Source organism: Thermobia domestica, chromosome 11 (assembly GCF_964235325.1).
Source record: "Thermobia domestica chromosome 11, izTheDome1.hap1.1, whole genome shotgun sequence".
NCBI lineage: Eukaryota > Metazoa > Arthropoda > Insecta > Zygentoma > Lepismatidae > Thermobia > Thermobia domestica.
In genome coordinates this window covers 208,147,738-208,208,274 of record NC_137464.1, presented here as the reverse complement: position 1 = coordinate 208,208,274, position 60,537 = coordinate 208,147,738, and the positions used below count along the sequence as shown (strand labels likewise).

General features: G+C 35.2%; 1 protein-coding gene across 1 annotated transcript; it reads left to right on the top strand.

Moving 5' to 3' along the window:
- Positions 1 to 4,063: 4,063 nt before the first annotated feature.
- LOC145664683 (uncharacterized) lies at positions 4,064 to 58,394 on the top strand. Its single transcript, XM_081731537.1, has 5 exons — positions 4,064 to 4,226; positions 14,660 to 14,771; positions 24,317 to 24,802; positions 36,696 to 37,175; positions 57,879 to 58,394. Exons 2-5 carry the CDS (start codon positions 14,723 to 14,725, stop codon positions 58,085 to 58,087), a joined length of 1,224 nt encoding a protein of 407 aa, XP_081587663.1. The 5' UTR covers positions 4,064 to 4,226; positions 14,660 to 14,722; the 3' UTR covers positions 58,088 to 58,394.
- The last annotated feature ends 2,143 nt before the right edge of the window (positions 58,395 to 60,537 follow it).

Here is a 60,537-nt window from a genome sequence, read left to right as displayed (position 1 = left end):
GGTTCCAGGTGCTTGCAATCAGTACACGTGATTTTCCTAAGGCTGTCCTCATCTTCAAAAAACAGCAAGTGGCACTACGAACTTATCTGTTTCTCTGTGTGTCTGTGACTGTCGCCGGTCACTGACATACATAGTTCATGCTCGATTGTTTCATTCTGAGAAATTCACTTACAGGAAAAAAAGATTTGTTTTTTTTTAAAAAAATACATATATTGTAGTTACTCATACGAAATGTAACGCGAAAAAAGTAACGCAAACTAGGTACGTTACTTAAACATTTGTAACGCGTTACCGTTATAGTTACTTTGGAAAAAATGTAACGCGTTACTAGGAAACGTTACTTAAAAAGTAACGCGTTACGTTACTTCCGAACACTGCTTGATACCTTCTTCGCTTCACGGCTTACCAAGTTTTACCGCGATGGAATTCATGGATTTCCAGAAAGTTGTCAGAAGGTTGTCGATGCTGATGGGGACTATTTTTGACTTTCTAGGTACGTCTTAGGTGACACATCGATGTTCGAAAGTGGTGGGTGGATAAGCGAGAAAACTTTGTTAGTTACCTTATATAACATTTTTATAAAAGAAAGAGTACAGATGAAATGTAAGATCAAATTTTCGTGCTACATCAACCATTTTCCAGTTAAGTATAGTTTTATTGAGAAAGATTACAAATATATATTGAGTTAGGAGTTTTGAGGGGTCCGGACCCGCTGGACCTTCGTGGGCGCGCTCCTGGACAGAAGTTATTGTAGATCTTTTCTCAACGCTGAATTGTACCTCCGGATTCCATAGGCTATAGAGTTAATTAGTTATTTAACGCTGTTTTATGTATAGAGGAGAAGTTACGTGAGAATAAGAAACAAATCTGTGTTAAATGCAAATTAGTCCTTTTTATTCTTGAAGTCGGATAAAAATACAAGTTATTTTCACTCCATTTCTTAAATTGAATTTTTTGAACGTGGAAAGCTACAAACCATCTACATTCCAGCTACAATCCAGCTCTAAAGTGGGCTCGCGCTCGGTGACACTTCTCTGAAAGTTGCTCACACTCACTCAGAGTCGGGTTCACTCAATTGGGTTCGTGCTCACTTTTCTCAAGTAATTTCGCACTCACTCACGTTCAGGCACAGTTCTCTCAAATGGTCTCACGCTCACACGGACTCGGGCTCATTTCTCTAAAGCCGTTCGGAGACACTTTTCTCAAGTGGGCTCGCACTTACTCGCGCTCAAGTAGGCACACGCTCCACCCGGGCTCGGGCTCACTTTTTTTAAGTGAGCTTGGGCTCATTTATCTTAATTGGGTTCGCGCTCACTTCTCTCGAGTGGGGTCGCGCTCGAGCACACTTTTCTCATGCGGACTCGGGAGGCACGGTGGTTAGTAGTAGAGTGCTTACCTCTAGTACACGGGGTCCCTAGTTCGATCACTTCCAAGTAAGTTTGTAGTGGACAACATCGTTTACATGGGTTTTCTCGGGGTACTCCCGTTTCCTCCTACATTTTCATTCCGCCAATTCTTCTATCATAATTCACTTGTTTTAATTATCGTCTCTCTTAGCCCAAAGGGTTTATTCGTGGGACGTTAAACTGAAAGATTTCATTTCATTTTCTCCAGTGGGCTCGCGCTCACCTCGGCTCGGACACACTTCTCTCAAGTGGACTCGCGCTCACCCGGACTCGGGCTAATTTCTCTTAATTGGATTCGTGCTCGCTTGGGTTCGGGCTTTTTCTCTCAATTGGGCTCGTGCTCGGGGACACTTCTCTCAAGGGGGTTCACATTCATACGGGCTCGGGCACATTTCTCTCAATTGGGTTCGCGCTCACTCAGGCTCGGGCACACTTTCCTCAATCAGGGGTCATGTTCACTTTTTTCATTATGGTTCGGGCTCACTCGGTCTCGTGCTCATAAGAATTCTTTGGACTCGAGTACACTCAACTCGAGCTCACTATAGCAAGGCCAATAAGAGATGGTCTCTGATTTTTTATATCATATGCGGAGGGTCAATGCAGCCTCTACTCAAGGTCCGTCGACCCTACTGTTACGCGCGTTTACAGGTCCCTTCATAACTCGCTGTTTCTGCGTAGCCACTTTCTCCAGCTGTAGTGTGACGTCACCGCGGTGAAGCAGGGACAAATATCGTAGGCTAAGCCAATGTTCCGCCATAGCGATTTGTAAAGAAAAACAAATTTTAAAATGCGATAAAAATAGACTACAAACAGATACAACACGCACTTACTTTAGGATTGTGTAGCACTTGAAGAATAGCTTTGCATCCACTATCTTAAAAGCATCCTTCTTCCGAAGTTCCCATGTTTTTCTAGTTAAAAACCAAATTCTTAAGAATGTCATAGCTTTGTCGAATTGTTTCAAAATAGATGCGTTGAGGGAAGAAACAGTAGGGTCGACGGACCTTGGCCTCTACTTTGGTATTAGTGTTACCGACCACGGTCACTCTGTCTTACAAAATTAATTAAATTGCAACTATAGATAAACCGAAAAAAGTTTTGACACGTGAGTAGTGGCAACGTCACTGCGAGCTGTCAGAGATATTCACTTGCTGACACATCTGCAACTCACGTAGTTGTGACTTGCATTCACTTCGACTTGGGCTCATTCACCTCAGTTGGGCTCGTCTTCAATTATTGCGCTCGAGTTCCAGATAGGCGAGCGATGGATTCGCGACAGGCCCGTATCCAGAGGGGGTCTAGGGGGGCCGGGCCCCCCTAAAATTTTCACGGTAGGTTTGCAAATGAACTATAATATAGGATGAACTAATATTTTTGGATCGCCCCCCCCCTACATTTTCGGGCTGGCTACGGGCCTGATTCGCGAGTTTGGACATCTGTGACACGTATGCATGAGTCCCATCGAAGACGAGCATACGAGAGGCAATGCAGATAAACTGTCTGCTCTACGCACACAATCCCGTAAGGATGCGAAATCTTTACAGTCGAAGAGGAGTGAAGCGAGGAGTGTGATTAAAAAAAAAAAAAAAAAAAAAACCTCTTAGGTAAGGCCTGCTTCGACATACTGAGTTCACATGTTTGAACATCCATTATTACTGACTAATGTTTAATTAGGGAAACCACTAAACACTAGTTTATTCGTTAACTACACACGAAATACATTACTGTAATTAATATTCAAACATTTGGCAATAGTGTCACTTTATTCACTCATTCCCAGTAATTTATTGATGAGGGAATTTTCTCCCATCTTTCCCACGATTTCTCACTCTGAGATGAATAATAAAGCAATATTTAAAGAGCATGCCTTACGAGATGATTGGCTAAGTTATTACACTTAGAAACTGAACTCTATATAAAGCAGCCATGTGCAACAACCGGCCCCAGGCGAGTTCCGGCCCATTGAACCCTTTCATTCGGCCCGCCTGACCTGTTGTTGAAAATGTACTTTTACATAATCTCTTAAACTCAACTGAATTTTTTTCTTTCTTGGATAACTGATACCCACCTTGAAATATTCCCCGCGTTGAAACGTCCAGTGTACCACAGAACACTGTGATCTACTACAGAACATAAAGAAAATGGAATTAAATAGAATTTTCTGCTTTTCTTTAGTAAGTAAACATGTTGGTTACCGTTATAACAGTTTTTGTGTCCCTGTGATATTAGTATACGATGAACGAGTTTCTCTATTGAATACGTACGGCCCTTGAAGCCCCCAAGACATCTGTGATTGGCCCACCCCCTGTTCCAACTTCCACCAAGATTTAAAGCTTAGGGCTATTAATATGTACTCCAAATTTAAATCTACAAACACGTTCGAAAAACGAGTCCTCATGAGACGAGTTGAAATGCTTTATTTTTAGACTTAAAATAAATAAATAAATAAATAAAAGAACAAGAAGAACTAAGTAACAATATAATGCAAAATTGCAATGAGAGCTCTTCAATCACGAAAAATAAATGACGCAGTCACTTTATCATTATCTGAAATCTGTTTTGAAAAATGTAGGAAAAGGAAAATATTGGCCCAGGCTGCGATAAAAGGAATGACTGACTACAAGGAAATGTATTTGACCGGAGGGTGGGATGAGGGTGGTTGTTCAAAAACCGGTCAGAACCAGATTGGAGGGATTTCTATTGGAAGTTTTCCTGGAAAGCAGCTAAACAAAAACGTTGACCTGTCCTCGTTGCTATTTTTTTTCTTTGTTAGTTGTTAGCAGCTGTTGACTGTGATAGAAGGAAACATCAAGTTTGAGGGTGAGTTTTTTCTTTCATATACGTATACTGTATTCATTTAGTTGCTATATATTATGTTACATTTGCGGGTTGGAATTTAATACACTGTTTAGTGACCAATATCTAGGGTTAAATATTCGAGGTTTGAATTGCAACACGGTCATTAACCATCGTTCTTTCTAATAGAATATAATTCCAGTTGTAGGCCCTATGTGAAAACAGTGTAGACCAGCGTTTCCCAACCTTTTTCAACTTGGGGCACACTACGGGTGTTACTTCGATTCTCGCGGCACACTTATAGATATTATTATTTGTAAATTTAAAACACAGTGGTATTTTTTTCTGTGATTATTGATCTCCTCACAAAGAAGAAAGCTCTTTCACTGTTTTTTCCCCCTTGGCATTATGCTTATTTTTCATTCTAATTTAAAAATAGAAAACAATTGCAATGAAATATTGGACTCTGGTTTCTAAAAATACGCTTTCTTTTTAAAAACTGTATCCAACCTTTTACTAAGAAGGAAAATCACTAAATAACGAACAAACAAACAAATCTCTTTTACTTTTAAAACACAAATGTAGGTAATTTGTCGAAAGGATTGAATATTTTAAATTTCCAAGTTATGAAATAGTCTGCAACAATAAAGAAGCAATAATGGTCATAACAATTATAACAAATACTTTTTCAACATTAGAAATGTACAGAACAGTAACCCGGTATGAAACTTAAAATTGTAGATTCATAGTAGAGGTTCATAGTTATGTGAAATACAAATATACTTTTTTTCCTACGTTTTGCAATTTTATTGCTATAAAATTAATAATTTTGTTTCGATTCCTCGCGGCACACCAGCAGCCCATTCACGGCACACCGGTTGGGAAACGCTGGTGTAGAGTTGAGTTGATTTTGAGTTTAATGTCCCTTTCAGCAGCCAGGCTATATGAGACGGGACCTACTGAGTAATGTGGAATCCGAACCAGATGAGCTTCCGCCGGGAATCGAACCCGGGTCCCATGCCAAAGACGAGTACGCTAACCGCTTAGCAACGAAGGAGCTCAACAGCGTAAAGAAATATTGCTTTTTTCCCCCCTTAGAGTTTTATTTTCTACGATTACGATATACAAATAGTCTACCTAGTTTAATGGGAGTGCCTTTGACAGACGAGGTCCAGGGCCGTCCCTTGATCCGCGCGGCCTGGACAGGCCCCTATCCACGGGAGAGTGGCTTACGGGGGCCTAAATTTTTACAGCGCCTCCCTAAAAGTTTTACCTAGGATTGCAAATGAATTATAATATGGTTGGATCGGGCCCTCCTAACTTCTACCGGCCCTCTTTACATTTTTGGGCTGGCTACCAGTGTTTCTTCCAGGCATATTTTGGGGGGGCACTGCCCCTGGAGGTCTGAGAGTGGCCCCCCAAAGGAGACCAAAAACAATACGTGTATAATATAATAATATATAGAATAGTACCGCACTGTGTCCCCGGGCTGAGTGTACCCCCGGAACATTTTTTCTGAAACAAACACTGCTGGCTACGGGTCTGGGTCCAAAGTAAATTACGGAACTAATGGTACAGGTGAGAATTCCATATCCAGCATGAATAATAATATTGGATGAACTGTGACTTCTCGTACGAGTGATAGTGATATGCCAATAGATACTTAAGAAGACAACAACAGTAATAATACACAGGTTGTAGTTACTAGAATTTGTATGCCTAGAAAATAGTTAATTCTACAAAGAATTTTTAAGGAAATTGATTACATTCTCACAATTATCTCTGCTAGTGGCATACGCAAGGGGATTCTGGGTTTAAGCCAGGCGCACCAGAAACGTCATTTAGGGGGGTAGGGAGAGGCATTTCCCTCCTGAGTTTGAGATTTATATAGATTTTATCAATAGAATAATAGTGAGTCAGTGAAAAACGCGAAATTTTACTTATATCAAGGAGTCTGTCCCCCAAGTCAAATCTGAAATGACGCTACTGAGGCGCACCACAGAAATTTTTGTTGGGAGGGGTACAAGCCTTGGGGGATCCAATACTACGTCTATGAAGTGTTAATCGGGTATTATTGTACACCTGGAAAGACTATAAGTAATTGCTAAATATTTCGACCTATATTTTCAGAAAAAAGAGTGATAGAACTAGATTGTTTTTATAAGAGAAAGAGTACAGATGAAGTATAAGGTCAAATTTCCATGCTACATCAATAATTTCCCTGTTAAATATGTGCAGTTAGGAAGCTTTTTTGGGAGGGAGGGGGTACGGATCTGGTGGACCCCCGCGGGTGCTCCCCTGCCTTGAGAAAATAGCTATAATGCAACAATGAACATTTACCAAATTAAAATACTTACACAAGCACCTGAAATGATAAAGATTCCCAGTAGGAGCTCATGTTCGAATCCTTCTTAGGCCCGTAGCTGGGGGCCCTCTGTAACTGAAATATTTAGTTGTTTGTTAATATGGATGGATGGCTGGTTGTAAAGTGAACTCAAGTCCGCCCCTCAAAATGATCACTTCCTCCCTTCCGTCTTAATGTTCTGCCTACAGGTACGGTATGATCCCACTTTATACTGTAGATCTATTCAGGGGCTGATCCATGGGGGGCGATCGCTCCCCCCAGAAGAGGAAACTTTCTTATTTTCATATATACGTAAATAAAACCCATCCCAGAGTTTGGAGCTCTTAAAAGTAGCTCTAAGTAGCAGTATTACAACCCACTCCCCCCCTCCAGAAGTCCGTCCTGGAACCGCCCCTGGGTCTACGTCTCGTTTAGAAAGGGACAGGAAGCTTCAAATCAATCAACATGAAATTATGTCAACTTGGGTCACGTGCACCAATCCTGGGGAGCCGTAAGGGCCCGAGACCCTGAAATTTGCTTGGGTTTCATATTTGAATCAAAATTTTCATTGATATCTTTCTAGACCAGTGGTTCTCAATCTAATTCATATCACGACCCTTATTTTATTACATCATCTTGCCAGCGACCCCCTTATAATTTCTGGTTTGTAATAAATTTGTGTGGGATTTTTAATATCCTATTGCGGAGATCTCACGATATTCATCTATTTCTATAATAGTAGAATCCATTTCTTGTATATAGTGGATGTGTAATTTCCCTAAAAGCGAATGAATTAAAACCAAATTTGATCAGTTCATTCATGTTATAAATCTCGAATCCTATCCGTCATACTGTTTCAAACTGGAGGCCGTTTGAAAATTTTAAAACTTCATAACTCACTTAATTTTGGGTCATATGATAAAAAATAAAGTGATTCCTTATTTTGGTTTTACAAAAACTTCAACAGCTGTTAAAAAAAAAAAAAACTTATTGAACATTTTAATTTCCGAGAGGCCGCCCCTTTGAGTTACTTCATATTGTTGTGAATTTGGTTCATTGTTGTGTGTGTTCAGTATCACTAAAAACTGTTAAAAGCAACTTGTTTTACATTTAAAATTTAGGAAACAAATTAAATTCCACACCTAAAATCAGGGGCGGATCCAGGACCGACTTCTGGGGGGGTGGCGGTGAGTTGTCATACTGCTACTTTTAAGGGTTCCAAATTTTGGGATGGGTTTTATTTATGTATATAAAATAAGAAAGTTTCCTCCCGCTCGTCCCCCCTGGATCCGCCCCTGCCTAAAATCTACTTTCATTGTGGCCAGCTTGCTGGAAAAAAGACTATTCGCTCACACACATACGTATCTCGCTAGGTTTCAATTTTAATTGTATTTCAATATGCAGTTTTTGTTACATTTGTTTTTTTCGGGTATTTCAATATGCAGTTCTCATTATTTTGATATCGTTCCTCTTTCATTTAGGACTAAATTGATTTTTTAACAACTTTGCACCTGTTAGAAATGTTTATTAGACCTATTTTTATTGATCTTAACAGTATGTATAAAAATAAAATGTCTATTAGCAGGAGCGCCCGAAGAAAATTTTCTAGGGGAAGGGCCATCTCCATGGTTGTCATATTATGTCTGGTATTTCTGGTGTTTTATATATGTGGTTTGCTACTATATATTACATATACATTTTCGTGAGCTAGGGGGGGCGGACCCCACTCTGTCCCCACCTTCGGGCGCCCATACATACCAGAATCAAAATTCAAAATAATATTTAAAAATGCTTTCCGGTATTAGATTCTAAGTATATTTATCTCTTTCGCTTATCTTCGCAACCACCATGAAATGCTCTCGCGATCCTCCTAGGGGTCGCGACCCTCAGATTGAGAAACCCTGTTTTAGACAATATCTGATAACGAAACACGCACCAAAATATCTTAACGTCACCCAGGCCGGTAGCCAGCCCAAAAATTTAGGGGGGGGCGATCCAAAAATATTATAGTTCATTACCATATTATACGTAGTTCATTTGCAAGCCTACCGTGAACATTTAAGGGGGCCCGCAAACATTTAGTGGGCGGCCCCCCTAGACCCCCCTGGATACGGGCGTGACGTCACCTACAGAGCTATACTGAAATCAGCACGGATGCTGAACTCCTTGATGAAGTGCCATTGTATGATGGCCAATTTTTAATGCACTGCGGACCAGGTTAAGTAAGTGGGAGCAGGCTCGCACCCAGAATCTTTTGTTGTGAGGGGTCTAAGCTTGGGAGGGAGGAGGTGTCCAATACTGCAAGCCACTACGTCTGTCTAGTATTGAACGAGTATTATTCTGCACTCGAAAAGACGGTAATTGTAAAATACTTTCACCTATATTCTAAACAAATGAGAGAACTAGATTGTTTTTATAAGAGAAAGAGTACGGATGAAGTGTAAGATCAACCCCTTTTAAACAAATATACAGGGTTATTCAAAGAGAAAGAACAGACTTCAAACATTTATTTCTTCCGAACTACAAGAGATAGAAACATGATTCTAACATTACTTGATTAAGAAAAGTTTACAATTTATTGTTAGTAATTATGGTGTGCATTCAATATGAGTACCTTGTGTTACACGACAGATGTCAAAACGATGGCTCATTTCTTGCCACACACGAATCAGCTTGTCTCTAGTTATCGAATTCACAGCTTCAACAATTCGATGTCCTAAACCTTCAAGAGTGTCAGGCATAGGATAGATAAAAACACGGTCTTTTACGTTACCCCACAGATAAAACTCACACGGAGTGAGATCTGGAGACCTGGGAGGCCACCGACGATAAAGTTGATCTTCTGCTCCTCCTCTTCTAATCCAACGTCCTGGAATGGTGTCATTCAAGTAACGTCGAATGTGGTTAGAGAAATGAGGCGGGATACCATCTTGCATGAAGATGAAGTCATCTGAGTCATCTTCAAGTTGGGGAAACAACCAGTTTTGAAGCATGTCTAGATAGGTTAATCCTGTCACAGTTTTCTCCATGAAGAAGAAAGGCCCATAAACTTTGGTTACAGATATCGCACAGAAGACGTTCATCTTTGGTGAATCTCTTTCATGTTGAATACCTGACGAAGATTTTTACTTGCCCAAATTCTATCGTTATGGCGATTAACTTTACCAGAAAGATGAAAAGTGGATTCATCGAAAAAAAAATAAATAATAATCGTTGAGCAAAATTGTCTTCTTCCATATCATCTAACATGCTAATGCAAAATTCGTACCTTTTGTTGTGGTCGTCAGGATGCAATGCTTGTAATAACTGCAGTTTGTATGGCTTCATGTGCAGACGATGTTTTAGAACTCGTCATACCGTTGGTTGAGGAATGTTAAGTTCTTTGCTTGCTCATGATGTTGATTTGTTTGGGCTCCTTTCATAAAGTGTACGAATACGCCCGACATTCTCGTTCGATGTGCGTGGACGTTCCGTGCTTTTCCCTTTGCAGATGCAACCATCTTCTACGAATTTTCGACGCCACTCCTAAATTTGCTTATGATGCGGCGGTTGTTTATTAAATTGACGGCGAAATGCTCGCTGAACTGCAACAATGGACTCAAGTTTTGCCAATTGTAGCACACAAATAGACTTCTCCTGTGATGACGCCGCCATTTCACTACAGACAAACAACAGCAAATAACAGCGCCAATGCGGCCGTGATTGGAACTTCTATCCGGGCTGTTTAAATTGTAAACTTTTCTTAATCAAGTAACGTTCGAATCATGTTTCTATCTTTTGTAGTTTGGAAGAAATACATGCTTGAAATCTGTTCTTTCATTTTGAATACCGGTAACCCTGTAGTTTTATTGAAAAGGTTTGCAAATGTATGTTGAGTTCGGAAGTTTTTTTTCGGGGGTTCCGGACCTAGTGGATCCTCCATGGGTGTGCCTCTGCTTGGGAGCCATTTTCGTTGCTCTCCCCTGAGGCAAGGGTTTACTGTATGTACACATGTCACACACATGAAGAAACAAAAGCTTTATCCTATTCTGTGTGTCCTGCTTGTTTAACATATGTAAGGGAATTATGGGTTCAACTACGAACATCTGAAAATAACTCTATCAAACCTGCATCTTTTTCTAACGATTGACCAAACAGCAATGGTCTTTCCTTGCAGAATATACTTTGAAGCCAAACGGTTAGAAACTGTATTTTCACAGTTAAAAGTCGTCTTGTCTCAGTATTATTTTATAGTATACCGTTACATCCTTCCTACCGATTTTTTTCCTTTACATTCTTACTCGCGGGGGCGGGGCTTTCGTGTCGGATCCGAACGATAGGCTCGGTCCCAGGCTCGATTCTCGGTGGGGATACTCGATTGAAAAAGTTACAACTTTTTCAGGCCAGTCATCCTGGGTTTTGCTCATTCACACCAAGCAAGTGCCGGGATAGTACTTAATGGTTGAGTTGAGTTGATTTTATTTTTATTTATTTTATTTATTTAACAATCACCAGATACAGCTCCGAGACCATTTTACACTGGATATCCAACAACAACAATAACAACGGAAAGGATTTGGGAAGGTATCGGCCAGGGCCTAGTAGGTACCATCCCGGCATTTGCCTGGTAGGACTGAGGGAAACCCTGGAAAACAGTCAGGATGGTCGGCAGCGGGATTCGAACCCACGACCTCTACCACTTGAGCTACTTCGCTTCGGACGTTTTGAGTTTAACGTCCCTTTCAGCAACGAGGCTATATGAGACGAGACCTACTGATTAACGTGGAATCCGAACCACATGAGCTCCCACCGGGAAGCGAACCCGGGTCTCCCACGACAAAGGCAAGTACGCTAACCGTTTAGCCACACAGGAGCTCAGTACTTAATGGTTGCAGGCCGCTTCTTTCCCCATTAATTTCTTGCTTCCCAATTTCCCGAGTAATGTGATTGCCGAGAGACCTTATTACATGACGGGCTAACATGGCCATAGCTGCCAAAAGAACAGAAATCTAAGTCCTAATCCCGGACGGCAGGCTGTCATTTGGTCATCACTGAAAAGAGCTTACCATAAATAAAATATAAAAGCAAAATCTACTATAATTCTTTCTTGAATGTCTATACAGCGGCGTCGCCTTATGCAGTTTGCAAGAACACGTGAACCACCTAATATTGTGCATTGTTCATTGTTCCTTAATATATTTAATGATATTCAGAAAAGTGGCGTAACTAGCTTTATTGCGCTCTGGATCGATCGATTTACTCATACCCCCTCCCCACGCATTTCAGCTGCTGCGATATATATACTAACAGCATACAAAGTTATTTTTATTAAGAAACCTAAAGTTTTTATTTATCTTTTTCCTAAGTTATCACTACATACTTAATATGAATTATGTTCATAGGAAATTAAATTTAAAATGGTTTACTGTACTTAATTCAAATTGCTACTTTTATACTTTAAAGGTAGAATGATATCATTCCTTATAATTCTTAATATAAGTAGGGAGTACAGGATAGTTTTATAAATGTCAACTAGGTTTCAAACAGACTCAACTTTCGTTTTATTCCCGGTTGGGGGTGGAATCCGGGAGGGGGCGCGGCGCGCTGATTGCAATGACTCATGCAAAACTTTCGCTAGGCAGCTAGCTAAACAAACATTGCAGTGACGATTGTCCAGGTGGGGATCCAAAAAGGGAGCGCGGCGCTCGCGCCCTCCTCCATGAGGAGTTAAATATACAGTAGACCGATTATCCGAAGTAATTGGGGGACATGGGTGTTCGGAAAACTGGTTTGTTCGGATAATCGAACTGCACATGTTTATTTGCCATGCGCGGAGCGGCACGCCTCAACTCTAAGCTGGCGCAGATGTTGCTGTGAACAGCTTTGATACTGCCACTACTTCTACAGCCAGTGCCAAACCGACAGAAGTGTGCTGATTGTTGAAACACAGCGACTGGCGGCTTGGCCGGTCAGCAGCGCCTTATGAAGGCCCTATTAGAAGCAATGTTCCGCCAGCGGTGGCTCAGTGCGGCGACTACTGTGGGAAACTTGGTTTGGGAGTGAGGGGGATGATGGACGGTAGGGTGGGAGAGTAACAGGTGCGAGCGAGTACACAGTTCGGTTAAGCGGTCGTTCGGTTGACCGACGTTCGGATAATCGACGCTCTACTGTATAAATTAAACCCTAATGAAGCACTTGTTCAAAGGCTGTGGGGGGAAAAAAACTTTTAAAATTTCTCCCAAAAGGAAGATTGAATGCGTTTCCCACTTATTGCAGATAATGTATGCGTTTCCAGTTCATGGTAATCGTGGATTCTCTCGTGTTGAACAACATGGCTTTCCTCAATACTGCCTCCAGAAGGCAGGAGATAAATACGCATTATGGAGCACTGCAAGTCCACATTTTTAGTTAGCGGACCAAACATCAAAAAAATTCTCAAGTTTATTTTTTAGATCTGCACACCCCTCAAAAATTCCTGGTTCCTTACTCGCTATTGGCTGTTGCCAATTAACTGCTAATAGTCATAATGTACCTTTTGAAATGTTTTCAAACGTTCTTTTAATAAGGAACAGTTTTTCGTATTCTTTTTCCCCCTTGCGTCCTTTTACTGTGCGCCCTGGATCAACTGCTCCACTCGCTCCATTGTGGTTACGCCACTGACTCAGAATATTATATTATTGTGTCGATTTTTTTTTTAATTTTCTTCTCTGTAACGTTGGAGTTACTTTCTTCCCTGTAACGTCCCTTTCGTATATGCACTCCACCATCACATCACGTTCACAACAGCACTGCGAGGATGATGGTCTTCTCTGTGTGTAGTACAGAAAGCCAAGCGTGGTCAGAAGAGTGGAATACCGTGCGGGTGGTATATACGTAAACGAGGGGTGGCCAGCTTTCTTTACGTTTGGAGGGTACTTTTCATTTCAGAAATCACCGCTAAAGAGAATCATTTAACGATAAAAATTATCGATGTAACATATGACGCAGATCATCGCGAGCTACTTCACAAACTTGCCAACTGTCAAGTAGACCGCTTTCGACGGGTTGGCCGGCCGCCCCTAGTATATACTTATATCAAGATAGTGTGTTTTCCAGAACAATTGATAAGCCGTCGAGGGCCAAAAGCACGGCCTGACTTTCCCCTTCTGATTACTTATCGTGGCAACGGGAAGAGAAACAATTGTATCAAATTTAACTTCAATTCCTTGGTAAATATGAAAATAATATCCGTGAAATCATACCTACCATGTCTACCTCAGTTCTAAGGGTGGACATATAAAGTAATATCCTTTAGAGAAATATATTGAAAATGCTGAGAATCACATTCAAATGTTAGCCTGAGAAAATGAATAGCCTATAATAAACAATAAATGCACGATTTTAAGGTGAATCACTAGGTGTTCTCGGTACTATGCTAAACGCTGCTTGAATAGTGCGGCATTGCCAGGTAGTGTCGAGTGTTGACTGGTGCCAGATAATAAAGGAAGTAATCATGGAATTCTGTTTGGATACTTACTGGAGAAATTAGTTTTCGACCCTTACCGCAATTCACAGCTAAGTTCCGCTTCTCGAACTGCAACGCTAGAATCCAGGAATTAAACATACAAATTTGGCAATAACGCATTATGACGTTCTGCGCAAGTTTCTTCTCAAAATCTATTTCCTTAAATGTAAATTAATATTCAAATAAAATGAGAAACTTAACCCGGAAAAGGTCAAACAATATATCTATTTTGTAATTAGATAGTTACTTTAAAGTACTTTACACATTCAAATAAATATTTCATAAAATCGAGCCCTTCTAGTAACATCTACCAGAAAGTGCCATCTTGTGTGCTGATTATAAAACTAAACAAACATTTTCTTTTATTTGTTACGTTTTTCGATATCAGAAGACACAACCAAACGAATCAGTGTCTTGTGTTGTGGCTGAATTATAACTCCATCTTATAGTACAATATTTATAATATATAACATTTCGTTGCGCAGTAGTTAAGGGAATGAGCTAAAATATGTAGTAACTTCCGGGTGGTGATCCACATTAATTTTTGTGTAGTTTAGGATATTAAAAATTTTTAAATTAAGACATTTCTTTCCAGTCATCTTATATTATATAAATTTTAATTGGTTTCAGGTGCTGTTGACCTCTTTGACCTAGCACTTAACAAAGAGCAAATGAAGTACTTCAGATGACAAGATGACACGCCCAACAATTTTAATAGTGATCTCCCTGTTTAGTTTCATCGGTAAGTAGTTTATGATATTTTAATAAAATACTAGCTGAAGCTGCGCTCTCTACTCAGAGCATTATTCACATATGACATGTGATCTCCTTGTCATTCCTCACAACATCTGTACATGTCCCTTTACAGACACAAGTGAAAGACGTCTTGATAAAAATCGGCAAGGGGTGCCATAAAGGGGAGACTTTTCCGTTATTTTTTCAATATCTTGTACCGTTTCCAAGATTTTAACCTACTTCCGGTTGGAGTTCCTAATTCGTGTATGACCAGTGTTTTCTTCCTTCTTGCATGCAGTATGTAATAAGCAAATACATTACACGAACAATTAATTATAATGTTAGTGATATATAGTGTTCATTGGACAAAACACTCAAAACAATAAAGATTCATCTTAGACTGGAAAAATGGTTATCCTTCGGTTTTTATTATAAATTGTCCATGAAACAAATGCCTGAGAGATATACAACCCCTGTATACAATTATGTGGTGTTGAAATGTATAACTCGTAGGATCATATGCTTTTTTAAAATTTCAACACTTCCAGTGTACCCCTAAAAATGTAATAAAAAATAACGGCCATGTTTTTTAAATATTCAATTAGAACTGGACAATCTACACAAAATTTGCAGTCGATCAGTGAAAGCGACATCTTTCTACGGCCTGTTCCTAGCACTTGTGGTTTTCGAGACCTCATTGTCGAAAGGATTGGAGACAAACATATAAACCTAGCATTTTAATACTAGCTGAACCTGCGCTATCTATTGTGCACATCGATCTGTTATGGCCATGAATCTCCTTCCCACTGTTCATGTCTCCTTATTCACACAAGTAAAGGATAGGAGACTAACAAAGGAAGTGAATTACTATGTATAGATGTTGGAGTGAGTTTGTGGCAAATTTGTAGAAGTAACACGATATCAAGTGGAAATATTTTTTTCCTAATAAATCCATATCTGTCCGAGTACGCCTCATTGCGTCTCTTGAGGTCTTTGAAGTTGCCAGCATGCAATAGGTTTTGTCATTCAGATTTAAGCAAAGCAATGTCCGTCGACCCGCCATACGTAACTTCTCTACTGGTTGCCTAACACCGCAGTCTCGGCCTGCAATGATGATAATCTTATGGATTCAAAAGACCCATAAAATGTAGAATAGAACAATAGCGACGCGGTTTTTAAAAGTTTGAACGAGAACTGGACAATCTACACAAAATTTGGAATCGACTAGTGAAAACGGCATGTTCCTAGCACTTTTTTTTCTTTCTTTTTTTTTTGAGATCTCATTGTCAAAAGGATTGCGGACAAACATATAAACCTAGCATTTTAATATATAGATTGTCATAAACAGTTCTGTAGAGTACTGTCATATTTTAGAGTACAGAAAGCAACATAGATTCTAGTCTACACGAAACGTGATAGTTGAGAATTTCGTGTGTATTGTAAGCATTTTCATTAAATATTAAATAATGTTTTCAGAAGCACAGAAAATCTTTCAGGCATCTTCTCATAACTTCTATAAAACTTATCTGATTTTATGAAACTTGGTATATACCTTCCTTCATACCTTCCGAAATATATCTATATGTCTATTGTTTGGAGTTGTAATTCATGAACAATGAGGGAGTGAAAGGGGGTAGAGATTGGATGAAAAGATAAGTTATTGGGAGTGTATATGTTTATTGACCCAGCCTCAATCACAAAGAATATTCTCTTAGAGAAAGTGAAAAAGGAAGCCGGGAAAACTCCAACCCAGGCTTGTTTCAGTATCATAAGTAAAAGAAAAATGTTGCTTTTCCAAAAAAGCAAGAGAGGAAAGATTGCTCGTTGAAAATGTAATTGTAAGATTTTGTTATCTATGAAATTGTCGGGAAAGATGCAAGTCCCAGAGGAAGGAGGAATAAATTTGTTAGCGAAGGGAAGATCTTTCACATAGAATTCTTGGCCATGTGACTGACCCTGCATGAGTGTTATTGCTTATTGAAGGTTTTCTGGAATTTCCAGCAGAAAGCAGTTTATTGCAGGCATAAAAAAAAAAAAAAAAAAAAAAAAAATCAAGTTCAGCTTGAAGCTGTTCTGCTTAGTGATTCACCAGGTCTAGTCTCATGATAGATACATTTGTGGGGGAGAAGACTTTCTTGTCTACTGTAATATATAGTAGAACCGAAAATACTTCCTGTCCGTTATGAAGAGGTTATTGAAACCTTTGGGGGAAAAAAGGACTGTCTACGTCCGTATCTAAGAGTGTCCGTAAAAGGGAGGGTTTTGTTCCGTAAGAGAACATATATTTTTGTCGCGGAAAAAAAATCTGTCCGTATTATAGAGATGTCCGTCAAGGGAGGTTTCACTGTATTATTTTTATCTTGTATTAGGAAACTCTTAATAATAGCACTCCATTTTTTGAACATTTGCTCTCCAATTTTAATTTCTTATTTCAGTTTAGCCTCAATAGATCAACTTTCAGTGTAAAAAATATAGTTTTAATTTCATTTTCCGTGCTGGCTATGCTGACAGACTATTATCAGCATATGCACATTATGTATTTGCCTTATATACCGTATATGTATTTCTTGAATGTATGATTTCCCTTTTATCTATTTTATTGTTAAATGTAAAATTGCATTAAGCAACATTATAGTTATTGTATTTCCATATTTAACACTACAATCACCTTTTAAATTTCTGTCCTGTTTGATTTCTATCTTTACTTTGTTTCATATATTGTCAATGATTTTAAATTTCTTGGTACGCCTTGAAATTTCCATGGTATGCCAATTTGTTCCATGCGTGTTATGAGTTTTTTTTTCTACTGTATTGATACTATTGAAAATTTTCCTATAATCAAAAAAGTATTATACTGAGAACAGTTCCACGCTCATAGCTCTTGTCTGTTGTATCGTGCACAATTGATATGTTGTTAAATTGTTTTTCGTCCTTTTCGACTCCTCGTACTTCTTCCTTATGCACTCGAAAACCATACGCACTTTTTTATTTCTTTCTCCATTTCTTGTTTTATTCTCCTCCACAATATATCTGTCCTGTAATTATTACAAGTTACTTTAACTCTTCTCTTGTGTAGAAGACTCAAAAATAAATTTGTGTATTCCAGCCTTTTGACATTCTTTCTTATTCGCATATTGATTTCATGAATTTGTGTATGTTATTTCGTCTATACATTTTTCACCTGATAATGATGCCATCTTCCCCATAGTCTTTCGTTTCTCAATATTTTTACTTCCATTAGCATTTCTTCCATATTTGGTTCTAAGTTTTCAATTTCTTCGGTATCAATTATTATTTGATTCTCTTGAATTTCTTCGTTCTCGAAGACTATTTCTTCTTTCTTGTATGGTTGGTCTTTAAAGTATGCTCTGCCTTATATCTTCCTCATTTTCCATCAATAGTTAATTTCAATTCATGTGGATTTGGTTGGGTACCTTTTATTCATTTTCTTTATATTTACATGTAGTATTCTCCTATCATTCTTTTTCACTTAAGTTTTTTTGTCTGCTGTTATCTTTTTCCTAGATACTCTGTTAGTTTCTTTCCATAGTTTTTTACGTCTTCTCAATCTCCTCTTGTATAGCTTTAAGTTGTGTTTTCTTTCTTTGTGGTACGTGTTAGTGTTGTCAACGGCTCGGCTCACGGCTCAGTCACAACCGAACCGAGAAGTGAACCGAGTCAACAGCTCACCCAACTGAGCCGGCTCGAGCCGAGTCGAACCGAGCTGATGGCTCATCGCAACCGAGCCGAACCAAGCCGATGGCTCATCGCAATCGAGCCAAACCAAGCCGATGGCTCACCTGATCCCAGCCGAACTGAGCCAATGGCTCATTCCAATCGAGCCGGCTCGAGCTGTTGGCTCAGTTGAAATGAGCTGAGCCGAGCCGAGCCGGAACTCGAGCTGAGCAGGTGGCTCATGGCTCGAGCCGAACAGTCGACATTACTAGTGCGTGTAAGCAAATCAGTCATTATGGTTTAACTCTTTTTGTTTTCCTATTACCTGTTTAGTCGTTTCTTTTACGATTTTTTTCGAACTTCTGCCGTTCTGTCGTCAATTGCTATTGTTCCCATCCTTAATTTTTATTCTCTTTTTGTTGTCTTACCTTGATGTCCATTTTGTTCTTACATTAGGTAATAAACATAATGCTGATTGCTTATAATATTTATATAAATTAAATGCAGAACGGAAGGTTGCATGGAGGAACAGTAAGAGAATGAATATTTAATATCAGCAACAGTAATTTTATAAATGATTTTGTTTTGTATTCAGTATTGACAAAAGTATTACCAGACAAGCAATTATTTTCATTTTTTTTTCCCACGTCACAAACATTTTGTCTTCGAGAACTTTGAATATATTGACAGGAAATATCTCTGAGATCTTTGCTGTTTGGAGTTATGGGGAATGGAAGTTTACTTTGAGCACTTTTTCTTTGCATCAATTTGATTATACGTCAAAAGGTTTTGATTAAGATTGATATATACATTTATTAAATTATGTATCAAACGTCAGCATAATGTTATTGATATTACGGATCTATAGCGAGGAACTTGATAAGAAAGGATGTCAATAATTTTTATATACCCATTAACTTCAGGTCATTGTGCTTGTTCCCGAAATATTCATTCTATCGCTGCTACTTCATGGATCCTTCTGTTTTGGATTTATTAATTTATATAAATGTTATAAGTAGAAACCGGATGTTTAGGCATTAAAGACCTGGAAAATAGGCAGGCAAATAGGCACCTAAAAATTCAAAAATAGGCAGTAAAATAGGCACTAAAATGTGACTCGGAACAATGAAGATAAATACTTAATACAATTAAAAAATAGATCCAAGCCATAGATAATATTCAAAGAATATCTCCTTTTACTGTACATATATATATATATATATATATATATATATATATATAGTTTCGATTTCATATATATTGTAATATTGTAATGTTATCACATGCATGTGTTTACAAACACCTAATATATGTGTGTTATTTATATTATATAAATTATATCTTTTTCCAATGAAGGCTTTTTTAAGGAAATGCGTAGAATAGGCAACATTAGGCACTAAAGTAATTATTTAGGCAGTAAGGGGCGATATAGGCAAAATAGGCAAAATAAAATTGGCTTAAATCGAAACTATAAACCCCCATATAAATTTTAAAGTGTTATTTTGGATCATATCTTTAATATTAAAGAATAGGCATTTTGCCTAACATCCGGTCTCTAGTTATAAGCAATCAACATTTATCCTAACAAATTATGTTTTCAAGAAAAGTTTTCAAACAGCTGATATTTCAGACGAACCACTTGCGTTTCATATCCATACCATACCATATCATATCTAATCTATTGCACTTCGCATTAATCAAATTTGTGGATACCAGAGAGACACTTAAGATATATTTCCATTTTATTAGTTATGACTCGTCGTCGTGTTGCAATGTATGAAATAAAAATTACTTAGTAGAAATAGTAGGACACAAACATAACTAAAAGAGAATACACTATGAACTTAAGCGTTTTGCTTCACCAGATAAGAAGGGAAAATGAAAAAGAACTTCAATGTTACAGAACAGAGTATAACCTGAAAAACACAGTAATATGATATTCAGAATTACATGATAGTCGTTCCAGGTTGGGATGCAAGGAATGTACGAAAAAAGATACAAGAGTTGGTAGACAAGTGTTAAGTTAGGTTGGACAAAAGAACTACAGATGTAGTGCAGAAAAGAGATTATGTACAAAAGTAGAATTGAGTAAAAGAGACATTTTGTTTTGTTTTATCCACGTAAGCTTTTTCATGAAAAATATTGACATAATTTTCCTTCTTCACTAGTTATATTGCCCTTCTTCCTTTTCTGCACCTTTCGTTCTGTTAGTTTTATCTTCTTCCACTATAGTTTTTACACTCTCTATTTGGCGACAGTATTAGCTTACTCTGGATTTAATCACAGTAGCACTTTTCTGGTTCCATTCTTTGCTATATTTTATTTCTTCCTTCGTCTTCTCACTGTCTGATGAAAGTTAAATGTGCATTTGCTGTTTAATTAAGTTACTTTAATGTTAGTACTACTGTATTTTCGGGTGACTAACATGTTTCACACAACTACTTCGAGATTGTCTTATTATAAACAGGATGCATATATCAATAAAGGGCAGATTGATTATTGTAAAGTAAATAATAAGAGAAAAGAAAATGTTCTATGCAAGTACATACTTTGACTGTTTTTCAGCCAAGTCACCGTGAAGCTCCAAGCACTGTTGGTAGCATAGCACAATATTTCGTACATTCTCTGTGTAGAAATTTCCCGCCTGAGACTTAAGTCACTCGAAAACTGATCTCTTGAGAACTTCACTGCGATAGAACGTTGCGAAATTCACTATAATAGAACCTCACCTTAAAAAAAAAAAACTAGAAGCAAAGTTAGGAATGGATCTGAGATGAGTAAAAGAGTTCCCATCGGAAGTTTTGAATTGTTTGAGTAATACATGCAGCTGTCTGTGGGCGGACTCTGTCATGAATTTCAAACAGTAATATTCCTCTTCGCCAGTTTTGGATGGAAAGACGCAGATTAAACAGTGTTTGGCAATATACGTCTGCTGTGATTGTTCTACGCGGCTCAAGAAATTCCACGAAGATTACAGACCTCACCTCACATAGGCCAAATTTTCTATGACGTTAGCCATTTCAACTTACTGGTACTCACACGTACTCTGAGAACTCCAAACTGAGAACTATACGTCTATTACAGAGACAGAATACTACATCATGCTTCTGCGTACTCGCAGCTTATACAGTTTTGACAGTTCAACGTATGTTTTTTTTTTTTTAATGTGCATCTGGTATGCACATCTACATCTATATATATCATTTCGTTGTATGAGAACCAGAGGAACGTAACTTCATTTTCATAGGTTTACAGGAGAGAAATATACAAAACGATAATCATGCCTGTTGTTCTGTATGGTTGCGAAACATGGTCGCTTATTCTAAGGGAAGAACATAGACTGAAAGTATTTGAGAACAAGATCCTTAGACGAATATTCGGACCCAAGAGGAACGGGAATGGGGAATGACAGAAACTTCATAACGAGGAACTACATAATTTATACGGTTTACCCAACATTGTTAGGGTCGTTAAGTCTAGGAGGCTTAGGTGGGCAGGTCATGTAGCTAGAATGGAAGAAAGTAGAAACGCTTTCAAATTCTTGACTGGAAGACCAATCGGAAAACGACCATTAGGAACACCTAGGCGCAGATGGGGGGACAATATTAAGATGGATCTAGCAGAGATAGGAATACAAAGTAGAAACTGGATCCAATTGGCTAAGGATAGAAGTCAGTGGAGAGCTTTTGTGAAGGCGGCATTGAACCTCCGGGTTCAATAGGCCATAGAGTTAGTTAGTTAGTTAGTTACAGGAGAGATCGGAAAAAGTTTCTTTTTTTTTTAATAAATGTTTTAATAAGATTATTAAACACATTATTACATAGCAAACAAGTCAATGACAAAGTTAACTTCAATAACATTCAAATAGCACCAAGTGGAGCTTTCAGAATTATGTTCATAATCCAAGCAAACAAAAGTTATATTCTTGGAGTTACGTTCCTTTCGTTCTCATACGACGATTTGAATTTTGAAATTCTATTAAAGATATGACAGAATATTCAAATGGACATGTGTCACTCGCTATCGAAGTTACGATTGGAGTGGAGGTTAAGTCAGCGTGATACAATAGTAAGCTTCAATATTAACTATAAAATACCAAATAATATAGAAACTCAGTACAGAAGCAAGTTTATTGTATGCATATATAACAGTTGGTGTAATGTTAACGCTAAGGAAGAAAATAAAATTCTCATTCTACCGTGAGAGATTCAACCTTACAAGACTTTCAATGCCAATTTGCAATCACCCAAAACTTCATCGAAGAGAAGCAATGAAGTTATATCGAAGACTGTGCTTCTCATAGGTGCTAGTAGCGTCTTCTCTGGGTTTGCAAGTCATGTGTTAACGCCAAACGAAAAATGAAGAAATGAGGATTTTAATTTAATTAAACAGATCGTCAGAACTAGAGATTTTATTATTATTATTATTATTATTATTATTATTATTATTATTATTATTATTATTATTATTATTATTATTATTATTATTATTATTATTATTATTATTATTGTTTTCAACGAGAGAGAATCAACTGTTAAAGTGCAGAAGAACAGAGAAGTGCTGTGCGATCTCCGTCATGTTTTGAAGAAGCACCTCTGCGAGTAAGTCGTTGGCAACGCTTTGGCTGAATTTTCACTGCTTTAGAAGAAGACTCACACTGCGCATGCGCTTCGTGTTTCTCACTTCGTGCTTCTGTGATCCAAGGCGTTGGTTAGGAAATCAACGTCTTGAGTTTTCTGCTTCTCTCAAGCGTTGCCAAGTCTGTAGATTTATCAGTGGATGTACAGATATTTTATAGCAATACGGAAAACTTTTTGGGGGGAGAGGGGGTATCATCTACGCACTTTTTTATTGCTAAACATATTCAATTCAAAAGTTAATGGTGCAATCGACTTCTTCCTAAAATACATGTAAGGAGTACGGTGAAAAGAAACATCATCCAAGTTGTGTTAGAAGTGTCAGTTGATGCAAAAAAAAAAAGCCTGGACGTTAAGCTACAGAACGGTTTTCCATTCTGCCTTTTTATTTCCCTAATTTTCATTTACTTTTTCGTTAGTGGGTCATCCACAAGACTTACGGTTTCAGGTCCCTATTACTGTTTCTAAAGCAGTAATCCAGAGGTTTCTACGCAAAGAAAGACTACTTGGGCTGAAATTCACGTAATTGTAAATAAATAATTGCTTATTTTTGATTTTCAGTTTCATATTTTGAGGTATATTTACTTATATAATTATTATAATTAAATGTATTCCTTACGTAATAACATTCTCCTTGATTCCTCTTTATAATTTCCAAACTAAATTGTTAGAAGTAAATTGCTATCTATAGGTTGGCGTAACTAGGACATTATGCGGTGACGATCATGGTTCCTTGCTTTTGAAAATTGCGAGAACTTCCAGGTACAGACTATATTCAAGAAATCGATGGGTGGGCGAAGTATAGTCACTATACTCGTATGCTGAATGCGAATGCCACTAAAATAGTTATGCGTAAATTGAGGTAAATTTATCACAATATTTTCGATCAGTAAAAAAATGTGGGTGGGCCCATCTTTGCTCCTGGGGAGAGGGGGTTTTCCCTTTAGTATCACCTATGGTTGTGTGTGAGAGTTGATATATTTTTCCTTTCTTGCCAACGCCCTAACATCCACGTCAGGAGACACTACTGATAGGTGCTATGATCGCCTTCCAAAATTACTTTAAGAGATAACCCATTTCACATTCTAGGTGCAATTAGCTACATAGAAAAGTTCCACTTACCTTGGTGATAGTTTATATTTGTCTAATAACCTATTGCAGTCATTTTTCATACTTTTAACGTAAACTCATCATGCTTCCTAAATCAGAAAGTAACTTATTATTTCTTTATTTGTTCTAGAAGTTGACAAGGTAGATGCCAATATTTGGAATCTCGGCAGTGGAAGCATTACAAATCACAGCGTTAATAGCACACTTCAATTACCAAGCATTGGAAATATCAACAAATTTTTTAATGGTAGAAATAACAGTTATGGCTGGGTGATACCAGGCAGTAATAATAGACCTTTAAATTCATCATTCACAAATGGGGGCAGCTACGGATGGAATGTGAACATTAATACTGGAATTCCTGCTGGAGGATTTCCGCCTGGATTGAATGCTGGCAAGAGAAACATCACATCAAGTGGAAGTAATTATGGATGGAATGGGAATAATAGCTATGGATGGTTACTTGGCAACAATGGAGCATTTTTAGGTCATAATATTAGCCATAATAATAGGCCAAAAAATTCCACATGGAGCCATGATAAAAACGGCAGTAAGAAGAACTCCACGACAATACACATGTGGAAAGAACATGGTCATAAACAGAAACATCCTATTGGTAAGTTCTGAAAAACTTTATTCTTACATATACAATTAAAAAAAAAAAAAAAAAAAAAAAAAAAACTTTTTGGGAGTATGAGCTTTTTGGTTCTGTGTCTAGAATTTTGTCATTGATAGTCTTTTATTTTTCATTTTGATAACAATTACTAATGATTGGTTAAAAGTAACAGGAATTTAGTTTTTGTTTAATCGAAACTGAAAACGTTAGGTAAAATAAAATATGTTTATTAGAAAAAACAACATTCTAGTTAATTGGTTCACAGATGGAAATAGAATGCGATTCAGAAAGACGAATACGCAGTGTTGGCAAGACACTCCTAAATATAGTATAGGTACACAGATACCATTTCTTGATACACTAATGCACATGATCCTAGACGGAGGTGCTCTAAAAGCAAGTCCTGTCCAATTAATAACACAAATAATAATAACAATAGAAGTAGACACTCGCATTTGAGATTTACGTTTACAGAGGTGCAAGTTGGTAATATAAAGTTCACGAAAACTAACTATATTTTGACTTCATGATTTTAGTTATTAGATGGATTTGGACAGCAAGGTAAGTCAATTAGGGACAATAATCGTGGATATAACTAACAATGATTTTATTCTTCATAGGATTGTTGTAATACTTTCCTCATTAACATACTGAAAGTCCCAAGTGATGTGACTTGTGCTATAGAATTCGTTCGGTTTTTGGCTAATGTATCACAAATGGTTTACTTTAGAAAGAAAATAACTGGACTAATTTGAAAGAGCAGAAAAGTTCCTATCGACCAAAGCTTTTAGATTTGTCCCAAGAGTCACCATTCTCGAGAAATAAGTCAACTTCCCGAAAATTATGACTGAAATGAATTAAGAATTGTCAGTTTCATGAAAATATTGTAATGTTTTCCTTAACAACACAAGATGTGCTAGGCATGTGGCATTCAGATGTCCCAGCTACTTTTTAGGTACCCGACACTTGGCACAGATGGTATTCATGTGCTAAGTATGTATTTCAGCTACTTAAAGTTTTAGGTGCTTGTTACATCTAATTGATATTTACGACCATGTACCACAAATGTAGCATTTATATACTTGGCTCAGTTTCGCACTGTGATAGTCATTTGTTTTTACGTCGTCACTTGGGACATATATCTTTCTTGTTTGAGGTATGTCCTTTAGGTGCATATTTTTTCATATACTTATGACACATAATTGATATCTGCAGCGACGCACGAATGACAGTCAGCTGTTCGCATTTGCTCATGCGCAGTAACATGCAACGGTTTCTCGTGCTTTCTGCTCCACTTCCTGTTCTTTTAGTACACAATCGGTTAAAAAAAAAAAAAAAAAGAAGCGACAAATGCATCAAATTTGGAAGATGAATTTAGAAGAAAGAGATGACATAACTGATGAATAAAAATTAAGATGAATCTTTCATACATATGTGAACAGTTAATTATTTACGTAGAATGATTGTACAGTATTTGCTGATGTATGCAATACCTTGCTACAATCATTATGAACAATAAAGAAATCTTTATTCTTTAGTATTTAGACTCAATTCGTGATGCCACTTTAATTGAGGGAGTTTATTCAATGCAGTATAAACGTGTATGACGCAATAGCACCTTCGTAATCTTACTACAAACTTGCATGAAATCTAGCACATTCCTAATCTTACTACAAACTTGCATGAAATCAAGCACATTCCTAATCTTACTGCAAACTTGCATGAAATCAATTTAAATTTTCTCGCAAGCATAAATTGCTTCCTGAAAGAGAAGCGGAGTTGAATTGTTATTCTACTTTAGGTCTATGTATTTCCTGAATATCACTTCCGAGTTTTCGACTCTGCTCTGGAGTCTTGGTCATAGAGGACAAAAAGAAGAAAAGTGAAAAAAATAAAAGCATTAGAAAAATAAAAGGAAAGGACTTACCAGGTTAAAGTATTGCTAGCTACATTTTGCTAAAAGCAAAAATCACACGTCGAATGATGGGAAACGCAGGGTGCAATATGGTGGGGTTAATTTGGGCTTTTTTTTTTTTTTTGTTCGTTGATGGAAGGTTCATGTTAGTATTTTTATTATTATGTTACTCCTAAATAAATTGGTTATTACTGCTTCCTATTCTCACATAACGTCCAGTGTCAAAATTTTTTTTTTTTTAAAAAACTGAATAAAATAGTTTTCATAGACGGGAGTCTTCTATATTAAATTAATGAAAGGTGGAAACAATCGGACTTTTAATACACCAAATGCTCTGTAGGAGCGAATTCAATAATACATAAAGGGAACGAGTCTTCCTATATATTACTGAAAGGTTAAACAACTAGATTTTTAACACAACAAATCCCCTGTAGGCGAGAATTCAATGATACACAAAGAGTAAAAAAAAGTGGATGACTGGACCAGAATCTTCGGCCTGCCGTGCTAATGCGTTAAGAGGCCTCATCACTGCGAAATTAAAATACCGTTAATTTTACAGTAATTATGTGATATCTTCAAATAGATAAAAGATAATCGAAAAGTGGAACAAGACCTCTCTAGACAATATTATTCAGCGTGAGATACCGTTATCATGACTCATTTATCTGCTTTCAATTTCCAGTCATTTAGAAAATTGGCATTTATTTTCGCGTTTCTAAAATAACTGCAAACGGAAAGCTACTAGGTGACTCGTGATAATGGTACCTCATGCAAAATAACATCGTCTAGGGAGGTCTTGATCCACTTTTCGATTATCTTTTATCTATTTGAAGATATCACATAATTACTGTAAAATTAGCGGTATTTTAATTTCGCAATGATAGGGACTCTTAACTACTACGCCACCCAGTCCGTTTCTTACACAACCATACGCTCTCTCACTCCTGAAATCAGTGCTCTTTATCATTGAATGCACACGTACAGAGGATTTGGTGTGTTTGAAAATCCGGTTGTTTTTCGCTTTCGTTATATAATGATAATACTGCCGTCAGAGGTATTCTGAATATGGACTCTGAATTGTCCAAGGACAACAGCTGGGTTGTCGTACAAGCTGTGTAATCTAATAAGTAAAGAGAAACTTCAAGAATGAGAGAGTGTATGGTTGTTCTGGGAAGCGGACTGGGTGGTGTAGTGGTTAACGCATCGGCAGAGGACACCGAAGATCCCATGTTCAAGTCGTAGTGTCCATCATCTACTTTTTCACGCTTTGTATCAACGAGTCTTTCTACTTCATCCTAACGTGTTCCTTCACGCAGACCTGGATATTTCTTTTAGCCTTGCCTACGTAACTCAAATGGCAACTACATTTTATTTTATAGATACGTGATTTATCATTGGGATCCATGTAAATAGCTCTTAAATTAGGCGATGTTCTTCTCTAAGGTTTTTGATGGCTACAAAGCTAGATGCAAACCGTGCTGTATAAAAATCTTTTCTAGTTCTGTTGCCAATCTGAGAGTATGTAGTTTCACTCATTTCGGGGTCACTGAATTCGGTTTCAGATCTATTGGAAGGTGAATTCTTTCTAACCTGGTTATACCAATTTAATGGTTATACCAATGATAAATCTGGTATCTATAAAATAAAGTGCAGTTCACAGGAGAGTTACGTAGACAAGACTAAAAGAAACCTGAAGGTCTGTGCCACGTTAGGGATACCAAATCGGAAAGTCCGTTCTCAGGTCTGTCGAAACATTTAGACTCAACCCAGAATAGGGGATTCAGAAATTTTATTAGGGGTTAAAAAATAGAGTATAGTGATCCGTTTTTAAAATCTGTTTATAATAATAATAATAATAATAATAATAATAATAATAATAATAATAATAATAATAATAATAATAATAATAATAATAATAATAATAATAATAATAATAATAATAATATTATTATTATTATTATTATTATTATTATTATTATTATTATTATTATTATTATTATTATTATTATTATTATTATTATTATTATTATTATTATTATTATTTTAATTAGACAGGAAATGATATTCTGATGAATGGGAAGCAGTAATTACAAAATTTGTACAGCATTGATATAACAACAAAAATAGCAATATAAGTTGGCAACCTCTCTCCAACGAACAAAAGATTGCGCAAATTAACCTGTCATATTGCAACCCGCGTTTCCATCATTCGATATGTGATCTTTAGTTTTGACAAAGTGTCACTAGCGCTGCTCCACACTAGTAACTCCGTTCTATTTATTTTCATGACGCTTTTATTTTTCCTTCTCTTGCCCTTCGTGACCAAGACACTAGGGAAGAGACGAAAGCTCGGAAGTGAAAGTAGTACTTAGGAACGGTTTCGGACTTTTAAGGCTATAGAGCCCCAGGAGGAGCCTCACTTGGAAGGCCTCATCTTCCCTTCCTATTTAGCATGTAGGAGCCTCACAAGGTATACTAAGTTTCATCTTCTGAAGTCTCGGATTAGGAGAGGCTTTCCTCGTAAAGCTGTCAGCTTCATTTATGCGTGGTAATGGGGCTCCAGGGTGAGGATCTGTACCGTTTCTTTATGGTGTTGAAATAACTTGTCAAACGACTAACAGAGGGCCCCAGCAGGACTTTATAAAATAAGTCTCATTTCAGCATTCATGGGGCACCAATATACATTTAGACAATATGATTTTGGGGACCCATTTTTCATATTGTTGAAATATATTCTTACTAGGCCACAAACAAAGGGCCCCAAACAGGGCTTTATAATACTGTTAGTTTCACTCAAGTAATGGCATCCCAAGACTACATTCAATGCTAGGGACCACCGAACTTTGGGAAGGGAACAAACTACAACGAGTAACTATGCTCCAACACAGTAGACATGTTTTCTCTTACTTTCCATGCTATTCAATATTCATTAATATTTACAGAGGGCCCCGGCAGGAATCCCTGCCCTCCTGCTCTGGCCAGTCCGAGCCTGCTTAGGAATTGCATAAACCTGTAAGTAGAGTGATAAATAGAATTTCTGAGCATGTCATTAGAATGTCTGAAGTCGAATTGTTTCGTATGAACCATTACCGTACTCAGGAACTTTTCAATGAGGGATATTTTCAGGTCATCAGAATATTTTCGAAGGAAGCATACCTGAACTTTACACATTTACCTAAATACTGACTACCTAAATGTATAGTTACGACTAATTCGAGTGTGATCTTCAGTGCTACATCACTTTGCTGATACTTTGGATCTATGTGATCATATCTTTGTTTTAAATCATTGTTTGAGAAGGGACCATGGATCCTTGGATCGTTTTTGGATACATGCTCATAATATCGATAATAGTGTACGCAGTGGCGTATTTACGATTTTGTTTCGGGAGGAGCTTTGCTAATTTTCGGGGGGGGGGGGGGGGCTTTGCCTGAAAATGTGAAAATTCTGCAAGATATTTCATACACTTTACTATAGCAAGTAAGGTTTCGGGGAGGCTTAAGTCCGGAAGCCCCCCCCTAAATACATCACTGAGTGTACGAATATTTTAAAGGACGAAATAATACCATTCACGTTTTTATTTTGTTTTAAATGACGAAAATCAAAATATAAGTTTAGTGGTAGACGTTGTTCAAGGAGGCATGAGGAGAGAACATTTTCTGGGTCGTCAATAAATAAGAAATATCCTGAAATTCACCTCTTATAGTTTAAAAAAAAGAAAAAAAGAAAAAAGAAAAATAGTGATGGCTATTACACATAAAATCATTTTAATATTCTCATAAAATTGACAGTCTTCAGTTATTTTTAAGTATAATTTCTCGGAAAATGGCCACTATTTCTTAACAATTGTGAATCTTGGAACAAATCTTATAAACAGTTCCATAGGAACTTTTCTCTAATTGACCCAGTTCATTTGCTTTCTAAAGTCAGCCATTCTTGAGAAATTAGCTGGAAACCGAATGAAGATGCCACTTTGTCCGCTATCTTTCTAAGATAGCGGCCTTAGCATAAGTGTGGTAAGAAGGACTTCTACGAGTAGTATGTCAATGAGGAAGATGCTTATAACAATCATATGAAGAAAAATATTCATTATTATCTCCACGAGCAGCATATGAGCGGATTAAAATTGCTGTGGTGTAAGTCACTTTTATTAAAAGAAAGAAGAAAATCTTGTTTTGCTTTTGAATTTATTCAGTAGCTTTTGAATGGAACTCCTGAAGATAGACATGTTTCATATGTTAAATTACATTTTATGTAATCGACGAGAATACATTGTTATGCAAATTATATTACTCTTGAAAACATCTGTATGTTGAACAGTTGAACAATGTTTGGAGGAACTGTATGTACCCTACTTAAGTTTTGTCTTGAATGTAATTTTCGAGCCAATAAATTAACGTCAATATGTGCTTGTCAAAACTTAAAATAAAAGAAAACTATTTAAATACAAGTAGTTGGGAATTTATAAGGTACCGAGAAAGAAAAGAAATAAAAGTTAGGCTACATAGTTTGTAAAACTAAGGCGACTTTATAAAGAAGTTCAAAGAATTACACAGGAACTAACATAGAATTTGTCTAAATTTCCGTGTTTTATACTTGTGTGATATCTGCCATATTTTGCAAGAAAAGTTCAAGTACAGATCCCCATTTAACGTACAGATAAGACATGAATTTAAACTTTGTTACGTAAATAATATCATATTTAAAAGACTACATTATTTCATGTCTTTGCCATTTGCCGCAGCTGAGTAGTATTACTTATTGCGTTTATGTTGTCAGTATAATTTTTTAAAGGACTTATGTAAATCAAAGGTAAGTAGAGCCGGCATAGGAGACACTCAATTAATTCACCCAGTTAATCAATTGGTAATAAATGTTCGGAATATTTTCTCTGTGAAGCAAGAACTCTAGTTTATCACTTGTACCCATTTCTTTATTTATTTTTATTTATCCATGTTTAGCGAATATCTCTTAACTTTTAATGTTGTTTTCGCGAAGATGTTAAAACCTTTGTTTTGTTATTCAGAAAACGATAGTATCTTATTTTTTAAAGAAGTAGAAAAAGTGATTGACCGTGAGAAATCTGCAGAATGAGGTAGAGTCAAAATACATTTTTTTTTGGGGGGGGGAAGGGGTACAGTTAGCTTCTGAATGCTATAAAGTTTAACATGTCAAAACCTTTATTTACTTCTTCAAGAAACTCTGGTATCCTATTTTTGAAAGAAGTAGGGAAGAAATTGACAGTAAAGACATTTGCAGAATGGGATACGATAAAACAAAATACTTTTTTTTTTTTTTGTACAGTTAGCTTCGGAATGCTCCAAATACAAATCATGCTTAAATAAATTACATGTTAGATACTGTCTGTCCTTTACAAGAAACACATCATTAGTTTGATTCGCCTGGCCGCCTGTACTTAAAATTGCATTGCGATGACCCAATTCACTACTGAAATTTATTTCAGAAGTATCCTTTGGTAAGATTAATCTTCATTAAGAGACCTCATCACTGCGAAATTAAAATACCGATAATTTTACAGTAATTATGTAATATCTTCAAATAGATAAAATATAATCGAAAAGTAGAACAAGGCCTCCCTAGACAGTATTATTTTGCGTGATATACCGTTATCACGACTCATTTATCTGCTTTCGATTTACAGACATTTAAAAAATCGGCATTTATTTTCGCGTTTCTGAATAACAGCAAACGAAAAGATACTAGGTGACTCGTGATAACGGTACCTCATGTAAAATAACATCGTCTAGGGAGGTCTTGATCCACTTTTCGATCTATTTGAAGATATCTTTTCTTCTATTTATCTTTTATCTATTTGAAGATATCACATAATTACTGTAAAATTAGTGGTATTTTAATTTTGCAGTGACACAGACTCTTAATTATTTGTTTAGAAAGTGTAAAAGAAGTCTTTTTTTTTAAGTTAATGAATAATATATATAAAAACTTATTAGAGAAACAATATTTACCGACTTCAACAGAAGTTCTTAAAAGCAGAAAATAATAATAATGTGCTTAAAACCTAATTACTTCTTGATGTTATGAATTGTATTTTGATAAGTCATTATAAAAAGTTTTAAGATCTGTGTCAAGATTTTATGGCATAAAATTAGAATGGATGGTAATTTTATGGGGCACTAATTTATTGGCCTTCGTGCAGAATAAGAAAAAATAGATAATAGTAATAAATTATTTTCTACTTTTAAGCACTTTATTACTATGATAATATTATTACTACTTTTAGTAGTAGTATTTTCTGCTTTTTAGTGCTTCTATTGAAATCTGTTAATGTTTTTTTTTCTTTTAAATTATTTTGTACTTTTAGTCACTTTTTGAAGTCAGCTCTTTCTAAGTTTATCTATTTTTTCTAGCTTTTCGTTAGCCAGTAGTTTAGATGATACCTTAACTAAAGGTAGTACACTAACTTCCTATAAATTTGGTTGGTCTACAAAACATGTGTGACCAGCTCTATTTGTCTAAATTGGTCTACGCGTTGCGGAATTACATGTGAGCATATAGACGATATTAATGCTATCACTTATTGAGGAGTTTCACAGTTTAACTCCAAATATTTTAATCAAATCCGGATAAAATTTATATGGTACCTCCGAGAAAGTATACACTTTGAAGCTAAAAGAGATTAATCAAAATCGGTAGTCTATGTTGGAGTTATGTGTAAACATGTACACAATAAAGTCGGTTGATTATGATATTAACATTGTCAACCGTTGAAGAGTTTCATAATCTACCTTTAAAGACAATCATAAAATCCTAAATTTATATGAAAATCACCGCGAAATCATATTCTTTCAATCAAAAACTAAATGAACAAACTAAATGATGATACACACAATTATGGTACAAACACTATCAGGCGTTAAGAAGTTTCATAATCAAGTTCTGAAGACTATTGTTAGATTCTCTTGAAATTTATGTTGGACCACTGGAAAAGAATACTCCTTCAAATAATAATAATAATAATAATAATAATAATAATAATAATAATAATAATAATAATAATAATAATAATAATAATAATAATAATAATAATAATAATATCCAAATCGGTGCACCTGTGCGCAAGTTATGCGTAAGCACACGTATATTAAGGTCGGTTAATTACAGCTTTTACACTACACCCGCTAAAATTTTTCATGGTCTAGCTCCAAAGATTATACCATTACATCGTGATGAAATTTACGTGGGACCACCGCGGAAAGTGTGCTCTTACAAAGATAAAAGGAATCATCGAAATGTTGAAATATATATATATAGGGTGTCACAAAAGTTCTCTAACATATGGTAACTATATTATTATCAGAGTTACAACAAAATGTAAGAGGGGAAACCGTCTCCTAATATGATGTTTTCAATTTAAAGTGAAGGAATTTCTTTAAATCGGACAAGCTGTTTGGACTGTACACTTTTTATGCGCCCAATGCTAAATGAAAATGCAACGTTGCCATTTTCCTGGACCCACAACAGAAGTGAATGAAGTTACTGTTTGAAATTGGGGCTAGTCATGGACACGTTAGCGTAAAAGACAATACCTTCATTCACTTACATTGGGGTCCAGGTAAATGACAACCTGGCATTTTCATTTAGTATTGGTCGCATAAAGAGTGAACAGCATAAACGGCTCGTCCGATTAAAAAAAATCGCATTTATCTTAGATTTAAGACGTCGCTTTAGGAGATAGTTTCCCCCCTTACATTTTGTTGTAACTGTGATAATAACAGCGTAACCCTATGTCAGGGGACTTTTGGGACACCCTGTATATATATATATATATATATATATATATATGTGTGTGTGTGTGTGTATGTGTGTGTGTGTGCAAACAGTCGGAAGTCAGTTTAAAATGAGAAAATACTCTGCAAAGAGGTAATTGTTATCGGGTTTGAATTTTATTAGTTGGAGCTTGATCCCCGTCGCGAATTTTCCTTTGTTGTTTTTTATTTTCTTACTTTTATGTAGCAAGTAATGAGATCATTGATTAATTAACTAGTTAACCAGAATGTTTTTGATTTTATATTTGCTATATTTTAGAGTGGTCATTATTTTTCGACTTTCAAGTTTTTTTTTTTTTTTTTAAATCACCCCCCTGAAATGGTTCTATATGAGACCAAAGCTACCCATGAGAAAAATTAACTCAATTGAGTAATACTTAATGTGCCTCAAGCGACCTCAAGTTTTGAATGCATTTACAATATACTTATGGGCAAAGTTACCTGGTACTTTTGGAATGGCTAAAGGCAGTGACACCATATTTAGTCAAGGTATAATGGTGATAGAACTGCATCTGTTAATGTATAGTACTATTGTGGCGGCCATCTTGGCTTTAGATCCAAATTTTTTAATAGAAGTTAGGTATGTGATGTAGTTTTGGAGTAGCTTTTTACCAAATCTGATGTTATGTTCAACGTGTCTCTGATCATTTGATAGCTATTGTTTTGATAATCTACGTTTATTAACTTACAATTGTCTCTTTCCCACTCAGTTTCTTCGAAAAACAGTAATCAAATAAACCCTAAACACTGTGCTTATATGTACGGAAAGTTGCTACTACTACTGCAGTTGTGATAATTTGCCCTTAATTAAAATAAAATAATTAAAAAAAAAAACAAACTGTGTTGTGCCTTCTAAATTTACTATCAGAGATAACCCATTCCAAATTTTAGGTGCAACCATTCAATGAAGAGACGTTCTTGTTATCCTGGTGACGTTCTTGCATTTGCAAGTTATCCTTTTGCAATCACCTTTCTTGATAGTCTTAAAGGTATCTGATTCGGGAAATATAATTTAGGATGTTTTCATAAACTGGAATTATAAACCTATAGTATTTCAATAACTTTCTGATTGGTAATTTTGTAATGTGTCATTTTTTTTATATTCGTAATTGAAATTCATGGTGAATGTAGAGTGCTCCGTATTTCACTTGTATAAAACATCAGATTAGATTATTCCCAAATATTCGACAAATTTTTCTCTTACTTCCTTTTTATTACTGTGTTCTTTATATTTTATGATTTCATTTTTTATGGTATATTTTGAAAATATCTGATTATTTTATCCAAAACTTATTTTAAGTTGATTTTTTCTACGTAAGTACACATGAATTTATGACGAAGTTTCATGCATGTTTATGTAGGACCAAAATAAATAAGTAAGTAGAAAGGAAAAATAAATGAATGTTATTGTTATTAGTGCTATTTCCTTATGTTCAGTGCAAGCTCAAATAATTTCTTATAAATAATGAAATAAAACAGTAATACTGAAATTTCATTATTTGCTCAGGTATCTCTTAAATTCATGGTTTAGAGTCACTGATACTACGTATAATAAATTATCAGTGTAGATGAGAGAAAAATTCTGATCAGAGATTCGGGTTTAGTGTGAGAGAATATGCATTGAACATCGAGTTAGATCTTTGAGGAAAAAAAAAAAAAAGAACTCTGTTGACCAATGTAAGGATTCCTTGATTATTGTGAATTTCAAATAGAGAGATTGGTACCCGTTTGTGGACAAGTTGATAACGCACATGACTTTTTGGGCACAGTCCACGGATGAATTCCCGGTGGGGATATTTGCTTTGTGCGAAAACTAGAGTAGTGTTTCGAATCTCAATTTGAATAATAGGTTTCTCATTATATCCTTGGTGCTGAAGGGCAATCAAATCAGACATGGTTTGACAACAAGTGAACTTTAAAGTTGTGCTTAGTGCATGTCGGTCGAATAATATGAAATCCGATCTAGAAGTTTCATTCAAAGTTTAAAACTGCGTGTTTATTTATTTTTCTTTTTTTAACGTTTTCATGCTTCTAAAAATTATTTGCTTAGTTATAAAATTTATATAGTACATTAAATTTTGAATCCATTTAGAATCTGAATTATTAATTGTAATGTAATCTCATTACGCTTCTAAATCAGAACATACCTTTTTTTTTTCATTTGTTCTAGAACCCAACATTCTAGATATCAAAAATTGGAGACTTGGTATTAGAAGAATTAGAAGTTACAGCGTCAATAGCACTGGAAACAGCAACATATCTTTTCCTACTGGAAATAGCAGTTTTGGCTGGCAGTTACCAAGCAGTAATAATGGATCTTCAAACGCATCGTTCACAAATGGAGGCATCTACGGGTGGAATTTGACCAATAATACTGGAATTTCAAACAGTACTTTCTCTAGAGGATTTGAGCAGGGATGGAATGTCAGTAGGAAAAATCTTACATCAAGTGGAAGTAATTATGGATGGAATTTAAATATTAGCAATGGATGGATACTTGGTGGAAACAATGGATCATTTTTAGGCCATAATATTAGTCATAATAATAGTACAAAAAATTCCACATGGAGCCATGATAACGGAAGTAAGAAGAACTCCACTACAATACACATGTGGAATGAACATGATCATAAACGGAAGCACTCTATTGGTAAGTTGTGAAAAACTTGATTCTTACATATCTATATATAAAATAATATTTTTGTGATTATGGGTTAATTTTGAGCCCGCATAAATATGCGTAGGGTTTTGTCATTGATAATCTTTCGTTTTTCATTCCAATAATAATTATCAATGAATGGTTAAAAATAGGATTTTAGTTTTTGCTTAATTGAAACTGAAGATGTTAGGTAAAACAAAATATGTTTATTACAAAAAAAAAAAAAAAAAAAAAAAAAAAAAAAAAAAAAAAAAACTAATGACCTAGTGTTTAAAGAAAAAAAAATAGAAGGCAGCTCAGAGAGACGATTTAGCATTGTTGGCGAGATACTTTTAAATATAGTAAAGGGGTACAGATACCATTTCTTGATATTCGATTCCCGGCGGGAGCTCATGTGGTTCGGATTCTACGTTAATCAGTAGGTTCACGTCTCATATAGCCTCGCTGCTGAACGGGACGTTAAAATCAACTCAACTCAACCATTTCTTGATATATTTAATGAATAGAAAACTAAAATATAAAGAGTGATAGTAAAGCTTAGTCTCCACTTGCTTGTTTCCTCTATTAAGGAAATCCTTATAAGATAAAAATATTAGCTATGGTCCTCATTGAGACCGTTCCCTACATTCTATCCTATTTTGGCTATCATTTTAGTCCATTTCTCATTCAAGCTTTGTCTATTCTAACATATATTCTATCTTAGCTTTCATTCAGGCTTTTAGCCACCATCATGACTGTAATTAACTAAAGGAAGAATTCCGTAGAGATAATCACTCTTACTTTGCACCGGTGCACCAAAGCCCATTAGCCTTCTAGCTCGGCTGCTTGAAGTCTTGAGAACACCAGTTCCTAAGAGAGAAGTTAAAGCTGCGGTTAAAATGCTTTGGACCTGCATTTATAAAGGCCATAGGTACCGGAAACGCTTGGCCCGATTGCCACGCAGTGCATGAGTGTTTTAAAATTAAAGACACTACAGGGATTGAAGTGTGTTCTAATGAACAAACTGAAAAAAAAAAAACTTAATTCTCTTATCTAGTTCAAACGAAAGAGGAAAAGAAGTTACAAAATTAGTTGTACTAATTCGATCCAAACATAAATATGATACATCGAAGACTATATAAAACATATAGTAGGAACAACAATAAAATATACATTTTCTTTGTCTAAAGAATTTTATCTTACATAATCAAGTCTTTATGCGCCTGTTTGTACACTATTAGAATGTTACATACACTTTACGTTCTAATAAACAAAACATGAACTTGTATATAGATTAACAGATAAGTTATCGCTAGTATAGTACGTCCGCTATCCTGGTATACAGTTGCTGTCTGATGCCGATACACCGCGGGTGGTGGAGGACGTCACCAAACTCAGTATGGGGGCTTATTTATGGCTGGTCGAAGGAAAGTCGATGAGGGACAGATCTGTTGTTGCCACATTTTCCCTTTTTGCCTCTTTCACATTATCCGGCGATTTGCCGGATCCGGTTCCGGCTGTTTGCCGGATCCGGTTTCGGCCCCTTTCATATTATCCGGCGTTTTGCCGTGGATGAAAAATATGCGAGCAGGGTTGCTGTGCAACTGAAGAAACAAAACTCAGTGACTCTTGTCGTGTTGTGGTGGTTGTAATGGACAGACGCAAAATGTGTTTTCTACTGGCCTTGTTAAGACACAGGCAGAAAAAAAAAGTCAGAGACACATATGAGTTCACCCTTTTTTAGAGAAGCGGTACTTGAAGGAGATTTTTCTATACTGTTTCCACAATTAAGGGAAGACGAAGTAAAATTCTTTAATTACTTTCGTATGTCTATCGCAACTTTTGATGAGTTGTTGGATCGCGTACGGGCCCAGCTGCAGAGGCAGAATTCAAAATTTGGGAACTGTATTCAACCTCCAGAAATGTTGGCTGTAACATTAAGATAAAATAATTTGTATTTTTTATACACATAGATAACGTTAAATTTAATGTAATTGAATAGATGGTTGAAGAAAGGATCTGAGTCAATTTCGTATAGTCATAAGATATTGAAGAAAAAACATGTTAAAACATTTCACTACAATATACGAGACGAAACACTCAACACAAGAAGTTAATTCCTTTATCAATAGTACCTTACATATATTCGCAGCTGAATTTCCAAGGTGATGGATCCAGGTCCCTTCTGTAATCAATAGAATAGTGTAGCCAGTGACGGATCTAGCCTGGGGCCAGGGGGCCTAGGCCCCCCAGTTTTTTGAGTGACAAAAATAATTTAACATATATATTTTTGTAAGTTTATAGTAAACTCATGATATATCTATGATAGCCTGGGTTCTGGCAGCCCCCCATGTTTTCCCTTCTAGATCCGCCACTGAATTTAGACTAAATTAGTAATAAAAATAATAATGTATGGCTAGGCAGAGTATAAGATTTCTATAACATTTTTCCCGGGGCCCCTTTTTCCTTGTGATAATTTCGAATTCTAAGGAGGAGGGGAATAATTTCACGCCAAAAAGTCTTTTTTTTTCAAAGACCATTGAAAAGGGGACTTGTTTTTCTTAGGTCTACTAATTCAAAACTTTGGGACCAATTCATCCAATTTGTTTTAATTCTAAATTTTTGATTTTGTTATTTTATTATTACTTTTTTTTCTAGATTGATCATTATAATTTTCTCCCAAAATTCGTATTTTTGAGTTAGAAATGTTAGGCTCGGCCATTTTGGATTACTCCTGAGGGCAAAATAAGTTTCCAATCGAAAAAAAGTCCAAACTTGTTGAAAGTAAGCAAATACTACAGGATCCTCAGATTCGACCGTAAATTGACCTGCAAAAGGCAGATTGGAAAGACGGGTAGCAACCTCTTTTTTTTCTTTTTTTTTAAATTTTTGAATATTTTCTTAGAAAGACCTTTTAACACATTTTAGGTCATATTTTTCCCCCTACAATTCATATTTTTGAGTCAGGACCGATTACCACGACCAAGTCACGATGAAGGGGGTTATAAATTAAAGTTTTAAATCCAAATCAAATATTTTGTCTTAAATACTGTCTCTCTTTCAATTCAGTACGCGAATAACTTTCGACGAACATTTGTTGTGTTAAAAGAATTGTGAAGAAATAAGTTAATGTTAAATTGTTTCACTTCAATAAAACGAGGGGACCGTGGTGGGTAAGTGGCAGAGGATTCACCTCTGGTGCAGGGGTGCTTGGTTCGATCCCAGCTCGCGCCAAGTGAACTTTGTGTTGAACAAGTAACGTTTGTGTGGGTTTTCTCGGCGTTCTCCCATTTTCTCCCACTTTCTTCATTCCATCATTTCATTCATTTCTCATCATCACCGTCTCTTTTAGCCTAGCCAACAGAACCATAGGACGTAATACAAAATTTAGAACCTTATTACTAGAAAACTTAATCCAGTAGTTATATGTTTTTTTTTTTATGTATTTGAAACTACATCTTGATTGTGTGTTGTCATTTCATTCAAAGCTAATGTAAAATTAGTTCTTCAGTTCTAGTACTTCCTTTGCCAGTATAATACTAGTGGAATTCTTCTTACGACAAATAATAGGTATGACCAAATTTAGTGTGTGGTTCTAAAGATTTTCCGAAACCTGGAGTTTTTCCGAAATCCGAATATTTTTGGTCATCCTTCTTCTTCTTCTTCTTCTTCTTCTTCTTCTTATTATTATTATTATTATTATTATTATTATTATTATTATTATTATTATTATTATTATTATACTATTTCGTGTTTATTCTTTTGTTTTAAGCGTTCCGACTATTGACTCAAGTCTCTTTAAAGCACTGCTCTAGTCTCTGAATTCAGAGGACTATTCAAGAAATTACAGCCAGATAATTATAAAATATATAAAATACGGTATATTTATCAAATATCACATCATGAATTCTCTCTTGCTTTGCGTAGTAAAATAGTACATAAATATATAGCAAAAGACTGTATTGCTGAAATATTTGATAGTGTATATTTCAATTTTGGGTCACCACAAATTTATAGAAGGTCATTTGTCCAGTGCTACACGGACATCTCCCAATCTTCTATTACATAGAAAAATAATAATTTATATTGATTTCGACACTTCGGTAGTATTGGTAGTTTTCAATTAATTTTACATGTCATCTTTCCCCATATATTGCATATGCAGGTTTGGTTAATTACTCCAGATGTACTGGGCTAGAACATAACCACATACACAAACACACTTCACATAACACACAAAACCACACGCTCCCATATTATAGCAGCCACGTTCTGCTCTTTCCTGGCAACACTTGCTTCCTCCCCCAACACCCATCCGGTAGTTTGCCGCGTATATGTGAAGAGCGCCATTGCTTGTAATGTTCCGCTTGGCTATACACGGTGATTTGCCGCGCCGGATTCTAGCAGGAAGATCCGGCTGTTTTTGCTCGCCGGATGAATGTCCGGTGACCGCCGCACATATGTGAAAAGCTTCATTGCTTGCAATGTCTTTCTACCTCGTCCGGCAATTCGCCGGATCCGGCAAATCGCTGGATAATGTGAAAGGGACATTTGTGTTATTTCTTGAGGTCTTTTTCTTTAAAAAAAAAAAAAAAAAAAAAAAAAAACTACATTAAAACATAATACCTCAGAATTTTGTATACGAAGAAACGGTTGCAAAACTGCTAATATATAGAGAAGTGGTTAGCGATTTATAATAATAATAATTATCCATATTTAAGTATTATATTTGTCCTACAGATTCCCTAGGTAGGTTTTAAATGAGCACATATGATTCTTTTATTAACTAGTGAATCCGTAATGACTTTAAGAAACAAGCAATTGGAATTGTGCAGACCAGGAAATAAACCTTCATAATTATAACAGAAGCACAATAACATGAGTTCACGCAGATATTCATTTCTAATTGATATTTCAGCCAAATGCTACCGAAACTTTTTTTATTTTATATTCTTTCACTAGTTCCCCGAGTTTTTCCTAGTGTTGCTTTAATTCTACGTCTTTCCTACACGGCTAATTAAGCGTAATTTATTGTTAGAATATATAGTATTAGACTAGTGTTGCTCCCGAGATAACAAAAATCTTTCAAATTCGAGATGAGATTAGAAAAATGACCAGTCTTGTCTCATTTTGGAGACTAGAATCGAGACGAGACGATAAATTTCACGAGTCTGGCGGGTAACTAGTTTATCCCAGTCTTAGTTCTCAAACTTTGTTTTATTGGTACATGAATCATAACATAAAATGATAAGTTGATATAATGATTGTACGAACACAGTGTAGAACATTTATCATTTTTATAAAGATACGCAAGTCCATATACTCCAATGATAAATATGGTTTGAGTGTTATAATATATCATTCCCTTCGTGAACCTCTCGTTAGACTGAAGGATTCTGGTAACTTCTAGATGAAATTAAGACAAGAGAATGTTGTTTCACAGATAAAACTATGTAATACTTCCAAACCACCCGAATACAATACTTAAAACTTCGAAGTAGTCGGCTACATCTATAACTACTGGATGTAATAGAGGAATAATATCAAAGACAGAACCTGTTCCTGAGTCCATATATATAAAACATTTCTTGCTATTCCTTATTGTTTTTGTTCTGAGACGAAATGTTGAAACCAAAAATCGATAATTTGGATCATTTCCAGTTTGAAAAGAGGATTAAGGGAGGGTATAGAATCTATTCTTGAGACGCTGAATAGATTGCAAAAGAAGCCGTTCTGTAAGACTTCCGATACTTATGCATAGCATAGTTTGAAAATCTAAAAAAATCAGGTCATAAATTTTGTGTGTGAATTTACAAAATGAAACGAGACGAGGACATCTTTTTCGATAATCGAAACTAGAGAAAAAAATTCTTCGAGAAGAGACACGAGATGTGACTTACAAAATTTAGATAAGGAAACCCTATTTCTCGTGTCGACTCGTGAACACCACTATATCAGACGTATTTCTTATTATATTGGTAATAGTATTCGATTTGTGTTACACAATAGGCTTCAGTGTTTATCAAAATTGGAGAGTGCGCCTATTAGAACAGTACGTTCCTTAGGTTTTGCTACAGTCAATAGTTACTATTTATATAACGCTTATATTCTATTGATATAGTATTTAATCAGTGTTCAAGGGAGACGTTTATGCTTATTGTGTTACATTACTCTAGTTTTGCAGGAAAATGTTTACTTTATCTAATTTACGGGAAAGTAAAAGAAAAGTGTGTTGTGAATTTTAAAAAAATGACCGAAAAAAAGGAAAAAAGGAAAAATAGTCACTGACCATCCCTTTCTTGACAATTTGGAAAGACATAAGGCAACGTCGTATGATGGGTTGGTTTTGCCAGCGGGAGAGTTGTCTGCTGGTGTTATTTAAGTGCTGTTTTGTGGATTTTTGGGGAAAGGGACCATGCCTTTGAGTTTCTGAAACTGTATAAGAGGATAGTGAACAGTCTATAATCGCTAGTAATCGGTTAATTTGCAAATCTTCATTATAAACATGTATACATAGGGTGGAACATGTACACTCTTGTAACTTTCAAAATAGTGGACAAAAAACGTTGAAATTTTGTACGATGCAAACATCAAGAGGGAGGAACATTGTTTAGTCCAGTCTGTAATACTACAAGATTAACACTATTGTCAACCCAACATAAAGTTGTATTTTTTTAAATACTACTACGACAGGTTATTTCATATTTCAAATCTAATCTAGTACATGCAAAACGAAAACATACAATACCACATTTGTCATATAACGTTGCAAACTAAGCACGCTACACTATCACAAACACACACACACACACACACACACATATATATATATATATTAGGGTGGTCCATAAATATCAATTTTCAGATTGGGCTGGTCTCACCCCCTAAAATGGTTCCATATGGGACTAAATTAAGCCAGGAGAAAAATTAGCTTCATTGAATAATATTAAATGGTGCCCCAAACGACCTAAAATTTTGAATCCGATTACAGTACATAGTATATGGGAAAAATCTGAAATAAACTCATGTAATTTAGAAACGGATGAAGGTAATGCAAAGATACCATGGATAATAGAAATAGAGGAAGAAACATATCTAATTTTGTATAGTACTGCCATTGCGGCCATCTTGAAATCCGACATCTTGGATTCAGGTCAATTTTTTTTAAATAGAAAGAGTGTCATGTGACATATCGTTTTGAGGTATCGTTTTACTAGAAGCACAAATCTGGCACTATTTTAAAGATAGCTTTAGTCATGTAAGAATTATTACCTGTGAAAAGATTTCTTCTTTTCAGATTAATAATTCTTACACGACTAAAAGTAAAGACATGAGTTTGGCGTGAAAAGAATGAAAGGGATATGCACGACTTCAAACGAAAGAGGAACACGAAAGAAAATGCACTTTTGAAAATGATTTGTTTGAACTTTATACGCCAAAAGACATGGAGCAGTTTGGGATGCGCACGAGACAAGATTTGTGGCTGTCTCGTCTCGAAAATGTGCTGTAAAAGTGATGTCTCGACTCGAAAATTGTATATTTTTCTATTGGAAGAGCTGTGTCTCGACTCGAATTTTGTCAGGAAAATCCTGTCTCGACTCGTCTCGTGCGCATCCCTAGGAACAGTTCAAGTAATGAAGAGGAAAACCCAGTTGAGAATGTTAGAGAAAATGTAAATACGAGTGCGTATGTGCCCGGACCGTCCAAGAGATGTAAAAAGGGGAAAAAAATAATTTTATTACTCAAAGACTGATGTTGCTCTTAATCGATAAAAGTTCACTCATAGAGCATCAATACATATTCTGACAGCGACGGCAGAGGCATTAGGCCATAATGTAGAGGAACTAGCAATAAATGGGTCTTCCATTCACCGATACTGAGAGAAAACCTGTAGTGAAGTTGCACAGAACTACAAGAAACAATTTCAGAGTGCATCAAGTGCGTTAGTTGTGCATTGGAACGGAAAACTACTGCTGAATTTGGCTGGCAGAGAGACTGCCGGCAGGTTATCAATAATTATTACAGGAGATGGTCATGAGAGGCTAATTGGTGTTCCCATTTTGTCGTCATCAAGAGAAGAACATATTGATTCTACTATAGTACATTCGCTTGAAGAATGGAACTTGGTAAAGTTCGTGCAGGCAGTTTATTGTGACACTACTCCTTGCAATATGGCTCTTGTCAACGGTACTTGCATTCTGCTAGAGCAGTAGCTCCAAAATAACCTTCTATACCTTCCTTGTAGACACCACATTTATGAATTAGTTTTAAAATATGTATTTGATAACTGTTGTGTTTCGCTTGCATCTGGACCGGACGTTCTCCTATTGAAGTGTTTTCAGAACGAGTGATCTAGAACAGATTGCATTAACTTTATTCCAGGAATTGATGATGATAATGTAACAAACAATATTTCCGATGTAAGAAATGAAGTGTTGAATTTTGCTATCAAACTTGTAGAAGCAGTACACTGCAGAGAAGATTACAGGGAATTTTTAGAACTGACCGTCATATTCTTGGGTGGCATACCTCCTTGAGGAGTTTTCTTTCGTTTGCCTGGAGTAATTCACCATGTAAGGTGGATGGGAAAAACAAGCTACCATTTAAAATATTTCTCTTTCGCCAACAATTTCGTTTAACGAAGCAAATAGAAACGGGTCTTCGGAGAGTATGCACTTTCTGATCCGACTATATGTTCACATTTGGCTTAAATGTGATCAAACATTCCATTCACCATTACAAGATCTACAATTTTTGAAAGATCTGTACAGTTAAAGACAAATAGATGCTGAATTATCTGAAGTGGCTCTTTCTAAATTTTCACGCCCACTCTGGTACTTGACGGAGGTACACGTACCATTGGGGTTTTTGATGATGGAGTTACCATAATGGAAAAGCAAAAAATGGTTGAAAGAATTAAAACTATAAGGGGAAACCATGAAGCAGCAAAGAGGCTTGATGCAAGAGATGATAGCATAAAAATTCTTGTGAAAAGAGAAATCAGTGATTTTGTTACAACAAACAAATTTTCCTCGAGAGATTTAAAATACCCAAAGGGTTTTTTGAGTGTGATCCGACTTCATGGCCAAATAACAATGACTATCTTCAAGGAAAGACAATAGTTTAATTCATCCACGTAACAAACGGTGCGCAGAAAGGGGAGTGTAACTAATAGAAGATTGCAACAACGTTCTTACGAAAAATGAGGAGCAGAAACAGTTTCTTTTGCGGATAATAAAGGCCCACAGACAATCTTTTTCTATATGAGACAAAGTGAACTATGTAGCAAATAAGATTCATAACTTACCAAAAAGATACTACATAAATAAGGGATATTTCAATTTCTTCCAAGTTATAATTTTTCTTTTTCCTCATAATGGTCTATTAATCATCTTGATGGAAAAAACCTTATTTGTAGTTCAAAGCGAAACAAGCAGTTTGTTTCAGTTTATGTAAAAGACTTCCAAAATTCTTACATATCTGTGTTCCATAACTGCAATAAAATAACATTACATGAAGAATTTGGTTTTTACACGTAGTAACTCTTACATGAATATAGGTAACTTGAAAATAATACCAGATTTGTGCATCTGGTGAAATGCTACCTCAAAAAGATATGTCACATGACCCTCTTCCTATTTAAAAATTTTGGCCTGAATTCAAGATGGCGGACTTCAAGACGGCCGCCATGATAACGTATACAAGGTTAGGTTGGTCTCTTCCTCTAGTTCCATTATCCAAGATATCTTTTCATTCCCTTGAGCCGTTTCTAAATTACCAGAGTTTATTCCACTTTTCCCCATACACTATGTATTGTAAACGCATTCAAAATTTTAGGTCGTTTGGGGTGCCATTTAAAATTATTCAATGGATCTAATTTTTCTCCCGGCTTAATTTGGTTCCATATGGAACCATTTTAGGGGTGGGTTCAAAGGAATTCCTAAATTTATTTTTCCCCATATACATTTGGACCCCCCTAATATATATATTGCATGGTTCTACAACGCAAGTGAGACAGACGGGGTGTTGCACATCTGTCTACAGAAATCTAATGTCGAATACCATGACCATCATATGACGTATTTCGAACAAGTAGGAACATAGTCACAAGGAATTCAAAATTTAACATTTTTCAAAGGAGTTTATTTCAAGAAAGTGCTTAGATAAGTATCACATTGAATTACATGCGTAGTTTCCAATAGACGTGAAGATCATAATGTTGTTTACAACAATTTGATATCTCAAACCTTTCGGGAGATATGAAAAGAAAAAGAGTAAAATTTGATATATTGCATAAAATGGCGTATTTGTAAAAAAAATTTTAAAAATCTTTGATTTATTTTGCTTCTATTCCTTACAACAATACTTTTTGATACGTATAATGACAATAAGTTTTCAGAATTACATACTTTTAAGAAGTGTTGCAAACATTAACAGTATTCACTACAGCTGCAGAACAATTTGAGGTATCAAATTGCAGTAAATGGCATTGTGATCTTCACATATTGAAAACCATCTATGTAATTGGGTAAGGTACTTATCTAAGCAGCTTTTCAAAATAAGTGCTTTTAATTAAAGTCAAATTCTCGACCTTCAAACTTGTAATTTTGTTGGTATTCATAAAAAAAATGGTCCTATAACCAGTGGCATATTTAGGGGGTGGCTATCGGGCTCAATCCCCCCGAAATAAATTTCGTATATGCACAATTTCATTAAAATTTGTCGGCACCCAAAAGAAAAAATGTAAGTGCTTATTCACGTATTCTGCATAGCCCCTCCAAGAAACAAAATCCCTCTTACGCCACTGCATATAACTATCATAGTAATAGACACTAAAGTACTGTGCGTTGCCCTGTCTATTTCATTTGTGTTATTAATGCTGTAGAGGGTGCCAAACTTTAGATGTTTGTGATGTTGTAGTCTACTTAGTTTGCAACACTGAATAATAAATGTATAATATAAGTTTTCGTTTAACATGTAGATTTGGATTTATGCACTAACTTGACGTAGTGGCACTTGAAAAAAATATAATTTTACGTTGGGTCGGCAACACTGTTAACCTTGTCCCAAACAATGCCTTATGCCGATATTTACAAAGTGCAAAATTTCAGCAGTGTTTTGTCCATTAGTTTAAAGTTACAAAGGAGTGTCAAAGTAAATGGGCCACCCTCTATATACTGTATATCACAGTTTTTTTAAGTGTATTATTTATTTAACTTTATGGTTACTTTGTTTTTTCAATCACAGTTCATTTCTTGTACTGAGAATTTTAGAATTATGTAACATACCTCACCATTTTTATTATTTCCACTAGTGTCATTAGTTCTTTTTTTATTTACACTAACTTACCAAATTTAAGTTGAACTACTCTGTACCATAAAGAAAATTACGAGTTCACTTGTTATGTTTCACTTCTTTTTCTCTCTAAAACTTTAAATTGCTTTTCAGAACGTTTGATCTTCACATATTCTTTGTCGTTCTCCATTTTTTTTTTCTGGCGTCACAAGTAACTGGTCCGATCAGGTTAAGTCAATCCGCAGAATGTAATCTCCGCAGAGATTGAAATCTATTGAATCTTCCTTAATTTTAGCTGTTTTTGATTTGCGTAGTTCTGCTAAACTATAATAGTACGCCGGCGGATAATTTATTTTAAGCCTTTTCGAGCTCCCGGATTTTGCGAAGTTTAAATGACGCTTCACCGACAGGCTTTCCTGTCGTTCTTTACAAGGAGCTCTAGCCTCTTTGAATCGTCTCTCTTAATTCTCCAGGCTACAAAAACTGACTGCTCCATCTCGATGTTTTTGTCGTATGAGTAATTTTGAACGTTCAACTTCCAATTCCGAAGCATTTTGAAGGCTCCGCAAGCATTTCTCTCTTAACTGGGGCAGGAGGGTTGCAAAAGTTGGTGAAGGAAAGAAAGGTTTTAATTGGTCTGTATCCATTTCAGTCTTGGAAAATATAAGAATTTTGCTTTAACTTCTTTACAATGAGATATAGTCCAATAAATTTAGCTAGTAGAGAATACGAGATGTTCCTTGACTAACGAAAAGTTCACTTGGCCATAGTCTAAGGGTGCATAGAACCACCCAAGGGTACATTAGATCACCTTGGGTACCTTGACTCACCTTAGGTGGAAGTGTATAGGAGCTGAAAAGGTCTATTTCGTTCCCTTTCATAGATACAAAACTAACAAAAATTCAAAATTTGAAGTTTTTTACCTAATGTATACCCTTTAATGATGGTTTATTATGATATGAATCAATATAGGGGCTCAGGAGAGGAGTACATTAACGCATCTCATCTCGCCCCTTTTATAAGTATAAAATTATCAAAAAATCTAAATTTTGGAGAGTTTTAACTTATGTATACCATTTGATGATGTTTGGTTACGTTATGATTCAATATAGGGGTCTAGGACAGGAGTATTTAACATAGCTCCTAGAGGGTGATGACCTACCTTAAATTTTGGAAATTTCCATGGTATGGTAATGTAGGGCTATAGTTGGTATCTCGTGATTCATCTTGTTCCCTTTTATGAGTATAAAATTGTCAAAATGGAAGGTTTTACTTGAATGATGATTTGTTACGTTATGGATGATTATTATAGGACCCTCTTGTCTTTCATAGGAAATAGGATACATAAAGGAACCCCTCTAAAATTTCGGGAGGTGTGTATCGGTCCTACCCTTAAATTTTGGAAATTCCCAAATTTTAAAATTTGATGTGGTATTAGTAGTGGAATTATTTTAATTTTTTCAACCGGTTGATAGGTAAATAGATAGTAGATTGATAGGTAAATAGATAGATAATTCTGTTAGAAAACAAAGCACACAATTTAGATAAAAGCAAATTTTTTACTTTGTACCACAAGTGACAAGTAGAGACCTACACAGCATCCTAATACAGGACTGTGAAACGAAATTAGGTATATCTACGCAAGGGAAAGTAGAGAATATCTTGGAAACGAATTATCCAAGATAGATATATGGTTATCAAAAAGTATTGGAAAGCTCTTAATCCAACAATGGATTGACAATTGTTGATAATGATATGTATACGTTTCAAATATAAATAACCCTTACCACTACACTCACATGAACCGAGACCTCATTCTTGATATCTGCGCATTTAAGATTAAGAAATAAACGCTTACATCTTGTTCTAAGAAATCATATGATTAACCCTGTAGCTGTAAGAGTTTCTAAAAACAAAGACAGTTAAACTAAAATTTACTGTTCCTAGGTACAATTGGGTAAAATTTACTTTTATATCTGAGTATAAAAAGCGGTTCTGCGAACTCAAAATATTTTAACAACCGGTTCTAGCGAACTGGTGCAAAGCGGCAGAGTAGCGTCACTGGGTATTAGAGGACTATAGTTGTACATTGTGATCCATCTCGTTCCCGTTTATGGATTAAAAAAAAAAATGCCAAAATGGAAGGTAATCGGCATTATGGATTCTCCCCGTTAATGATTGTTTATTACGGATGAGTACAGGGTACCCATAGAACATGAGATTATTATTACACCTCCTTTAAATTTTTCTGAGAGTATATAGCTCCACCCCAACTAAAATTTTGAAAATTACCGTGATATAGACCATGATAAGTTCGCTCGATTCATTTTGTTTCCCTTTATGGGTACAAATTAAGGGTGGTGATAAGGTCAATCATTTGGCAACGTAACAAGTATGTATAGGACACTAAACAGTAAGGTCTCTAGATATGAACACAATTGAAGTTGTCCCGGAATTTGATTCCAGTAGTAGCTTTTAAGAAGTCCTAGTTAGAATTTCTGTGAGAGTAGTTCTCACAATAGACTCGTGTCATATATAGCCACAGTATTAAGAAGGGACATAAATCTACAATTTAATCATTTTTATAAAAGCATCAAGTTTTAGACAACTAAAGACGTAACACATTTCCCTTCGTTTTTACTCATATGGGTTTGTTTTGTGAAGTTGCAGAATGAGTTTTATCTTACATTCTTGTAGTGTTTAGGATTATGTTCTACATAGATATAGTACTGAGTTCTTCAATTTAGAGTTTGATGTCACTTTATTCAAATATAATTAGAACGTAAGTATCTTCAGTACACTTCTCTTAAATTTTCACACGGACACATACATGGTTCACCAGAGCTGTATGATTTCTCGAAGTTTATCATCTTCTTGGTCCTGAGTCGAGTTTCTGTGATTTGAGTTTAGAAATTTATATGTCAAATAACTTCGACGTTTTAGTTTAGATTCTCAACTCAAAATATTTTAGTAATAAGTATAAAAATTTTTAGTAAATGCAAAGTCATTGAAATTACAGTTTTCAAACAAATGTTTTCTAAAAAAAGAAACGTTCCAGGGTTAACCGTTAAACTTTATCCGATTTTCAACTATTCGATTAACAAAAACAGTTTTTAACTATTGGAGTAAATAATTTAAACGTTAAACATTTTATTTGCTACTTGAAATGTTCAGACTTTCAGTGAGCACAAAGTTTCAAACGAGAGTTTTAAACAGAAATTTTCAAATCAAATTTTGAAACTATTATTTTAACTTTAAATTTTCAAATTTTCAGTAAACTCGAAAAGTTTCAAACAAGAATTTGAAACTCAAATTCCAAATCAAAATATTTTCAAACTAACTACACGAGAAGTACATTTCACCAGTCCTTAAAATTTTATGAATTGTTAATAAAAACAAGGGGCATAAAATATTAACTACTAAAATATTTGAGACATTTGCTAGCTTGTAGGAAACTGATAACAGATTACTAGTAAGAAAAATACACTCATATCATTAAATAAACATAAAAAAAAAAATTTGATGAGTAGGTCATATCCTTATAATGAATTCTGATATAAAAGTAATACACATAAACGTCGGCTGTGTGATAATTGATTTGATTTAACATAAAATAAATCGTTTTGATTATGGTACTTATCTACTTTTTTCTCAACACTTGTATGAACTTCATAAAAACAGGACAGTGATTTTTACAGAATACACATATATGTGTCGAATACAGTCTATAAAGCAAGTTATAATTATCCAATGTTATGTAAAGAAATGCTATATTTTCAGCGACTATACGTCGAGCACCACGTTCTTTGTCCAATAATGCGTCGTAATGTTGTCAGTCATCGGTAATTTACTTTCTAAGTTACAAAACTAATGTTTATGGAATTTTAGTTTTCTTTGGGATTTACTGGCTTTTATAATTAAATAATAAGTATAACACACTAAACAGGACATATTAGATATAAGACTAAAATCACACTAAAGATAAGTGAACATAATATACCTTATGGAATATTTTTCTCTAAATCGCTGATTTTAGTGAATTTCATTGTGTTTTACTATTTAAAAACTGTAAGCATGTAGCAATTTTGGTTGTGATATGTAAATTTAGTGTAATACAGGCACGTAGCCAGGAGGGGGGTGTCCGGACCCTCCCCGAAATTACAAAATTAAGGAAGGATGAAATAAAAAGAAACGAGGAAAAGAAGAATCAGCCTTAAAAATAAAAAGCTACAGCAAGCTTTTGGTTACTCTTTCTTATGAGGAGATTTGTATTACTTGCAATATAAGGTGGCGAATGAACGGATATCCTGGAAAAGTCAGGGAATTTGAAATTTCTAGAAAATTTAGGAATTCTCAGAATTTCTGCTACTAGTTAGGGAAAATTTCAAGCTTTCGAAAGCATAGTGCCGTTCTGCAACAGTGTGAACATTTTTCATCATAATTTTTTGTCATCGCTTCTCTGCAGTATCAAACATGTTATTCCAGAAACAGTTTTCTACTGCTTCTTTGACCTGTCATTTAAAACAAACACTAGTTGACGGAATAATGAAAACAAAAAAGTTATGTGGCAAGAAAGTTCTGTTAATATTTGATTCATCAGGAAAAGGAACGAAGATATTGTAAAATATCTTACAAGACATTATTGGATATGTACTTTTTATAATAGTGGATATGTACTTTTTATAATAGTTCAGATCATAATGAAAGGAAAATTGTTATATTTGAAGTTAGCCACGACTCAGTCTAAAGTCAATGATTTACTCGAATAGTAAAAAACTGTTTCTTTTGTTAACCGAATAATTGAAAACCGGATAAAGTTTAACAATTAACTGTAAAACGTTTCCCTTTCGAAAATAATTAGTTTGAAAACTGTAAATTCAATGGTTTTGCATTCAGAAAAATTTTGGACTTACCGACTATAATATTTTCAGTTGAAAATTTACTAAAACGTTAAGGTTATCTGAGATTTAAATCTAAAATTCAAACCATAGGAACTCAAAATAGGACCAAGAAGATGACCTTAAACTTCGAGAAATCATAAAGCTTTGGTGAGCCATGTATGTGCCCTGCTTCAAAATTTACGAGGAGTGTAGTAAAGGTATCTATGTCATATTTGAACAAAGTGACATCGAATTCTAAGCTGGGGAGCTCAATACAAGGTATATGTTGAACATAATCCTAAACAGTACAAGAATTTAAACTAAAACACATATAACAAACGAAAGTGTTTCAGCGTCGGCTTTCATTATGAAGTATCGTAATGTTTCAACTTAAGTTGTCTAAAACTTGACCATTTTTATAAAAATGGTTAATTTGTAGATTTATGTTCCTTTCTAATACTATGGCTATACATGACATGAATCTATTGCGAGAATTGCTCTCATAGAAAATCAAACTAAAAGCTACCACTGGAATCAAACTCCGGGACACTTCCATTGTGTCCATATCTAGGGACCTTACTATTTATTGCCCTATACATACCTGTTACATTGCAAATGACCTTGACCTTATCACTGTCAAAATTAATTTATACCCATAAAGGAAAATAAGATGAATCGAGCAAACTTTGTCATGGTCCTATATCATTGAAATTTTCAAAATTTTAATTTGGGTACAACTATACACTCTTCCGTTACTTTTCCCAGTTCATTAATATAATGCCTATAAGATATCACGTAGAATGAAATCACATAACATAATCTATCACTTACTACTTTGAAATAATACACAATGATTTTAGACAGCGTCGGCTTTCATTATTTATATTCTCTCTTAGTATTACCATCAATCAACAACTACTGGTTGTTCTAGTAACCCCAAAGAACGACGAATCTGATATTACTATAACGACGGTTAAATATCACATTATCAACATAATGTTTTTTATATCTTTCTCTTCTTTGTCATCACAGTCTGTGCACTTTTAAGCAACACCTTTTGTCCACAATGATTAAAATTACAAAAATGGAAGTGTTACAAATATACAATATCGTACAAATATACAATATGGTTGTATATATGGCTCCCGAACAAGACTTCTTAAATTGTTCACAATTAAAGAGAGAATTCAAGAGCGGCATTTCACATATACAATAGTTAACTTACTTTTTGAATAGCCCTCATATACATATAAATTATAATATATATATATATATATATATATATATATATATATATATATATTTCATCTCAATATTATTTTTATATTCATTGCATAACTCATTTTATTTTAATTCTATCAAATTATAAATAGGGAGGACATATTGAAAATGTGACCAGTTTGTTAATTATTCAGGTTCTACAACAGTTTCTTTAATTCGACAATATTGAGGCTTGTTGACAAAATAATTAGTTAGAAATGCATCATAACCTAATTCTTCCATTTGGGCATAATTAGCAAACTCTGATAAATACACAATATCGTTGTAAATAAATATGTGATTCCTTATAACATAGGAGAAGAGTGAATTACAAAGAAATCGTAACAATATTCTAGGTGAAACAAAACAAGAATTAATTGAATATGTTTTGTCGGACGTCATAACTTTAGCTCAAGTTATATTAATTAAAGATTCGATTAGTTTGCATTGAATAGCACAATCTTGAGTACAGTGCTGTATGTTATTTACTTCACCAGATCTTCGATTCCTATTTTGAAAAGTTCTGCCATCTATGTAATTACTACGAAATCTGAGAGTATGTGGAAAATTAGATCGATTGTTTCATTATTCCTAATAGTTGTATGGTTACCATTTCTGTTTCTTCTAAAATTAGATTCGGTCATATTACAATTACAATTAGGTTCATTTATATTACCGGTACGAGAAAATCCAGAATTACCTTCTACATTATAATTACGATTTTCCTTAACATTAATATTGCGAATAGGTAAATGATTGGCTTGACTTCGGTTAGAATTACTTTGCAACTTTATCTGACTTTCAAAATTTTGAACTATTGCAAGTAAATGATTAAAATGAATATACTGGGACAATATTAAGATTTGCTGTAGCCTAAAAGGTAACAACATTCGTATTGACGCTATAACGCGTGATTCAGGTTGATAAGGATTGATCAGTATATGCCGTGATTACAAAATCAGTGAGATTTTTATCTACTTTAGGATCATAATGTCTATTTTTAATAAGAGCCTCCCGACTTGCTATCAAAAAGTCAATTTCAAAATTGGAAAACAGAGCAATTTTGAAATCTGAAAAGGTACATAAATTACTTCTAACAGCGTTAAACCATGCCAAACAGGGTGGCAATAAAACATGTAAAATTTTAAGGAAACTATGCTCTCCTTCGCCGATCACATTCTTGTTCAATTTTTTCTAAAAGTATACTGGCTGGGATATCCTCGGACCTACCACTGAATTTGGTCAAGTACTTAATTTCACTAATTTTGAAATGTGTATTAGAATACTTTGTATTTCTAAGTTTGTCATGATTATCAGTTTTCTGTCTTAATCTTCTTTCTTGGTTTTCAAAACTTGAAGCAGCGTCGTCTTTTTCGTAATAATATTCGGGTTCCCTCCTCACGTAGTCTGGTTCCGTCGGCATTTTGGTCTACACAAATCATGTTGATGACTGGGTCAATATATCTATGTGCTGTCCCCAATCTTTCCTTGATGTTTTGCACTTCTTGCAACTTCGTTATCTGACTTTGATGGTTGTTGACTCAGGTTTCTACTGTTTCGACGGAACTTTGCACTATTGCAAAACTGTGAATAATCTGTTCTATTCTATTATCGGTTAGTTCCAGTTTGGTATCAATTTGTTTGGATATTTGTTTGATCTTGGTATCTGAACATTGTATCAATTGTTCCATCCTAGCATCTACTTGTTCGATTTTAGCATCCAATTGCTTCGTAACTTGTTCGTTGTTGAGATTTATCTGTTGCGTAACTTGTTCCATCTTAGCATTCAACTGTTGTCCTAACTGTCTTATAAGCTCAGTCATATTCATTGACGAATCACTATTAGTGCCTTCATCACTGAATATTCATGTTTGGATTGCGATATATCTTTCTCTTGTTCCTTAATAAAATGTAATCCGTGGTGATCAACAAATATGAGACTGTTTACTCTGAACTTCTAACAAGTCTCAAGGTCCTGGCGGAATAACACATTTATATGTGACGATAACCTTTTAAATATTACCGTTACTTTTCCCAGTTCACTAATATAATGCCTATAAGATATCACGTACAATGAAATCACATAACATAATCAATCACTTACTACTTTGAAATAATACACAGTGATTTTAGACAGCGTAGGCTTTCATTATCTATATTATCTCTTAGTATCACCATCAATCAACAACTACTGGTTATCCTAGTAACCCCAAAGAACGACGAATCTGTTATTACTATAACGACGGTTAAATATCATACATTATCAACATAATGCTTTTTTATATCTTTCTCTTCTTAGTCATGAGTCATATAGTCTGTGCACTTTTAAGCAACACCTTTTGCTCACAATGATTAAAATTATAAAAATGGAAGTGTTACAAATATACAATATCGTTGTATAATGTAGCCGTGTCTTATGGGTACCAGTATACTCATTCATAACATAATAAACCCTCATTAAAGAGGAGAATTCATGAGGTCAATACACTGTAGCCTTCCAAATTTATATTTTTGACCCATGAAAGTGAACGAGATGAATCACGAGGTACAACTATAGTCCTACCAAATTTGACAATTTTCAGGATTTAAGATGATGACTATACATTTACCATCCCGAGATTTTAGAGAGGTAAGTTTATATATATATATATATATATATATATATATATATATATATATATATATATATATGATGTCCCGAATCTTTATACTTATTCATAACATAATAACTCATAATGAAAGGAGGATGATTCATGAGGCCAATAACCTTCCATTTTGACAATTTTATTTTATCCATGAGATGGAAAAAGATGAATCACGAGATACAACTATGGCCCTATACTACCATACCAAATCTAAAAATTGGAAAATTTCCAAAATTTAAGAGTAGGACCAATCTACACCTTCCAAAATTTTAGAAAAACTAACTCGAAGAGAATAAAGAACAAGACAAATGTAGAAAGTGAACCAGATAGTATCTACAAGACGCTATTATATGAACTAGTAATTGTTTTCAAGATATTTTGTGTAGATAGTATCTACAAGACGCTATTATATGAACTAGTAATTGTTTTGAAAACCTTTCGTTTAGAAAGTGAGCCAGTTAATATCTACAAGACGCTATTATATGAGCTAGTAATTATTTTCAAGTCTTTCGTTTAGAAAGTGAGCCAGATAGTATCTACAAGACGTTATTATATGAGCTAGTAATTATTTTCAGGACCTTTCGTGTAGAGTATTATATTAAATAATTAAGTTTTTTTTTTTGTTTTCTTTTCAGGGCCAAATGCTACAGAAATTATCGTGTACGTTGTTGTGGTAACGATCATTTTGTTGATAGTTGGAGTTATACTCCGTATGCATAGGAAAAGAAGAGGTACAAGATACGACCGTGAATCAAATGATGAAACAGAAAGCATGCTAATATGTTGTACCCAATGTTTAGTATTTATGCTTCTACTACCATGTCCCTCTGACAATACAAGCTAACCAGAAAATAAACTCTAACATTATAATTCTTCAGATTGCTCTGCTGTAAGAATAAATTTTAGTGCAAACCTGTTATCAAAATTTATTTTGTGCGTTTCTCGCAAAGCAAAAAAGAGAGCACGTTAAAGAACTCGCTAATAACGGCTACAGTCAGTGTTGACAGGCAAAATGTCTCCTGTAAATGGATCCTGATGTGCCTTTTGGGCGCGAAATTAATATAGTAAGGTCTGATTTTATTGTCACACAACATGGTATTTAAACCTTAACTAAATGTAACACAAGCAAGAATAAAATTTGAATATAAAGACTTCTGCTAATTTTCTTTAACTTCAATAAGATCTTTCAACTTTGCACCCATGAAAAATTAAAATAATGAAAGAAAGGAATAATTGAAGTAAATCATAGTAAAACAACAATGTTTGTTTTGTTATCTATGAAATTGTTGGGAAAGATGCAAGGTCCATAGAAAAAGGACTAAATTAGTAAGGGAAGGGAAGATCTCTCGTATAGAATTCTTGGCCATACGACTGATCCTGCATGAGTGTTATTGCTTATTGAAGGTTTCCTAGGATTTCCACCGGAAAGCAGTTTATTGCGGACAGAAAAAAGAATAATTTCAAGTTCAGTTTGAAGTTGTTCTGTTCGATGATTCACCAAGTCTAGACTCATGATAGATACACTTGTGGGGAAAAGACTTTTCTGTCTACTGTAATATATCGCAGAACCGAGAATAATTCCTGTCCGTTATGAAGAGATTATTAAAACGTTTGGGACAAAAAAGGATTGTCTGCGTCCGTATCTAAGAGTGTCCGTAAAAGGGAAGGTTTTGTTCCATAAGAGAACATATATTTTCGCCGGGACAAAAAATCTGCCCGTATTATAGAGGTGTCCGTTAAGGGAGAGTTCACTGTATATATATATCAGGTGTTCTAAAAATGGCGCCCACGGACTATAGAGCATCATTTTACAAGTCAAACTCAAGCGAAAAATATATATAATTGTATATCTTTCGGATCCTCATCTGCAGACGTGAATTTCACTATGTGGTAACGTCGCAGATAAAGAACTCAATAAAAGATCTAGCAATCATTAAATAATTACCAGATGACAGTTAAAGTCGATAGACGTTGACGCGAGAACCATGTATTACCTTAACAATCACTGTAACTGCTTGATGGATTCGTAGAGCAATGCTAATGGTTCGAAGTTAATCTGCAACGTTGCCTTATAGTGAAATTTTGATTACCCATAGCGGCTGCGGCTGAAGGAGGCTCCGGAGAGTATATCATTATATAGCATTTGCGTTTTATTTCGACCTGAATAATAGCGCTCTCTTGTCCGTGGTCGTCATTTTTAGAACACCCGATATATATATATATATATATATATATATATATATATATATATATACCTGTAATATTAACCGAATTTCGAGAAACCGCTAAAATGTAGGAATGATGAAAATTGCTGAAGAAAAGAGAAGAATTTTAGAAGCCTTTAAAAGTTACTATACTATCAATAAAAAAAAAAAAAAAAAAAAAGATGACCATGCCAGCCAAACAAATTGCTTGCAAAATATGATTTCAGTGGTAATATTATAAAGTATTAATTAGGTTGGCACATACTTCAAAACATTTTATAGATACACTGTAAAAAATAATTTCTTAAATTTAAGAAACCGTTTCTTATCTGTGCACCGAGACAATATTTTCTTAGTAATGAGATTTGGAAATTCTCATTCATAAGTAAAGTAACAGTATATTTTCTCGTTTCATTTTATACAACCTCATATACTTTTCTTCATTTCTCATTAATGAGAGTTTCAGACTCTTGTTTCTAAGAAAAGATATTCTCGATGCATAGATAAGAAACGGTTTCTCAGGTTTAAGAGAGTATTTTTAACAGTGAAATAGCAATAATACATGAATGATGAATCTTTATACTAGATACAGCTAGATACAGTACAATATAGGCATTTAAGTAGGTAGGTTCATGGTCAATGTCTTATGATACAGAAAATTACGTATTATAAGTACTTATTCTATTAAGATAGGTCCACTGTTTTCTGCTTTTATCATTTTTATTTTTTTTTTAAATTAGAACTCTTTAAATCTTCTACCTCTTAGCGCTTTTTCCTTAAAGTCATTTGATATTTTTCATTCTTCCACTTTTTGAGTTGAGTTCGGTTTGAGTTTAACGTCTCTTTCAGCAGCGAGGCTACGTGAAACGGGACCTACTGATTAACGTGGAATTCGAACCAGATGAGCTTCTCCACTTACCCCAACAGTTTAGGTAGGTATCTAAAGGTAGGACAGTATATTTCTATAAAAATAGGTCGGCCCACTACGAAACATGCGTGGGGAAATATATATATATTAAGCAATGATTCGAATCAAACCTACACCGCGTTATGCAGAGTCGTTTTGACGTATAATTAGCTTCATACTAAA

Bases quoted from the DNA above. Each gene is read 5' to 3' on its own strand.
- LOC145664683 (XM_081731537.1), top strand. From the start codon at position 14,723: ATGACACGCCCAACAATTTTAATAGTGATCTCCCTGTTTAGTTTCATC. The intron at 14,772-24,316 runs GTAAGTAGTTTA...TATTTGTTCTAG, and splicing joins CTCCCTGTTTAGTTTCATCG to AAGTTGACAAGGTAGATGCC. The intron at 37,176-57,878 runs GTAAGTTGTGAA...TTTTCTTTTCAG, and splicing joins TAAACGGAAGCACTCTATTG to GGCCAAATGCTACAGAAATT.